Genomic DNA, 72,089 nt, shown 5'->3' on the forward strand with positions numbered 1-72,089 from the left:
TGATCTATAAACATAGCTTATGTTTTTCTTAAAGTATTATCATTCAGGAATACTATGGAGTTAGAGTAAATTAATAAACATACTACTCAAAAGTGCAATTGTTAATTCCTTCATTCAAGACTAATAGTCTTTACCAATCATTATATAATCAATTTATTTAAATCTATTTAATTAATAAATTTAAAAGGCCTCTGCAATCTACATTGAATAGCTGATATTTGACAATCAACAAGACCAAAGAATTCTGTTACATGGAATCTTGATTTAAGGGAGTTTGGAAGTAACGAGGCTCCAATTATTTGAGTTTAAAATATATAATTTATATATAATTATTTGGAGATGATTGTTAGAAACAGTAAATTTCTGTACATCTCTAAACTATTCAAACAGGAACTTATATTTTCAGTGAAACTTTTTTTCAGATTATTAAAAATATTTACAGCCTAAATGACCTGTGTTATAAGAACACATGAATATTTTAATATTTTAACTATGGACTTACAAACATGGAAATACGTGGACACTCTATATAAAACATAATCCTCAACTTCTCATTTTATACCTTTAGGCCTAGTCAGGCCTGTAACCACTAGGAATGTGGCTTTTGTTCAGACATAAAAGATGACAGAGAGTATCCCCTCCACCTTACCCTTTCGGACATGTAGACCTCACTACCTCATCCAGTGATGCCCCAAATATTTTCATTGATGTCATGCTTCAGCCTGCTGAATTAGTAAGAATGCTGTTTTGAGGAAAGGCAGGCAAGAGAGAAGCACATTTGGAGGAATAAGTTGTCTACATTTTACTAGAAAGCTATTGGTTAATGAGGTGCTAGTAATTTATCCCTTCTTTGATGCACATAACAAATTTATTGACTCCTTTACAAGGAAAATGGGTAAATCACCCAGTTTCTGAACATTTCTTACCATTTCAGTCTGAGAAAGGATCATGGTTTCTATGTAACACCTGTTTCCTACCATATAGACCTCAAATTCTTCATGGTACATCTGCCTTTTTTCTCCCTACCTGACGTGAGAATTAAGATACTGAGACAGAATGAAAAAGTAAAGCATGAAACATCCTATAGAATTCTATGTCCACATCTGACAGTACAATTTCATGGCAGTTTATTCTTTAAAATCTTTCAATGAATTCCCATTGCACGAAGGAGAGAGATTTCCAGGCGATTGTCAAAGTGTTACAGTATACAGGCCAGAAAACAGTTTGAAAGGGAAAGGAAAAACAAGAAGGAATAGTGAATGACAATAGTATAATAATGCTTTTCATGAAAATCAAGTTTGATCAAGAAGGTAACAGCATATCCTTCTAGAAATCATGGAGATAATTATGTTACAATTGGCTAAGGAGAATCTAGATTAGAGAAGTCACAACTTTTTCTTCTGGATCTGTGAAGGAGATGCATTCTTTATGAAACTTAAGAATATGTGACAAGATCTTCAAATACTGCAAGTGTGGTGTTTTATCCAAACGATGAGTAGCATGCCCAAATCCAACAAGAGAATAAAGAAATAGAAAATATTGCAAAAAGAATAAGGCTGATGATCCCAACACTGTAACTTTTTTTTTTCCCTTATGAAAATTTAATTATTTCTGAAATACGACAGAAATGTTGACCTGAAGGAAATGAACAATATGCTTATATATTATTAAAAGCTCAAATAATGATTTAGATACCATGGTTTTGATAGTATGCCACAACACCATATTGGACAGCATAGGTATAGAGGACTAATACTACTAATGGTAATTGTTTCTAGTAGGGAGTCATTGATTCTAAGTTTTTCTTATGTTTTTTTGTTCTTATCTATATTTTTTAAAATAAATTTATGATAAAAACAATAAAGGAATCTTTATTTTGAAGAACATATGCTTGATAGATATTGTCATACTCCTAACACTGTAACTTTAAGCAGGTCTGACCCATCAACAAACAAGAAATCTTACACAAAATATAGCTCCCCGGGAAACCATTGAGCACCTATTTGTGCTTGTTTTGTTGTTGTTTTTATCTTCTTTTAAAAATTACAACTCTTCTTTGTCACCATCCATGTGCACCCATTCACTAAAAATCAAGGGCCGGCCCCGTGGCTTAGCGGTTAAGTGCGTGCGCTCTGCTACTGGCGGCCCGGGTTCAGATCCCAGGCGCGCACCTACCGATGTACCGCTTCTCCGGCCATGCTGAGGCCACGTCCCACATACAGCAACTAGAAGGATGTGCAACTATGACATCCAACTATCTACTGGGGCTTTGGGGAAAAAAAAGGAGGAGGATTGGCAATAGATGTTAGCTCAGGGCTAGTCTTCCTCAGCAAAAAAGAGGAGGATTGGCATGGATGTTAGTTCAGGGCTGATCTTCCTCACACACACACACACAAAAAATCCTCAAGACCCTGCTTCCTCTCTGTTCCAGATCTGCCTGACTCCTGACAGAATCTGGGCATCCTGCCTTTGGACCCGTCAATGCTTTCCATTTCTGGCCAGGACAGGTAATGCTTTTATCCTAACGCAGACATCAGTAGGCCCAAACTCCTGCACCTACCCACCTAGTCTTTTTCTCAGATTTCTAGCCTTTAAAGGTGAAGGCTCACACAGAGGCCAGGGCACCACGTTGCATGTCAGTTCATAAAGAAATCTGAAACACATAGAGGAGAAATGGACTATGATGGTGAAAAAATACAGTAGAACGTGGGCTGATCTCAGGCAGAGCTCAGTAGATAACAAGGGTAATACTCAATGAATAATAAGCATATTATTGTTTCCGAGAGAAGGTAACACAGCACATATCAACAATCCTAAACCTAGGGCTGTAAGGATAGGAAGAAAGCAGTGGATGGTAAAGTGAATGGAAGAGAGATATCATCAAAAATGCGGCAGGAGAAGAGGGCTCGATAAAAGAAAGTCCTTAGAATGCAATTCCTACAAGAGAGAATATGAAACAGAGGAGAAAGGAAAATGAGCAGAGGTGAATGTGTAAGCTACCATTGGACAAAACTCATGAAGAACTCACCGAGCAGTCCGAGCAGTTGCAGGTTTCAATTATTCTTAGTATTAGTTATGTAATTCTTCCACTAACAGCGCCTCTCCCCAGAGAGAAGGTCATTATTTATGTCTTAATATAATAAATATGGCCAAAAGAATGAGCACATCTCTCCAGTCTCTACACATTGCAAGTCTTCCTGTTCCCAGCCAGAGTCATCCTCTAAAAACATAGTTCTGATTATGTTCCTTTTCTGTTTAAAATTCTCCATCATTCACTACAGCTAAAATAAGTTCATACTCCTATTCCTGGATTTCAAAGTTCTCTGGTATCTGGCCTACAACTCTTTCCAGCCTTTGTTTTCTCTCCTAATTCTACTTTTCACATTTTCTACTTTGGCCAAGTAGAACTGCCAATCGTTCCCTGCACATACATTTCTGCAAGTTCCTCAGACTTCACAGTTTTTCCTACTATGCCCTATTTAGTCTCAGGTATCACTCAAGCAGTGTTTCAAATGGCACTTCTTCCATGAAGAAAAGTTCAAGTAATTCCTGGCTTCCTCTAATGCCCACAGAATTTCATATGCATCTTACGAATTTACTCTCTTCACGTCTTTTATCAATATTATGTGTATGTAGATGAATAGGTGAACTCATAAATCCAAAGACATTTCTACTACTAGAGTAAATGAGAGGTAGAGACTATCTAAGATGTATGAAGACATTAGAAGTGCCTCCAAAGTCAGAGAATTCTGTGTTTAAAGCCAGGATCTGCTAGTTTTCTAGTTTTGACCTTGAGTACGTTTTACTTAACCTCTTTCAACTTATTTGAGCTTATCTGTTGAGGAGGAAGAGAGGAGGAGAAAGAATATAAAAAAAAAAAAAAAAAAGAAAAAAATACTATTAGCATAATTCTTGGGAAATTATTAGTCATTAACACTATCAATATTATCCATTAGCATTAAGATAATATTAGAGGTAAACCTTTTCAGGTTCAGTTTTACTCACCCCATGATGCCTAGCATATACAAGGGACTCAAATCATATCAGCTAAATGAGGATATATATCTTTTGTTTCATTTATAAAACGTCAACAGGCAAAGAGTATGCTCAGAATTAAAGGACTTTGGCTCACACAAAAGAAATGGAACTTGTAAATGAAAGGCTATCCTTAAAAGAACGATGTGGTAAAGAAGGTGACGGAGTGGACAGTAAGGATTGGTAACAAAAAGTGAATAATACTAGAACAACTATAAACAATGCAATATCCATAAAATAGAAATTGATAAATTAGAGCAGGTGTTCATAATTTTTGGTCCTGAACGGGGCCTCAGGGGCCTGTGAATCTCCTGAAACTGTATGCAGTATTTGCAAATGAGAAAGAGGCCATAGCTTTCATCAGATTTTTGAAAGGATTTATGGCTCAAAAAACGAACACTTTTTAGAGAATGAGCATATCAGAAAGGTCAATGAGAGATCACAGAGAATAAGGCAGTAAAACCTCTGCTTAATGCACGGGTGTTGTTTGCAATGGTTAACATAAACTGTAAGCGATAGCTAACATGAAGCTCCTAAATAGAAAGCAAGGGGAATTATGTTCTTAAGGATGAAAAACATCCGCCTTTACCTGCCTTCTGGGAGAGCAAAAATTATTAATTTTGGAATGTGGAAAGTCGTTAGGAGAGGAATTCGCCAAAAGGGTGAAGATCACTGAAGGCAGAGGAAAAAGGGAAAAAAAACAAAAATGAAAACTTTTCATGTATGTGAGAGAATAGAAAATAGAAAGAGCTTAAAAGATGTTGAAAACTTTTTCTATAAAAAACAAACAAACAAAAGCAAATAAACATTTTGTTGTGATAAAATAAAACTTTGGCTCTTAAAAGTACAATATAGTGTATACTTATAAAACATTATTTATAGTTTACTTCTTTTCCAGGTTAGTTTGTAATGTGTTTCACTGGAAGAGATCTGTGTATAAATGTAGTCATTTTAGATAGCTGACGTTACCTTAACTGCTCTTTCACAGTAATCACAATTTACTGAAACTTGTCTAAAAAATTATAACTCCTAGAAACTAAATTACATCAATCTCTTAGCATTCTTTAGATATTGGAGCCTCAAAGCCACTGTGGACTTGCCTAGTATTAGTGATATTGACTTATACTGTATATTTTCCAAGAAACAAATCTATCTCACTAAGGAACTAGTTGAGAGAAAATAAAACCTTGCAATTGATCTCAATATCTAACAATCATATATTTGCTCTCTGTACATAAAAAAATATCATTTTTGCATTTCAGCCATTCTTACCTTTTAAATATTATGTCTCACTTAAACTAATTCAAGAATACATAAACTTACAAGATCCAAATTCAATCTCAGTTTACACAATGTATTTAGAGTCTGAATCAAAAAGATTTAATTAAATTACATAAAAAATTTTCCATTATTATCGTTTTTGAAACACTGATTATATTGCTGTATGTTAAGATTTGAGTTGCGTTAATCATGACTCTTAAATATGTAGAAGAAAGAAAAGAAATATGGGTTATAGCGGTAAAGAGAGTCTGTCCATAAAATTAAGTATTTCCACATATGTAGTAATTTTAAATAATAGGAAGACACACAAACTTTATTTTCACTGTAAAAGGCGAAGCCATTTATAAAACATTGGTTTAAATCCAAAACCCTAGGGACTTGTTTGCTAATGTAATATTGGATTTCTGAAATCAAGAGGAAAGTCCACTGGGAAACACTACTGCCAAAAGGCTTAGCCTCTGGAAAATCAACTTATACAAGGAATTACAGTTCCAACTGAATAGAAGTAGTCAAATACTGAGCCTAGGACCAGCTACATAATTTGCAGGGCCTAGTGCAAAATGAAAATGCTGAACCACTCGTTCAAAAATTTTTAAGACTTTCAAGATGGCAACAGCAGAGCGTTAAACCAAGCCCAATGCGGGGCCCTGTGTGACTGCATAGACCACATGTCCATAAAGTGGATCCTGCCATGAACCCACTTCATAAGCCTAGGCAGAGTTAGCTAGAATCAGATACCATGATTCTTTATATGGCACCTTAGGCACCAATAGAAAATTCAAACTCCCATTACAAAAGAACTTAAATACTACATTGATAAAACATTTAATAACTGAGTTATAATTTTTTTGTGTGTTATGGAACAGTCAAGTATCTACATACATGCCCTTAGGTGGCCTAAAGGTGAAAAAGAAGACATTATGGGAACTTTCATGAGTTCTTGGCAGTGATGTGTAGCCTTTTCCAACAGACAACATTTGCCTAGTGAGATGCCAGATACCACTAAAGGCAATACTTAGTAAGAAAGCAGAAAAATGGCTATTGGGTAGGAAACCAATAGTCTGTACCACTAAAGGCAAAACTGCAGAAACAAGTTTTACAAAGCTTGTGACTCCAACATGATATAAAATATAAAACCTTGAACCTGAAGTTTCCATAGTAGAACTCCAGGAGGAATATGAAACCAGATAAAGATTCAAGGAAAATTAAAAAAACATAAAAAGAAGGATGAAATCTGAGGGTAAATCTAGCATTTGCTTAAGCTGTGACGGGTGACCATGAAGAGTTAATAAAATGTCACTGTCTTCCCTTGCTTCTAAGTCCTTCTTTCATAAGTTGCCTGTGTTAAGTTTTAATAGACAGGTTATCTCATCTCAAACTAAGATTCATAGGCATGTATTCGTGGACACACATGCATATACATGCACATATTCTAATCTATGTGGCCACAACCAAGGCAGTTACCATCTGTTGCAGTGTACATTTGTGGGAAGTGAGATTTTTAGCTATAAATAAAATTTTGGAACATCACATCTATCGTCACCAAAGTAAATACGAAAATGACAAAAATCTCCTAGAATTACAATGAATTCAAATAATCCCTAAATTTTTTAAATTTAAGATTTGAACTCCTTTCATCTGAATAACCCAGTTTTGTTCTACAGAATTATCTAATGTGGATTTGGCTGACTTCAAAGTTTATTACCTGGATACATCTTTATTTCATTCAAATTTTAGAAATCAGAGTTGATCAGGAACACTCTAAAGAAGGTGCAGTGATTTTTAAGACACTCTAATCCCACCAGCCAGAGCCTATACTTTCGTGATTTAGAGTCTAAACTAGATTTAAGGAATATCCATATTTATTTAAGCATAAACAGTGGTAAATTACCTTTACTCACCACAGTACACCAGGAACTATGCTAAATATTCTCTATGCATAATACCTTTTAATCTTCAAAATATTTCTGAGATGGTACTGGTAAGATCTCCATCTTACAAATAAGGAAACTGAGTCCTCAAGAGGTTATGGAACCTGCCCCAAGTCCCATAGCACATAATTTAACAATCAAATTTGGTTGTAACAGAGACCTAAAAAGGTTGACTTAAACAAATGAAGGTTTACATTTTTTCTCCTGTAACAGGAAGTCTGGAAAAAATGTTTGCAGCTCAGGAACATGAGCTGGAGGTCTCCATGATTATTTTGGCTGTTAAATCATTGTTACAAGATGGTGGCTCCAACTCTAGTGACAAATTCGTATTCCAGGCCAGAAGGAAGGAAGGAAGAGGAAGAGGTGTCAATGGCTGGGTCGGATCCTTTCTCAAAGAGCTGTCCCAGAAACCCCAGTCAGCAAGTACCACTTAGATTTCCTTGACCAGCCTGTATACAAATAAGGCTAAGAAATGCAGAGTTTAAGTTTTTTTTGTTGTTTTTTCTAATCTGAGCTTATTGCTGCCCCCAGCAAAATCGGGTTTATTAGTAAGAAGGCAGAAAAATGGCTATTGGGTAGGAAACCAATAGTCTGCCTAGCTGCTTAGTACCCTTTTCTCTCTGCATTTTCCTACCTAAGAGGGAGTTTCAGTCCAGAAGTGCTGAGAAGGAGCGTCCATCTTTTTTCTTCACTCTACTCTCTCCTCCATTTGGAATAAGGAAAAGAAAATCATAATGTCCACGTTGCCTCGGGTGCTTCTAAAGAAAAATTATCCTTTCTTTCTTTCTCTCTTATTTTTCTGCTCTCAGACGGAACAATCTCGTGAAACTGGATGTTAACTTGAATGTTTTCATCAAGGCACCAAAGGGAGGAAAAAGTCAGGCCACCTTCTAAGTAATTCGAAATAGGTGGCTGAGAAGTAATGAGAAAATCAAATGTTTCTCACCCATATCAAATACATAAGATGACCAAAGTTGTAGTGATCAGAAGAGATTTTTTTTCCTTTCTAAAGAAATTCTTGGGAAGCTGGTGGAGTAAAGCAAACCCATCCTCCATCCAAACTCTTTGCCCCTCATCACAAGATATAAGATTCAATCGAGCTACTCAGAGAGCTTGAGATGGATTTCGGGACTTAGGAGGTATGTAGTGGACATGTGCCTGACAAATGCTTAAGGACTATAAAGGCAAGAATCTGTAGCTATCAGCTGGAAACAGTAGGACAGAAAAAGAGAGTCCAGACTGTGTTGGTGTTAGCTACAATTCTGCAATAATGCTTGAGTCTTTTTCGTGGAAGTGGGCCATACAGACTCAGAGCCACTTGACACTCCCTAAAAAGAGCACCTAAAAGGATAATAGGACTAACAGTGAGAGTTGGTATAAAAGGACCACCGGGAATCAGAGGCTGATGGGAGTTCAGATGACTAGAGAAAGACACATTGCCCATATCATGGAAAGTACAGTTGAATATCACAGTGGGAATGCTGAGAAACTCAGGAAGCCACCAACGATAGAAGGAGATGGGAGATAGAAGGAGACATATGAAGGTCACAGAGCATGAAGCCGTGTTCACATTGTCAATTAGGTAAGAGCCTTTCTCATCCCTTGTCCTTCTCCTTCACCTCTCCACCTGCACTAATCCTGGAGAGGGCCAAAAGAACAGCCAGGGAATGGTGGGCAGGTGAGCAATAAAGAGAGACGGTAGTTAGCTTTCTGAAAATACAGGGGATATAAGCTGCCAGTCCCAGTTGGGTGAAGAAAAAATCTTTCCTTTAAACAAATATTGCAGTAAAAAAAAACTTATATCAAACAATTGTAATTACTAAACTGAGACTTGTTCGCTACTTAAAGGGATCATAGGATCCTTTACTAGCTAAGCGTGAGCATAAAAGGCGTGCTCTTTTCATTTCATTTCATCCCTGAGTTTTACTAGGGGCAAAGGACAAGCTTACTCCCACTGAGATTTAAAGGCAGCAAGAGAAACAAAAGTACATTTGTACTGAATTATCTCCTGTGAAACTTGCTTGTTCTCCATGCCAGTTAGACGCATCTTTTGCTCCCTGTCTTGGAGAAAAAGAGAGCTGATAGAGCCCACTTCATCCTGTGTTACACGTGAGGTCCCTAAGGAAATCAAAGACACAGAATTCACTGGGAAAATGATCACCTGACTACCATTAGCACCTCCAGTCCAATGGAGAGCTCTGTTGAGCTAAGCTGAGTCACTCAGGATTCCTATCTGAGCTAGAGAACACAGACCCAATGAGCTTGTTTGCACCTGACCCCTAAACCCAGGCACAAATATTTGATTTTACTACCTAATCAACCAGAAAGCCCGGTCCAGAAGAATGAGCACGATCAAGGACGTGAGCACTATGGCAAAAGTGTACTGTCAGGACACTCTTTTGCTCCCAACTTCAGAACCAATTGAGAAGTACAAATAGGTTCTAAGCACATGAAAAGCACAACGTCAATAATTAAGCTGATCGGAGAATGTGGTTTTAGATGAGCCTGCTATATTTTTATCCCACATCAATCACCAGCATGAGCATGAGACAGACTAAGGCTTCCCTCGTGGTAGCCAAGCTGATCGCAAGGAGGGGCAGAGAAGGAAAATGCCCTGCGGAGAGGCTGGTTCTGTAAAGGAATGAGCCTGGAGGGGATGAGCTCAGGGCACTGAGTTCCTGCTGCCTGACTCGCCAGTAAGCAGGTCATTCCTCCAGCCCTGGGCTGGGGCGCGTGAAGGCCCAGATGCACTGGAGGCGCTTCCCCCAAACTTTCATATTCTCTCCCCTATATGGAAACACAGAGCGTGGACACTAAGCCTTTCCTTCAGCATCAATGTTTGAAGTTTTCAGAAGAGAAAATTGGAGCTGTAGTCATTAAGAGCATGGCCTCTGAGCTGTGCTGCTTGAGTTTAAAGCCCGACTCTCCCACCTCCTAGCAGAGCACACTGTCTCTTCTTTAGCATGGGGCTAGTCAAATCTCTCTCATAGGCTTGTAATTAGTATTTGGGTGGTGAACATGACGTAATCTATGCAGAAATAGAAGTATAATGATGTACACCTGAAATTTATACAATGTTATAAACCAATGTGACTGCAATAAACAAGCAAAAGTAAATAAATAAATAAATAAAATGAAGTAGCAAAAAAAAACTAAATTAGTTAAGAAATATGAATCACTTAGTGCCTAGACGATATTAAGTGCTCAATATAGGTTAACTATAATGCAGTTATCTTATTCAAATGTTAAGGGACATATCTCTGGATATGTGTATTTCAGCTTTGAATCATGTTTAAGACATTTTATAAATGCCAGCAAACCATCACATTTTCATTATTTTAGATGACCTGCAACATCATCATCTGGCTTCTTTTACTTGATTTTCACCTCAGCATAAGGAAGGAAATCAATTTGAAAGAGATAGTGTGCTATAGCTTGTAGATACAGATTTTTCAGGTTTTTTCTTTTTGCTATTGTGCGTGCCAAGATTTGAATTTGCAGATCTGACTGGGTGATGAATTGCAAGTAAAACTGAAAATTAAAACCATATAAAACAATGTAAATTTTGAACTTGGATAATAATATTTCAATTCTCTATTTATACACTTTTATTTAACTGCTCATAGAGCTTTAAATAATTTTCCCACCGGGACAGAACTTTCCCCCAGAGTTGATGTTTAAACGTCAGCTGCAGATATGTAAGGTAGCCTGTGTAAGTGCATGGTGAAATTAGCAGCTTTGCTTGCTTTGAGAGAAAAAAGTCATCAAGATAATGTTTCAAGGCTTGTTGAGACTGACTCTGGACTATGAAAGATTAGATAAACTTTGGCACTCTTAAACTGCCATTTGAGTTCTTGGTATTTGTAAGAGATAGCTTTCCAAGATCCCATATCCCTCCCAATCTCACTGGCATGCACATTCATGCACGCACACGTACACATGCGAACACAAAAACACACACACATTCATAGACACATCGATGACTGTATCAATGAAGAGAAAACAGACTGGTATCTTTCAAGAGGATGATTTTTCGTGGACTTCGAAGAGGAAAGGAAAACCAAGAGCCAAATCAAGTTCATCAGAGAAGCTGAAGTTCAAACCCATGGAGATCACGAACCAACCACATCCAAGGACCAACAGCAAGACTGAGGCTTTAAGGCAAAGTAGTTAAAAGCAGGGACTCTTTGGGACTCTAAGAGCAGGAAAAAGAATGCCCGGGTTCAAATCCCGCTTGTGTCGCTTACCAGCCTGTGTGACATTTGTGAAACTTATTTAATCTCTCTGTACTATATTACCCTCATCTGTAAAATGGAGATACTAACAGTATCTACATTCGATATGATGGAAATAATACTAGAACCTACCTCAGATGATTGCTCACCTTTAAGAGTGAAAAATAATAGTACCTGCCTCATAGGGTTGCCATGAAGATTAAAAGAGTTAATACATATAAAGCGCTTAGGACATTGGCATACAGTGAGCATTAAGTAAGCATTCACTCTGATTGTTATTATCATCAAAGAAACAAAAATGAGATTGGCACAGGAGCAGTTCAGACATAAGCATAGCAGGGCCAGGTAATTGACATGGTTGCAGGGAGCAGAGGGGACTTTGGACTCTCCTTTATGCACTGTTGAGTACGTGGCATGTGCCTGGGTCAGGCTGACAAAAAATGCCACGAGCAAGGCCAACAGAATAATTTTGTTTTTTTTTTTCTAAAAGTCTAAAGCATAGCTCCTGGGGAGAATTGGCCTGCAAGTTATTCAATGCTGAACCAAATGACTTAAGGTTAGCAGTGCTGAATGCCTTTGGTTGAGTCTGTCTTAATATAAAGACCTATTTGTTTGCTCCAAAAATAAAGTTGTCATTTAAAATGAGCCCTTTGAACTCCCACAGACCAAAGTGATCTGTGTGCTGTGGTTATATTTGGCAACCAATAGTTCAGTTACGTCGCTGCCCTCAGTGTAAAACTTTGTGGTACAAACTATAAATCTTCAACATTCCTAAGTTTCTTTATTGGCTATATATCTCATGGGTGTTGATAACACACACACACACACACACACACACACACACACACACAGCCAAGGGAAGCCTCACTTTTACCAAAAATAAAATCATAGATATTAGCTACTCTCTATTAAATTGTAAGAATGTGTAACCACGTTAAATCTAGGACATTATTTTTTTCAACAATGAGAGTATTCTCAATGTCTTTTGTATGGGAAAGCAGGATCTTTCCTCTTACATTATGTCTGTCATTTCTGCAATTTTAGTTGCTCCATATATTCAGCTTTTGGTCAATTTATTCCACATGACAAGTAATGAAAGTTAGAAGTTTGAAGATAGTGTCATCAATTTTTAGAGCATGTATTTTAATTATTTTCTACCAACTCAGAAATCCATTTGAAGTACCTCTATAATACCTTACGCTCTAGCCTTACACATAGCAACTTAAAAATGGCAGTGACTGAACATGTACACACATTTTTCAAGCATTAAATCAATGCTTTCTAAATTAGTCATTTAGATAAAAGATGTTTTTCTTCTCATCAAATGTTTAAAAGTGGATTATTAATGGTATAAGCAGGGGGCAAGGAACAGAGAAATGTAACCACAGGACCAGTTTAAACTGAGCCCATCTTATCAACAGAATGTTGAAGTTGCCTTGCAGCAACAGCAAGCCAAAACTGCAAATCATGTAGCCAGAGCAGGCACAGAGGAGAAATTTTGACCTAAAATAACACCCAGAACCAAAGATTCTCCCATCATGGAACCAAAGAAATGGGCCACAACTGGAACTTGAAAGCCAGATTCTCATCACAAGTGAGGGCTCCGTTGTCTAGGAAGATCCAATGTTACATCCCCTTTCCACAATTTACCATAAATGTTTCAAGTCCTCCAATCAAAACCTGCCCCACCAGAACTTCCACATACCAGTCTGTTCCCCCTAACCTCTTAAATTTTGCCCAAAACCTAGATCAGGGAGACAGATTTGAGAGCCTTTTCTCCTGTCTCCTTGCAGGTCAACCTCGCAATAAGCATTTTTTTTTCTCAAAAGTTGGTGCCATAGAATTGGCTTTTTATGCACATCGGGCCAAGGCCTTCTGCCCTGTAACAGAAAGAACTGCTATTTTTTCGCCTTGTCCATTAAGTCAACTACTTAGTAGTTGTTTTACTTAGTACATTTTAGGTAAAGTTATTGTGATTTCTTTTTGATTACAAATGGAAAGAGAAACTAGGAGAGGAAATAACTTCAAGCTCTATATTGTATTTATTATCCTCACTGGTAAAGTAAGTGAGAGTAGAGGTGCGAAATTCCAGCTGAGAAAAACATGCTGTTTGAAGAGGAAGTGCTGACATAGAGACTACAAGTAGACAAAAAATATGATTGCTGACATTTAAAATTCATGTCTAAAAAAGAAAACTAGATGTATAATTATGTCATCATCTACACAGTTCATAGTTTCCAGTAATCCAAATAAAGTGTGTATATTTTGAAACATAATTCAATTAGCAGTCACAGTGATCTAAGTGATCAGTTACAGAAGTAAAGAAAAATGCAACACAACTGGAAACATATACATTTTTACACTCTCATTTTCACTACATCCTGATTATGATTTTGCTGTACACTTGCAAATTCACTAATTCAGATTAGTCAATAGTTTCAGACTTAGTTTTATGTGTGGTTTGAGAGTTTCTATGGCCCTGAATGGATTTTTTAGCACAGATACATTTAATAAAAATCTGAAAATGTGAAAACTCACTCAGAGAAAATATGCAGCATTGTGAGATACCCTGAAGCTTCGATATAATTACAACATTTTAATGATGTTGATTGACAAAAATGTACCCTAACGACATTAGGATCTTTTTTATGAAATTGTCACTTTATAGTAATTTAAGAACAAAATAATTATTGTTTACAAGAAAATAATAGGGCCGGCCCCGTGGCTTAGGGGTTAAGTGCACGCGCTCCGCTGCTGGCGGCCCGGGTTCAGATCCCGGGCGCCCACCGAGGCACTGCTTCTCTGGCCATGCTGAGGCCGCATCCCACATACAGCAACTAGAAGGATGTGCAGCTATGACATACAACTATCTACTGGGGCTTTGGGGGGAAAAAAATAAATAAATAAAATCTTTAAAAAAAAAAGGAAAATAATATGATTTAAAAGGTGTTGCGAGGGAAAGAAAACAGCAAGTTTGAGAGGGAGACCATTAACAAGGCCAACAGAAGACCAGGTTAAGTTTCTAAGCATGATTACTAAAAGCAAATATTTTGGGGACGTCCAGTTTCTGGTCTAGCATGTAAGGAACTTGGAGGTTGTTGCTTCAATCCTCACAACAAGAAAAAATACTGAACAACCTGAAAATCAACAACTCTTCTTAGATCTGTCCAAGAACTAAGGTCATGCTGCAAGTCACTCCTCTCAAAATTGAAGAGACTAAGGCATATACAGAGAATCACAGCTTACCTGAGCAGAAATCCAGGAGCAGAAACCTTTGCGGGAACCAGTATTAGAGTAGAAAAAACTAAACTATAAGTGACAAATTTCTGGAGGCTTTGTGTGGACAAGTCTGAGAGTCAAAAATTCCATGGAGGCCCAGTCTCATAGTAGGAGTCTCAGGATTTTTACCCCCAGGAACGCTACTAGGTTCTCACAGTGAAGATCAGAGAAAAATCCCCTTGTGCTTACAGCAGGGGGAGGGGAAAGTAATCATTTCAAAATATGCCCAGAGCATTCTGTTCTTCTCAACAAGGCCTGCCCTCAAGAGGAAATATTTTACCAAAGCATAACCTACTGGGGTTTTATCAGAGCCTAACTGACCCGGGGGGGAGGGAAATACCCAACTCCAGCCCCCTCTAGCTCCCCTGTCTAACCTAAAGAAGGGGGAAGAAGGGGAATAAGAAGCATTTGGGTGGGTAACAGCCCAGGGGCACAGGTTGGCCCACTAAAAGACAGAGCTAATCATAGGACTATAGAATGTCCCCCCCACACCCTACACACACCTTATCACCACATCACTAAAAGCCTATATGTTACAGTTGTCCATAAGAAAACAAACAACTCATTCAAAAATGGACACAAGATCTGAATAGACAGTGTTAGTGTCAGGAGTGAGTGGGTATATGATAACTCTGTATTTTCCACTCAATTTTTCTATAAACCTAAAACTGCTCATTAAAAAATGGCTATTCATTTAAATTAGTTAATTAGTTAATTAATTAATAAGGCAAAATGCTAATGAGGGGGAAAAAAAAGCAATAGTTAGCCTAGAATTAAAAAAAAATACATGCACATAAATGTAGATAGTTAGAAAGATGATAGAGAGGGGCTGCCCCGTGGCTTAGCGGTTAAGGGCGCACGCTCTCCTACTGGCAGCTCGGGTTCGGATCCCCAGCGCGCACCGATTCACTGCTTGTTGGGTCATGCTGAGGCAGCGTCCCACATACAGCAACTAGAAGGATGTGCAACTATGACATACACTATCTATTGGGGCTTTGGGGAGAAAAAGGGAAAGAAAAAGGAGGAGGATTGGCAATAGATGTTAGCTCAGGGCCGGTCTTCCTCAGCAAAAAGAGGAAGATTGGCATGGATGTAGCTCAGGGCTGATCTTCCTCACAAAAAATTTTTTTAAAAAGGCTAAATTAAAAAAAAAAAAAGAAAGACGATAGAGAGATATAGACAGAAGCTCGACTATCCTGTTTTCCTATTTTAAACATTTTTAGCATAAATAATACTGGAACTCTTGTTTTTCCTTATTTAATCTAAGTTATAGTATTTTCCATGTACATCTGTTTTTAAAATAAATCCATTTATTAGAGTCTTCTAATGCTTACTAATAAAAATGCAACCGATCCGTTTCTCTCTTGTTTTTAAATAGTTCGGGCTAGGTTTAACATTCGATCATTTTTATGTAGATTGTCTCTGAAGCAAATCCTACTACTATAATTTCTGAAGCCAGGTTAATGTGTCTGGCTTATTTCTTTTAATACTTTAAATAATGAAATTCTTTATGGCTTAGGCTCTTCCCATTAGTTATAACTGACAATGAGAAATGTAGTAAAATACGACATGTTTTAAAAGGTGCTAATTAAGCTATAAATGATAACAACTTCGTGACTCTGAAGTGCGTGAGTCATTAGTAATTCCAGTTGGAGTACTTTTTGGTTGGTCAGCCCTCAGTTGTGGAGTCATCTTATAGAAGTAGCATCTCATCGGTATGGAATTACCTAGGTGTGGTTCTGCCCAGAGGCAGAGGGATGGATTGATTGATCTCTAGAATGTTCTTCCTACCCTAGCCTCTCAGACGTTAAAACTTGCAATTAAAATAAGCTAACTGCAGTCCCTCTGCCCTTGATTCCTCCTCTTCCACCCATTATTAAGTGATACCTTCACTCCTGGGCACTTTCTCAACCATTTACAAGTTAATGCCTGTCAGGATTCCACATCCTCACTTAGTCTCCCTTTAATGATAATTCAAGTGTTGATTCAGCAGGATGCAGAAGAGGTGAAAGAGGGTATACAATTTGAACACACTGAAGAATTTTAAATTCCTGACAATGAATCCAATTCATTAACATAATTCAGAAGTATTAAGACAGGGAAATCTCTCAGCTTAGAACTTACATTAAAGAAATAAAAGTCTAATTACCATGTACCATGGAGATTTCATATGTATGATGTATATATATGTACATATATACGTGTATGTGTGTATATAAAGAGAGAGAGAAAACATATATGTATGTGAATATTTATGTAGACCTGCCCTAACCTGAAACCTCAATGTCATTTATAAAATCTGATGACGGAGAATAATGGCCTGGACTCATGGCTGAAGAAGACCATACTGTGAACAAAACAGCAGTGACAAAAGAAGGCAGCCAATGAGAAAAGGCAGCGTTTTTCCAAATAAAAAATTCTATATATACATCTCCATAATTCTACCCACCCCACCTTCTAGCCACCCTCTTCTTTTCAGGCCTAAACGACTAACCTTTATGTCCATATTCACACATTTAATCAGTTTTCATGTCATTCTTCATAATAATAACAATGGTTATTATTTATTATTATTGGCAATATTCTTATAGACTATTATAATTACCCTTCAAGGATGGTTTTGATACTTATTTTGACTCTTTATTTTCTGTTTAATAAATATGATGAGGAGGTAGTAGGAGAAAGTTAGAACACATTGAGATTTTCTCTACCTCTCATGTGCCCCAAGCATAAATCTACTATAACCAATCCTTTAGTCTGTTCCACCATGCCACATTACCTAACATGACATATCACAGACGCCTCTGCAGGTTTTTTCCCCCTGGAGGGAGACACAGTCCTTTAATGAATCTTGGATTCTCTTTATCCATTTTCCCAACCATAACATCAGCCCCAGAATCTCAGCCTATGACAGCCACGTGTGTCTACATGGTGACAGAGGATGCTCACCGTGACCATTGCTCAATTTCACAAGGCATCCTGTGACCTAGGGTCAGCCTTACTTCTAAACATCAACTTAATAAAGATTACACTTCCAGAATCATTTGGGGTATGGAGCTAGAGAGAGGAAGCAGCTCTGTGCAGGGGAACGTGCTCTTGGCTTTATGTTTAATAACCACAGCCTTCATGAGCATTGCTGTCACTTTCAGCTGAACCTCAACTAGCAGGCAGCACACATTGCAAATGCAGAGCAGCCACTTGTGCCTTGGGACTATCCAGCCTAACAGTTCCCACTTCATCACGCACTGGGAGGAAGAGCTGTTTAAGCAGATGACAAGAGAAGTGATAAAGATAGTAAAGAGAACTTAGAAAGGATCATGCAAAGAAACGTATATTTGCCTCCCACCTTCCCTTCTTTTCTTCCTTCTTTCTTCTTTCCTAATTTCCTTCCTTCCTTTCTTTTAAATCAGAAAGACTCATTCTTTTCAATGTCCAGTATCATAACAGATATAAGCATATTTTCAAAAGCAGAGTTCCCTCCATCCATTAGAGATCTCTATCTTGTCTGTGCTGTCTTGGAGAAAAAAGAGAGGAATCTACCTACCCATAGTTAAATAATGACATGAAGGAAGATGCAAAAATATCTTGTGTTTCATGAAGCAGCCTGAAAAATAGTATTTTGAATGAACTTCCCATTCTGTCAATGACTTTCTGCCACCAATTTCTTTAACCCCACACATCCATCTGCATGACATGAGAATGATAAAGCACTACAACATCATAAGGTGGTAACGAGGATTTTATAAGTGTTACCCCAGCATAATACCTCTATGGCATTCACACCACATGTGCTATTATTTGTTTATAATGTCCAAGTTACTGCCTCTGTTTCTTTTATAACCAATGCTTGGAATTGTCTTTCTCCCTTCCCTCCACTCCACTGATCCATCAACTTATCTCCAAACAAACTCACTTCCATGTTTCAATTTAGACTTTTTGTCCTTTTGATTTCTTCATATGTTTGAATTATTTTTGTCTCTGGTCTCTATTCCTCTTATGTTAGCATAGCTGCTGAAACTTATTGAAATGTTGCTGTGTAATGATGTCAAGTTAATCTTGAATTTGTGGTTTGTTCCACAATATAAATTGTAATGTCCTTGAATTTAAAATAATTTATTCTGCTTTTTTCTTTGCATACTCCCTGAAAAACATCAGATATAATGCTGGCCACTAGATAAATAGTGGTAACTAATTATTGTTCATTAACAAATGTAAGATATGTGGCGCCAATTTCCATCTTTCATTACATCACCTCCAATCTCAGTCGTAAGTAGCAAGAAACAGGTAATGGGAATTCAATTTTACAATTGACAGTAGGCTGTTGTTTTTTCAGACATGCAAGAGGCCCATGTCTAAAACAAAGCAGAAAAAATAAAGCAAAGCAAAGAAAAATAAGACTATTTTTATCCACTAGTTGCCTGTCCTTTATGAAATATTTGAGATGTGTGACTCCTGGAACTCAATTCTAATGCAATATAGAAAATAAGTGATCAGGATATCATGTAATTTTTTTTTTTATTTTGTGAGGAAGATCGTCCTTGAGCTAACATCCATGCCAATCCTCCTCTTTTTGCTGAGGAAGACCAGCCCTGGGCTAACATCTATGGCCAATCCTCCTCCTTTTTTTTCCCCAAAGCCCCAGTAGATAGTTGTATGTCACAGTTGCACATCCTTCTAGTTGCTGTATGTGGGATGCCACCTCAGCATGGCCAGAGAAGCGGTGCCTCGGTGGGCGCCCGGGATCCGAACCCGGGCCGGCAGTAGAGGAGCACAGGCACTTAACCACTAAGCCACGGGGCTGGCCCCAGGATAACACCAACTTTATTTAAAGTACAGGTTGTGAATTGCAAAGTAGGAGTTTGGAGCCCATAAAAGACCTAGATATATCACCTTTCTCTCTCAAGTATTTTCAAACTCATTCTGCCCATTGGCTTCTGCTACTCTGCCTTTAAATGTGTACAGGCTTCTCTAACATAGAAAAATAAAAATATCTTCACTGAGTCCTTATATTAGTTGGCTTGGGCTGCCATAATAAAATGCCATAGATTGGGTGCTTAAACAAAGGAATTTATTTCTCACAGTTCTTGGGGCTAGGAAGTCCAAGAACAAGGTGCCAGCTGATTCGAGTCCCCGGTAAGGGCTCTCTTCTTGGCTTGCAGATGCTGCCTTCTTGCTGTATCCTTACATGGAGGAGAGAGAGAGGAAGGAAGATGGGTCTCTGGTATCTCTTCTTATTAGGGCACTAATCCCATCATGAAGGCCCTACCCTCACGACCTCATCTAAACCTAATGACCTCCCAAAGACCCCATCTCCAAATACCATCACATTGGGGGTTACAGCTTCAATATATTAATTCAATATATGGACAATTCAGTCCACAGCAGTCTTGTTACTCAATTAAATAACATGTCCTTCAATGTAGAAATTCCTAGTCAAGGCTTACAAAGGTACAGTGCCTACTGTATGGCAATGATCATTCTAAGTCCTTCACACATGTACCTCCTTTAACACTCACACAATTCTTTGAGGCAGTCACTATGATCATCTCCCTTTTAAGGAGGAGGAAATTTAGGAAAAGAGAGGTTTGGCAACTTTTTATGGATCAAATAACCAGCAAGTGACAAAGCCAAGCTTAAAATTCAACCAAATTGTCTCCAAAATCTGCTAAGCTCCGAAGCCCTCAACTTAAAGGAGAAGTATATATACATCGCCTTGTTTTCCTAACGTTTTACCACCACTGTGTTAAGACTTCACAATTTGAGGTGCAACTGCTTTGGAAAACACTCTGACAGTTCCTCAAATGATTAAACATAGAGTTATCATATGACCCAGTAATTCTACTCCTAGGTATGTACCCAAGAGAATTAAAAACATATGTCCACACACAAAAACTTATACACAAATGTTTATATCAGCATTATTCATAATAACCAAAAGGTAGAAACAACCCAAATGTCCATAAACTGAGGAATAGATATATAAAATATATATCCATACCGTGGAATATTATTCAGCCATAAAAACAAATGAAGTACTGATTCTTGATACAATATGGATGAACTTTGAAGCCATTAAGCTAAGTGAAAGAAGTCAACCACAAAAGACCACATACTACATGAGTCCATTCAAATGAAATGTCCAGAACAGGGAAATCTACAGAATCAGAAGCAGATTAATGGTTGCCGATGATGGAGGAAAAGAGAGAGGTTGGAGGATTAGGGAAGTGGTAGTTAAAACATGTGGAGTTTCTTTTCGGGGTGATAAAATGTTCTAAAATTGACTATGGTGATGGTTGCACTTATCTGTGAATATGCTAAAAAACCATTGAATTGCACACTTTAAATGAATGAATTGTATAGTAAGTGAACTATATATATATCAGTAAAACTGTTTAAAACAAAGACTCCACAGTTTGATATTTACTCAGTTGATGGAATCTGTTTTAGAAACTTAATCTCCTTTGTGCAATCCTTCTCTTTGCTTTCTTTTTTGCTGACTGCTACACTTTCTTCTCCGGCATTTTATGACATTTCCATTTCTCTTTTACTTATTCTTTGCTTTACACTCCTCTTCTCACTCCCTCTTTGTAACTCTCCTTTCTCTACCTTCATGCTCCCTTCCCCAAGTGAGTGAGCCTCTTAAGCATGAGTCCTGACCCCGGCTCTTTTCTTTAGATATTTTCTTAGCTAGAGCTTTTTTTGATTTCTTTTTTAAGTTTAGGTTATTAGATTTTTTCACCTGAACTCAAATCCCCTCTCTGTCACCTCAAAGTCAGTGAAGAACTGAGATTGAATAGATTTACATTTAGATCACCAAAAGTGGAGACTTAGCTCCCCAGGCCTTTTGATCTTGGACATGTCACTTTATTCTACTGTGTTTCACATTCTTCATGTGTAAAATGGGGAAAATATTATCTACCCAAACCACCTCACCAGATTGTTGGAAGTATCAAATAAGACTATATGTACAGAAAGGGGGATTCTTTGTAAATATTATAAGAATTATATATTATTATAAAGTATTAAAATATTTTTATAAAGTATAAAATATATACTGTATAATATAAAATGTAAAATATATACTATATATAATATAATATTATTCTAAATTATAAAATATAAAGTATTATATAAGTATAAATGAGTATAAGTGTGTCTAAAATATAATTCTTTATCTTAAGTTGCTATAATTTGTCCCCTATCATTTTTTCTCTTTCCAAAAATGAAATCTTGCCATCACTGATAATGCTGCTTTTATTTATTCATGTATTCATTCATTTAACCATTCAATCAGCAGGCATATATTCAACGCCCACTATATCTCCCTCTCCTAAGAATGCTGCTAAGTATAGGATACTCAGGGTTTATAAAATAGCCTGCCCTAGTCTTTTAAAGAACTGACATTATAGTGGAAGCAGCAGATAAACATCAGGAAAATTATAATAGAGTGTGATATATATAATCATGGTGTGCATGTGAGCTGAAAGGTAGGTTACCTAGTACAGATTTGCAGCTGAATAAATTATGAGAGAAAGTTTTTCTAGAAGTGTGAACTTATGCTCTGAGTTTTAAAAATGGTTTGCTATTAAGCAGGTCATTGGAGTGTCTGAGTTTTTGAGACAGAGAAAAGCAGCCTGTGCAAAGATGCAGAGCAGTATTACCATGCTGAGGACTGTATCAGTCAGCATAAGCCAGGTTATGTTGCAGTAACAAATAGTCCTCAAATATTAGTGAGTTATAAGCACAAAGGTTTGTTTCACACTACACTCTACCAAAGGTTGGCTAGGGGACTCCAACCACTGTTGTTACTTCAGAACCCAGGCTAACAGAGGGACCACTATCTTGAATATTGTTGATCTCTGTGCCATATGGATAAGAGAAGGGTCTTGGGTAGGTCATTGATCTTTCAGCCCTAAAGTTACATATATAACTTCCATTTATAACTCATCAGCTAGATCTGGTCGTATAATATTCATTTAAACTCAAGATTGCTAGAAAGTCCATTCTTGTCTGATTCCCATAAGAGGGAGAAACCAGAAATATTTTCTTGTGCAGAGACTGTACAGGAAAGTCCAAAAAGGCCATTCCAAAAAAAAGTATTAAAATGATGGCAACACCATTGTAATAAGTGTATAATATTCCAAAGTTACAGCTTTGAATATGTAAACCCCACTTGCAAACAAATCAACCACATGACTTTATAGTAACATCTAAAAATTGAAAACATTATGCTATATACATATAAATTAAATTATACAGAAAATAAATTTAATTCAAAGTCACAACACTATCGTTTAAAAGACATTTAATGATAAATATATTCCTATTTAAATCCTACTGAGATTAACTACTATTAAACAAGCCTATGAGCAATATTTAGAAATATTTAGCTATTGTAAAAAAAGTCTTTATAAAAGAATTTTATGATTAATTGGATTGTTGGGGATGAATACAGTGTCTATTATCTCTAGAAGAAACATGTTCTAGCTAGGATTTGAAGATCATGAGGTCATAGTTCAAAAAGTATACTGGATTATAGGATTATGTATGCCAAAATCCAAGAATGATAAGTTACCTACAGATATAATCAAACAACGCTTTACGGCAACAGCAAAGGAAAATCACATATTTTCTTTCTTATAAGGAAGACTGTATCATTTAATACAAAGAACATAGGTTTTAGCATCAGACGTCTGGGTTTAAACCTTCACTTTCCCGTTTTCTAGTGGCATGAACCTGTTAGCTACCTCTCTGAGACTCAACTGCATATCTGTAATACAGAAATAATAACAGTCATCTCATAGATTATGGGAATTACATGTGACAACAGAATATAGGAGTATCTAATTATCTCCACAGAATAGATACTGGATAAATAGCAATATCTTTTTCTTCTAGTCCCTTCTTAAGATGGGCATATTTTCCCTTTAAATACGAGCTGATTTTCAAAATGTGTTGTAACTGGAGCTCCTTAACAAAGCTACTTCCATCAGATTAATGTCCTGATCAAATTTACTTCCCCTCAACTGGGTTCCTGATGACCCATGATTGGTCTCCCTATTACTGCTGAGTCATCCCCATTCAGCAGCCACCCAGCCAAGCACTGATTTATTGACTACTCACTATACCCCAGGGAGGCACTGAGCTGGGCCAGATGTAAGAGTAACTAGTACATCCTGAAGACGCTCAAATGCTATTTCCAGAACAAACTCAAGCAATAATAAACATACAGTCACATTAGGTTCATTCTAAAACAGAGTTCCTCAGATCACAGAACTGAAAACTGTGTCCAAAATATCTTTGAGACAATGGTCTTCGTCAATACTCTCTCCTTCTCAACCCTGTTTCCTCAATTTTCCTGAATTTTCAGTGGGGAGAAGAGGCAGCAACAGAAATTCCGCCATTAAAATTGTTCAAAATTATGATTCTAGGGCACCTACATCTTCTAACTCCATAGCTACCTCCCTCCCCAACCAATGATCCTGTTTTAGGGATATGAAGGCAGCTCCTCATACAGAGGTTGGCAGTCCCCTTGTAGAAGAGACTCTACATTGTAATATCCAGGCATTCATTTAATTTGGGTAACTTTCAAATTGTGGATGAAGAGTTAGGATCAAAGCTCAAGAGTTTATGACTTTGAGTCATGTTGGTGGCATAGCAAGATAAAAAACACTTGGTAAAAGTGACTGAGAAAAGAGTCATCAAATCCCAGGGGGATCTTTTAATGCAATGACAAATTCCAGAATGCATCTAACCGTCTACAGATTCAGTGCAATCCCTATCCAAACTCCAGTGGAATTTTTCACAGAAATAGAACAAACAATCCTAAAATTTGTATGCAGGCATAGAAGACCCCAAATAGCCAAAGCAATCTTGAGAAAGAAGAACTGGAGGCAACACACTCCCTGATTTCAAAATACATTACAAAGCTGTAGTAATCAAAACAGTATGGTATTGGCATAAAAACAGACACATAGATCAATGGAACAGAATACAGAGCCCAGAAATAAACCCACACATGTTTTGTCAATTAATTTACAACAAAGGAACCAAGAATATACAATGAGGAAAAGACAGTCTCTTCAATAAGTGAGGTTGGGAAAACTGGGGCACATGTGAAAGAATGATACTGGATGACTGTCTTACACCTTCCAGAAAAACTAACTCAAAATGGATTCAAGATTTGAACATAAGACCTGAAACCATGAAACTTCTAGAAGAAAACATAGGCAATAAGCTGTTTGACATAGTCTTGGCAATGATTTTTTGGATTTGACACCAAAAGTAAAAGCAAAGGAAGGAAAAATAAACAAGTGGGACCACATCAAATTAAAAAGCTTCTTAACAGCAAAGAAAACCATCAACAAAATAAAATGGCAACCTACCGATTGGAAGAAAATGTTTGCAAATCATCTATCTGATGAGGGGTTAATATCCAAAATATATAATGAACTCATACAACTCAATAGCAAAAAAACAAAAAATCTGATTAAAAAATGAGCAGAGGGTCTAAATAGACATTTTTCCAAAGAAGACACACAGATGGCCAACAAGTGCATGAAAATGTGTTCAACGTCACTAACCATCAGGGAAATGCAAATCAAAACTACAATGAGATATCACCTCACATCTGTTAGAAGGGCTATTATCAAAAAGACACGAACTATCAGGTGTTGGCAAGGATGTGAAGAAAAGGAAAGCTTTGTGTACTGTTGGTAGGAATGTAAGTTGGTGCAGCCGCTGTGGAGAACAGTATGGAGATTACTCAAAAAGTTAGAAATAGAATTACCATACGATCCAGCAAACCCACTTCTGGGTATTTATCTGAAGAAAATAAAAATAATAACTTGAAAATATATGAGCACCCCTGTTCATTGCAGCGTTATTCACAATAGTCAAGTTATGGAAACAACCTAAATGTCCACTCATGGGTGAATAGATAAAAAAATGTAATACACACACACACACACACACACACACACACACAGGAATATTATTCAGCCATAAAAAAAGAAAGAAATCTTTCCATTTGCGACAACATAGATGGAACTTGAGGGCATTATGCTAAGTGAAATAAGTCAAATAGAGAAAGACAAATACTGTGCGATTTCACTTATACGTGGAACCTAAAAAAATAAAAATAAACAAGCTCACAGATACCGAGAACAGATTGGTGGTTGCCAGAGGCAGGAGGTGGGTAATGAGCAAAATGAGCGAAGAGGGTCAAAAGGTACAAACTTTCAGTTATAAAATAAATGTCATGGAGATGTAATGTACAGCCTGGTGACTCTAGTTAATAATACCGTACACATCTTTGAAAGTTGCCAATAGAGGAAATCTTAAAAGTTCTCGTCACAAGAAAAAACAATTTCATAACTATGTATGGTGAATGGATGTTAACTTAGACTTATTGTGGTGATCAATACACAATATATATAAATATTGTATCATTACATTGTACACATGAAACTAGTATAATGTTATATGTCAATTATGCCTCAATAAAAAAAATGTGATATAAAGGCGATTTCAATAGTACCTAAATGGTGTGTGTGTGTGTGTGTGTGTGTGTGTGTATAAAAGAATGCATCTAATAGAAACATATAAATAGGTGTATGACCATTTAGACCTGCATCAAGGCAATTGCATATATACCATTGCCGGCTACTTTATCTGAGGCATTTCAGTATTATCCATTTTATTTCTAACTTCTAAATATCAAGACTGTTAACCTTTCTAGAGAATCAATGTAACTTTATAGAAAAGGGTTTCAACTAAGCAGAATTTTCTTTTTTCATTGAAAAAAAGTAAAGTACTGTTTTGGATAGGAACAGTTTTTTGACAAAATCTAACACATTTTATGTCTGCCGCTTAAAATAGTTTAATTACTAAAATAAGAAATCACACATCAATGTATTGGGATATCTTTAATTTTATTTATTTATTTTTCGCCCAAAGCCCCAGTAGATAGTTGTATGTCATAGCTGCACATCCTTCCAGTTGCTGTATGTGGGACACGGCCTCAGCATGGCCAGAGAAGCGGTGCGTCAGTGCGCGCCCAGTATCCGAACCCCGGGCCGCCAGCAGCGGAGCGCGTGCACTTAACCACTAAGCCACGGGGCTGGTCCATGGGATATCTTTAGAAATAATGTTTTAATGATTTGGGAAACAAATAATTGTTTGAAATTTTTCAACATAGACCCTCTAACAATTTTACTATGTTCTTTTAATTCAAATTTCACTGGTACATGGCAGAATATGATTAGATACTATCTGGCTTTTGATTTCAATGCTTGTTAATGTCTGTATTCATATTAGATCATGGATGTAAGGCACTTGAAAAGACATGTTGTTTCACGTTTAGCCCACAACAGGTATCAGCAGCCTTAGTCAAGCCATAGACTCAGTTCAACGAAGTACTTCAAAATAGTGGAAGTAAGCAGGTACATCCTAATGTGATTTGGCATGGACTTTTGGGGAGAAATTTAAAATTTCGATCACTTGGAAGAGACAAAAGTGAAAATTATGCAAGCAGTAGATAGAAATTTTACGCTGTATCTCCCAGTCTGCAGATTTGAATTCTTACAAATTTCTTGTACAATTTGCACATTTTTTCATCTCCTCGGCACAAATCTATTCCTGTGTCTGCTTTAAATATAGGACAGGAGTATAGGAGAAAACAAGCTTTTATAAAACTGTTTAGAAAATGAGCAGAATAATAGAAAAGGCCCTTCTGTTTAAGACAAATAAGCTTAAAACATTCGAAACCTCCAGGGCACATCAATAAATCCTTATTTCCCAGCTATAGGGCAATCTGTGGCACTTACTTATGTTTACGTTATTAATTTGATCGAATTTTATGTTCTTGTTCTAAGATGAAGAACACGCTACAGCAAAACATTAGCCCACCAAGAAAGAACGTGTCTCAGGATCCCACCCACTGTCCTCTTAACTCTTGGCTTCCTGGTTTTTCATCTAACCTCCATCCACTCTTTAGTTTTTTCACACTTTCTGTTCCCTGTCTATCATTTAAATATAAATATATCTCTGAGTTCTACTCTAAATTCTTCCCTTCTTTCTCTACACATTTTCCATTGGTGATGTTATCTAATATCATGACTTCTTATACCAAATTATTCCCAAATCTACAAATCCAACTGAGATTTGTCTTGAGCCTTCCACCTAAAAGTCTTCCTGGTTCTTGACTCGTTTCATGCCCTAGCCTATATTCATCTTTCCTCAAGCTTGTTCCTTTTCCTATGATTCTCATTGTTAAGGAATAGCTCCATCATTCAGTGACCCAACACGGAAATCTGTGCGTTATGTTTGAATGTTCGTTCTCCCACACTCTCCATAGTCACTCAATCACCCAGTGATGTCTACATTACTTTCAAAATATTTCCGGAGTCGGTCCATTTGCCCCCTCTCCTTACTGCTTATTTTAGGCAAATAGGATTCCTTTTCTGGATTATTGAAACATCCTTCTAAAGATAAGCTCTTTCTTAAATCCTTATGGTAGGCAGAACAACGGCCTCCCAAAGATGACCATGTCCTAATCCTTGAGACCTGTGAAAATGTTACCTTATGTGGCAAAAGGGACTTTGCAGATATGATTATATTAAAGGACCTAGCATTGAAAAAGAATATCCTTGATTATCCAGGTGGGTCCAATCAAATCACAAATCTTTAAAAGCTGAGAACTTTTTCCAGACATGTTCTGTCAATAAGAAAAGGGCAAACGTGTCATCACTCAGAGTAGGGGAAGGAATTAGGGAGGGATCAGTGATCCTGCCTCCTCTATATGATTTGACTTATTGAACTTGACCTATAGAATTATTTTTTGACCATGTCTTTCTTCCTATTTTCAGAGTCACCTGATCGTTTTGGGGACACTTCAGAGTCTTTCTTTCCTGTTGATTTAGGATTCCTTTTCCTTAGCCTTTTACCACTCATCCATCTGCTCTCATGCGCCCAAATAATCTATTCTACTATCTCCTTTACCTTCCTTTTATGCTTGTAAGTTTATGCCTTTTGTTGCTAATAGGTTTTTTGTCTAATTTAGGAGGTTTGGGTAAGAAGTTTAAATAAATGTGTGTGTTCAACCTGCAATCTTTTCACAAAGCCCCTCCCTCTTCAATTTTCTTACCTTTCCAAACTCTTTAAAAAAAAATTGATTTCTGCCTACTTGTTCCTTTTTGCACTGTTGGATTTGAGTGATGGCCTCTTAATGTAAGGCTTAGCGGAATCAGGACAAATTTTATAGAACAAATGAAATTTTGAGATCTAAAGACTTTATCACATATTGAAGATTTATATAAAATGCAATATCAAAAATAATTATATTTTTGGAAACAGAATGAATCCCAAACCTGTCTTCCCCCAAAGAAGTTGAAACCCCAAGAGACATTTAATAGAACACAGGTTTTTAACTTAAATAAAGGAAAGTCCCCTACCTTTGTGCTCTATAAAGAGCACAGAGGTTTTCGGTTTTAAGCAGGAAATTTAAGATCAGATGTCAGAACCCAATAACTGGTTGCAGTAGAGTGTCACCTTTTGCTTAGCTCCATATTTTATACTCAGTATATATATATATATATATATATTATATATATATATATATACTACTTTAATCTTCCCTTACTTTTTGGAGAAGAGCCAGACTGAAAATGCATGTTTTCAAAGGACTTGAATAGAATCTTGTTTAAAATGCAAAACACGGTTTCTTTTTTAACATCTTGTGGTATGCTTTAATATTTTTCTCTATGTCCTCATGGTTTTTTTGGCTTCTTGGGAAGGGGTGGAGGAAACCAAGTACAAAAACAAAGAGAGGGAGAGAAAGAGAGAGAGAGATGAAAGGCACCAATAATGATCATTTTTCTTAAATATAAACCAAGTCTTCTTAAATCCTTTCCAGATTGAGTCTTGGTCCCTTCTATAATTTTTTAAGATCAATTCAAATTTTATTCAAGTAAGACTTTTGTCTTTATTTTGGTCCCAAACATGAGTGTTATGAAGTTACCATTAATCTGTTAAAGAATTCTTTTAAGAAGGAGTACTTGATTTTAAAATAGAAATATGCTTCATAAAAGCCTCAATCATAAATTATAAATTTTACAGAAAACAGAATTTGCAGTGAGACCAGTCCTAAGTTACTCTCAAGGTCACTCTGCCACTTGAGCCAACAGTCCTTGGAGTAAATGATGATATGGTCGTTGTTACAAGAAACATGACACTTCCCAAGGAAAAAATCTCATGACAAACCCAACTATTTGCATGTAACGGATAGTCAATAACTTGACAAAAAAAAAAAAAAAAAGAAAAGAAAAAAAAGCAGATAGAGGAAATGAAGAGAAGAGTACAAAGGGAGTGGTGCAAACGTTTTGATGATGTTTTCTAAAGGATAAAATTAAAGTATTATAAATTTCCTTCCTTCAACAGTGACCAAACATGCTGCACAATAACTTCTGAATTTGGCATTTTACCAGACCTCCATGGAGAATATTCTCTGAGCGCAGTCTGAAAATAAAAGAAGAGAAAATAAACAAACACTACAACCAATTGAAAAATTATTTGTGAGCATCCACAGATGGCATTTACTAGATTATAAGAGGGCTAATAAAGCTCTGTCTTGTATATGTGATTGCATAGAACTTCAATCTGTCATTTTTGCATAATTGAGAAAGCAAGAGTCTGACATGATTAGTTTGAGAAGGTGATAATGAGAAAATATTCTGACCCATTTGTAGCTTGTCTAAAACACATTGAACAGAGGAGGAACACATCTGGACATACAGTAATTTAAGGGTATAGTTATTGCATCCCCATTCCTTTTAGCCTCAGTTCAATTTAGGGTTATTATCTAATGGATTTAAAATTAAACTTTGTCTCTGCTATTAAGGTGACATGTGAGTCTCAAAAGTACCTTACAAGTTGCTTTGAGGGGGTCTTTCTCTGACATTGTTAAATGTGAATCATGAGTTACAGAACTTTAAAACTGGCCATGTGATGCAGATAAGGCAAGTAAACTGTGGTGGTGAAAACGACAGATTGTTTGTTCTTAACAATCGTTAGAGAATGGGTCAGACCTGGAATTCTGTTACAAAGAACTTGGATTATGAGATTAGAAGAAAATCTGGCCCAGTCCAAAGCCATCTTTGGCATGGGAGGAATTCTTGAAAGTTTTGTAAATTGTGGGAGTACCATGAAGAGTTGGGCAGGCTACATGAGCAAATGGAGCATGTCTAGCCAGAGGAGAGTGGCCAGATGAGAAGGAGATCAGAAGCAATTAGAAAGCATGAGGAAATATTGAAGGAACTGGGGATAAATTAAAGAGGCTTGTGACAGCATCTGTAAATATCTGAAAAGCTGAACATAAGCACAGGGGGAAAAAAATCGAAAAACAAAGCTAACGTTCTCTTTTGGGGGACTTGTTCTTGTTGGACCTAAAAAGGGCAGACTCAGGATGAATGCAGGGTGGTTAGAATGAGATGCAATTTAGTCAAAACAAGAGATAACTTTCTAGCAATTTGGTTCTCCCAGAGTGTCCTACATTGGGAGAAACTACATCAGTAGTTTCCAGTCTCAGTGAGAAGGTTGAGCAAAGTCTAGATAGAGAATGGAGGAGATAATCAAGCATTGAAGCAGTACTGAATTTCATGACTTCTAAAGTCCTTCCAACCCTTCGAGTTAGTAAATGTTTTGGCTTGGTCTGAGCATCTGGGCACACCCTGAACCCAATCACGGGGCCATGCCTGCTTGATGTGTCACTATTCCACAAACCATTATTTTCTCCAGATATTTTGGCGGTGAAGATTAAATGCAGCTTTCATTTGATTAGTGTATTTACTAAAAACAAATAATGCTATCACCATTCACAATTTGACATCTTTTTTCTAGGTGTATGCCTTTATAGGAATTTCAACAGGCATTAGGTACAATTTAATTCATCAGCTATTTTTATCAAATGTTATAAGTGTCAGGTTAGTAAAACGTAGAATCTGGATTTTATGCATGGCATGGGGTTTCTATTTCCTTAGTATTTTTCCATTTAACACCTTAAAATATCCTCAAAATAGCTGATTATAGGGTTTTGATTTGAGCCATGGCCTAGATGTTGAGTTGCACTCAGTACACAATTTTCCCTCCCTATATCTCTTCCCACATCCAGCATAGGAGGCTATTTTGAGGCTGATAGGGGAAGGGATATTTGACCTACTTAGGAGACTAATGTAAGCATTTGATATACGTGGATTACCTTCCCATACTTTTTTGTGTGTGTGTGTGTGTGTGAGGAAGATCAGCCCTGAGCTAACATCCAGGCCAATCCTCCTCTTTTTGCTGCGGAAGACTGGCCCTGGGCTAACATCCGTGCCCATCTTCCTCCACTTTATATGGGACGCTGCCATGGCATGGCTTGACAAGCGGTGCGACGGTGCGCGCCCGGAATCCGAACCTCGGGCCGCCAGCAGCGGAGCGCGCGCACTTAACCACTGCAGCACGGGGCCATACTTTAAACTAGGGTAACCCATCCACATCCATCTGGCTTCCACCAGTAAGGGAGTGGTCCTCTTTTGCTATCCTAGACTGTTCATAGGAAAAGTCTTAAATCTTGTTGTTTCGTTTCGGCCTCTATCCCCACCTTTTCACATTCCACTCCTGCCCTTATATGATTACTTACTTTTAGCTTCATCTCAGTCTTTGGTTTTGACTCTGGACATTTCTCAGTGTCAGAGTCTACACTTGGCCTCTGGTGCTCTTGCTCTGGCCGCCCTCCTACTTGATCAGTACCTGGTTTGGGTCACAATCCCACTTGCCCAGTCCCTGATACTGGCACGTTCAGATGGATCAACTTCTAGGCTTACCTTAAATACTCATGAAGATGGACAGATGGCGGCCTCTTTCCAAATTGCTACTGGTGGAGCTCAGAGATGGCATTTCTGAATGCCAAATAATAGGTCATGTGTGCACAATTTGAGATTCTTACAATAGGCTGATGGTTCTGGGTGCCTTCTATTTGAGTTCAGTTTCCTGGGTCCCATCCTGGGTCACATCACATCAGATCGATGTCTTACTCTATAATATTTTGGAGACATCCACTGTGCTCTGACTGAACCTCTAGAGAATATGAACAAGAACAATGATATGGCAAAGTGTGGCATCAATGTGGTCATTTATCTAAGCCAAGCACCCAAAGCAGGGATATTTTTCTGACTCGACTCAACAGGTTTATGAGAAAAATGTAATTGGGTACCATTTTACTTGAAACTCTATCAGGCAAATGCTTAAGCACAATATTCCCCTGGAACAAATAGTTTCCTTTAAGAAAATTGAGATTAAAAAAAACATTCAATTAAAATTAAAGTAAAATAGAAAATCTTAATTTAAACATGTAGACCAGTTATAGAGAAATTTACAAAAAACAAGCACGTAAAAAATGAAGATAAAGAAAATAGGAACGTACTTAGTGACATGCCATATAGGGGATAAATTTGTTTTGGGGCAGGTTTAGAGAGTTCTTCAACCTCCTGTCTTCTAAATTTCCAATTAAAATATGAACATGGAGAATAGGGGAATGTGTTTGTTTACACTTGGCAAGAACTGATTTCCTGTTTCTAAGAAAAACAGCTTTCAAAGCTTTTTTGGACTTCAAATAGCTCTTGCAAAACAATATTTTGATGAGCTAAGTGTAAATGAATCAGAAACATATGGATTGGATTTCCATTGAGATACACATGGGTTTAAACATAAGCTGAAGAGAATGCCTGGTAAGTTATACTTGGAATTGATGGAAACCAAAATGTGGTACATTTTTCAAAACTTATTTTGAGATACCTTATGTCCTGTCCCGCAGCCCAAACACTGGAGGTTTATTCTCTCTTTTTAGGAAATCTTTTTGGAAGGTGGAAGTTACTTGTTCTTTAATGGAAAAGAATTAAGTTTTAACAAGCATGCTTCAAACTGATGTTATCACATGCATCTACCTATCTGCAGGAGTGAAGAAATCCTCAGGGCCACTAACACAAATAAATGTTCATTTTCAACAATTTTCTTTGCCCTTGCTCTTTTCCATTTCATTTCCCTGACCTCAGAACAGAAGTATCTAAGGATGGGAGGATAGTGAATGAAATCTCATATTGAAAGTTTTGCTAAAACATGTATATGTGGCTATATCTATCTTTGCATCTCGTAAAGCTGTCTTCACAATAGTTCTACAAATAGTTTGTTTAAAGTAAATGATTTCAAAAATATATTTTCTTCTATCCTGAGTGATACTTAAACTTGCACTGGGAACCATCTTGATAGAAGATGTTATGATACTAAATAATTTGGGACTATAAATTCTGATCCATAGAAGAGATGATTACATGATTAATGCTATTTATATAGCCTAATCCTTTCAAGGTCTCTGGGGTTTGTGAAACAATGGTATAAGAGATATTTCTCTTACCCACTCACCAACAGATTTGCATCAGATGTTGTTATGGGCTGAATTGCGTCCCCCTAAAATTTATATGTTGAAGTCCTAACCCCCAGCACCTCAGAATGTGACTGTATTTGGACAGAGGGCCTTTAGAGAGGTAATTAACTTATAATGAGGTCATTAAGGTGGGCTCTAATCCAAGATGGCTGATATCTTTATAAGAAGAGATTAGAACACACACACAGAAGGAGGACGATGTGAAGACACAGGGAGAAAGTGGTCATGTATAAGCCTAGGAGAGAGGCCTCACAGGAAACCCACTCTGCCAATTCCTTGATTGTGGACTTCTAGTCTCCAGAATTATCAGAAAATAAATTTCTGTTGTTTAAAGCCACCCTGTTTGTGGTACCCTGATATGGCAGCCCTAGCACACTAATACAGTTGTGAAGATGTTTGTCCTCCACCATTCACAAGTCATTGTGACTGTTAACTACAGGCCAGAGTCTAGTATTTCCTTCAGTTGCACCTGGAAGATGGCGTCCTAGAACCTAAGTGTTTGACCATGATGGAAGTCATCAGGATTAAATGCCAAGACCTCTGTGATCTACAGCACACAGGAAGAAGACTACTTAAGCCAAAGCACAGGTCCAGTTCTCCAGGTCCTGGCATAATCTGTTCTTGGCATCCCTCTGGCAGTAGCTGAATCCTATTCGTTTCCCTACCTAGATTCTGTTCTTTGCCCGTTTCCCTTGGTCTTGGTTTATATTAGACTTTCCCTCTTTATTCATTTCTGCCAAAATTTGGACTCCACTCCTAGCCTGGTTCCTCAGCTATGGCCTGACACCTGTATTCTGATCTCATAGGAAAGCACTGAATTCAAGGTAAGTTGTATGTCCGTCTGGTTGTACTAGTCAAGACCATGGTGGCATTCTTGCCGTGTGGTGGCTTAACAGCCACCCTTTGTAGGTATATCTCTTTCCTCTTCCTGTTAGCTTGGCTGTGTCTGCCCATTCAGGCCTGCTGCTTTCTCTAAACTGCTCTGGACTTCCCTGCCAGCTGATTGTCCCCCTACTGCATATGCCATTGATAACCTAAACCACTGGTTCTAGTATCAGACTGCTTGTGTTCTTATTCTGACCGCTTCTGTAATAATTTTGTGCCAAAGTTCTTCCATCTGAAAATGGGGATAATAATAGTATCTATTTCACAAGGTTGTTGGGGGATTTAAATAGGATAGTATACGTAAAGTGATTTGAACAGGGCCTTGTATATTGTAAAAGCTCAATATATGTTAGCTAAATTTAAGAATGATAATGGCTACTCTAGGATATGAAAACATATTTGATCATTATAACAGCCCGGAAAGGAGGGAATTATTTCTATCTTTTACAGATGAAAAGACTGAGCAGAACCTGATTGGATTTAAAACCCAAGGTTTTCATCCTCTTAACAGCATAGTTCCACCCTAGAAGAGATAGCCAAAGGAAATGGGCCAAATACAGTGACTCACTGTTGCCTAAATATAACATGTCTTCATCAGGAGCCATTGGGGAAAAAAGACTCCCTTTGATTAACATAGCTATTACCAGGACAGTGGAGAAGCTCTTATACTTTTCTTAAGAGGAGAGTTGGACCAAGTGCCCTACAGTTAGAAGGAAACTTATTATCTGCTCTGGAAGTCCAAATCCTAATCAGACTCACAGATCTGAAAGAAAACATCCATATCCGTATCACACACTGAATAAATCAGGAAACTCAGAATGTATTGAAGACTTTGAATCTTTGTGAGTTGGGTGATCTCATGATCACAGCATTCTGAAGTGCATTAGTACATTTTCATTTCGTATATAGGAGCCTCGAAACTGAGACGCGTGGCAATAAATTAAATCATCAAGTCCTCAAGCAAACCAGTGGATTTTGGTTCATGCTTCTTGCTCCTTCCTCATTGTATTTGGCTGACCACAGTATTATCTCTGTTGGGAGTGGGAGTGGGGGACAATAAACTACAAATAGTGTAAGCAGGAGTTGATACTTCATGGGGGTTAGCGTAATTGAAACTGCCTTCACGGAATTTCTTGCACTTACAAAGTGTTAGTATACAAAATCATTTGGAAACTTGGTCAAAGACATGTAGTATTATATCATATGAGGCCATGAGATGAAGAACTATCTTCTCAAGAGTGAAGTAAAGGAAAACATATAAAGCTGATTTTAAACATCTTCCTCTGCTTCCATTGTCACTGACTAGTGCCCCGAGGAACTCAAGGGTGGTTTGGAAGCATTTAACTGTTGTTATGTTAAGGAGACAACCAGTAGCCACCCTGAAGCTAACCAAGCCTCCCTACGAGAGCTGCCTTATTTTTAAAGCGAAGATCTCTTCAAGAGGAGATTAAGCCTCATTACCACAATCTGCAGTGTACCTGCCACTCCCTTTTGAATATTCATTCCCCAACCAAATAAAAGTTCCTCCTTCCCTTTGTTCCAGGATTCCATAACTTTAGAAATGATTCCTCGTGGCCTCCTATTTGCTGCAAATACACTTTACTTTGTGAGACAACTTCCACTGGTGTAGAGTCTTATTTAACTCACAGGAGGCGAGCCTACTTGGTTTGGTAATACCATCCTGTCTTCTAAATGATTTTAATTATTCTCTAAAAGTATAAGTAGCATGGTTGATAGCAATTTCCATAAATTTCTCTAAGAAGGACACTGCCAAACATGCAAAAAAAATAATCTTCACGGTGTTGGGCTATGGTCATTGTATTACTAAATAAGACTAAAATAAGAATTATTCCCAAGAAGACACGTGTGGATCTCTCTGTGGGTGCTGTGTGTTGGACTGAAAGGGGAGGTGTGACAAGCAGGGTGTCCCTTAGAGAAAAAAATAGAATTGTAATCTTGTGCATGTTTATTCAAAGAAATTGACTACACTGACTTCAATATTTTTCATGTGAAGGTTGCAGGACATAGTACTAACTATTCAAGTTTCAACTCCAGGTTACCATGCAGAGAGGCTGTCCCTGAGTCCCTCAGCTAAAATAGCCTGCATTCCAAACTAATGACACTTTTTCCTATTATTCGTTTCATTTTTTTTTCATAATACTTACCATTATCTGCAAGTGGCTTGTGTGTTTGAGTATTTATTATCTCACTCTCCCCACCAGAATGTTGGCATGATTCAGGGACCTAGTTTATCGTATTCATTACTGTGTCCTCAATATGTAGAATCCTGCCTGCCACAAAGGAGGCATCCAATCATAATGATTGAAAAACAATAACTAAATGATTGATTGAATGTTCACAAAGTTGAGAGAAATTTTTCCAAAGAAAAACACAAACCAGTTTTTAAATTCTATTAATAAGATTCACCACTGGAATTAAAGCCAGCTCTGTAAATTACAGCATAGATTATCAGATAAAATGTGTGGCTTCTTACTTACCGCTATCACTTCATTTGTTTCTTTTGTATATTCATTCACCAAACATTTACACAACTCTTATTGTGTGCCAAATGTAGTACTTTTGAAATAAGGATAATAATGTGTAAGATACAGTTCTAGTAGAAGCAGGAGCTGTATTCGCTACATAACTAACAAGGAAAAAAATTAAATAGGAAATGCATGCACCATGTAAAAGCTTTTTTCAAGTGGACTGCCATCCTAACTACTGCCAACACATGTAAGAGGGCAATTTTTAACATATACAATCAAGTTACTGCCCAAAACATGATAAGCTTGAGTAAAGAATGAAGTTCTAGGCTAGAAATAGTTTTCATTGACTGACAGTTGAGTATCAGATAAGATAGAATCCCATCATCCTTTCAAATGTTATTGCCTCCCAAGAAGACACTATTTCATATGGCAAGAAGTTTGGGTAGGAAAGTTGGATAAATTTTATGGTACTTTACTCACAAGTTAAGTTTCTTTTAATTTAACTTTATTCACAAGTTAAGTGAAACTCAGAAGTTTCACAGAACCAAAGATATCTCTTGTTAACTGAAAAATTACCCATATTAGTGGTTTATATTTAAAAAATAACATCCCATGTAGTACAAAATACTTTCTAAAATGGGAAATAAATGTCATGAATTGAATTGTGTCCCTCAAAAAAGATATGTTTGAGTTCAGTACCTCAGAATGTGACCTTATTTGGAGATAGGATCTTAGAGAGGTAATTGAGTTAAAATGAAGTCATTAGGGTGGGCCCTATAAAAAAGGGAAAATTTGGACACAGAGCCAGTACATGGAGACAATGTCATGTGAAGATTAGAGTGATGCTGCTACAAGCCAAGAAACTAGGAGAAAAGCTTGGAACAGATCCTTCCCTAGAGCCTTCAGAAGGGGTGTGGCTATACCAACACCTTGATTTCAGATTTCCAGCCTCCAAAACTGCCAGACAATACATTTCTGTTGTTTAAGCCACCCAGTCTGTCGGCCTTTGTTACATTAGCCCTAGCAAATCAATACAAGAAGCTAGGTTGGAATTAAGACAACAAATATATGATTAAATCCTGCTTGAATGGATTTTCCAGTCGTAGTAACCATTTACTTTTCATTTGGAAAAGAATAAATTGCTGAAACTTTGAACAATGTTTTCGAGAAAAAATACACTACTGTGTTAGATTATTACTATTATTTGAGAGAAACAATGAATGTAGCTTTAAAACAGTCATGGCATGTTCATAACACAAGAAAGTCATTGAATTATTTCAACAGATGCCAAAAACATACTTTTAACACCTCAATATTTTGTTTTGATTCTTTAAAAAATCCAAACACAAATAATAAACAAACAGAAATCAAAGAATAGAGTTTTACTTGTCAACTATTGTCTTCAATTAAATCTAATATAAAATGTTTAATGTAACAGAATAGACATTTCCATTAAAGTCAGGAAAAAAATAATCATACCACCATAACCAACCTTACTCAGCTTTGTTTTATGATCAGAGTCAATGTACGGAGGTAAAGAAAATAAATAAGACATATAAGTGTTGTAAAGGAGAAACCAAAAGTGATCAGTTTTCTAGATAAACTGTTCTATGTAAAGAGTGAAAAACATCAACTCAAAAACTGTTAGAAGCAACAACAGAATTTATTATGACTATTAAATTCAAAATAAATGAGCACACATTATATATGCATGTAAAATATAAATTATATATAATAATTATGAAAAATATAAATTTAAGTGAAAATGCCAAAGGAATAAATTTAATAAGAAATATACACGGTTTGTACAGAGAATATGCGTGTGTGCGAAAAAATAAATATTTTTCCCATTTATTTAATTTCAATAAACATGGCAATAGGACTTTCAAAAATGAGAAAATCATATAAATTTTATATGAGAAACTAAAGTGTGAATAACCAGAAAAGTTGTGTAAAAGAATAATGAGAAGGGACTTTTGCTCCCAGACATTAAAAGACACGTACACATGACATTTATTTTTTTAAAAAAAGGATAGTGCTTTCCGGACTCTTTGTTCCCTCATACTTAAATGAGTACATAGTAGAATAATTGGATACAGATAAAAGTAAAGTAAGACAACCATTATTTTTTAAAATTATCTGAAGTCCTACAAAATACCAATAATCTATCTTAACATACTATTGTATATCTTTCCAAATATTTTTCTAAAATTTAGGGATATACACATTTTATTTCCAAATAGGATTATACCATATACATTCTTTTGAAGTCTGCTTTTATATTTAATATATCAAGGAAATACATCATTTTCGTGCTTTCATGGTATTTAACCACATGAATATGCCATTGGTTACTAAGTCTACTCCTTCATTTTAGGTTTTCAGATTAGTTGTTTTTTTAGTCATTATAAACGAGGTTCAAAAGACAACCATATAAAGATACATCTCTATCCTTATACAAAGTAGTTCCTAAAGATGGATTTTTGGAAGTGAAGTTAATGGGTCAAAGGAACAAAACAGAAATTCCAGAACTTCTCCAACACACTCACCCATACAAACTTATACACATATACAAAAGATTTATCTATATGCATATTCATTAAAACATTTTTATAATAGCAAAAATTGCTAACATAAAATCATCAATAATAATTTATTGTTTTACTAAATAATCCTGCACTATTTAATGCTACATTAAAAGTATCATGCTATTGGGGCTGGCCCCATGGCTTAGCGGTTATGTGTTCCGCTGCTGGCGGCCCATGTTGGGATCCTGGGCGTGCACCGCCACACTGCTTCTCTGGCCATGCTGAGGTGGTGTCCCATGTACAGCAACTAGAAGGATGTGCAACTAACCTACAACTATCTACTGGGGCTTTGGGGAAAAAAAGGAGGAGGATTGGCAATGGATGTTAGCTCAGGGCCAGTCTTCCTCAGCAAAAAGAGGAGGATTGGCATGGATGTTAGCTCAGGGCTGATCTTCCTCACAAAGGAAAAAAAAAAGGTATCATGCTATAGAAAACAATCGTTTGAGATGTTCCTGATGTTCTAAGAGTAAAATAAGTTTACGAAGGAAGCATGCATATCAACTGTGAATAATTTTTCTTGGGAAGATAATGACTGCCTTGTTTTATTTATTGTGCTTTTTTTTCATTTGCAGCAGTTGCTGCAATGGAGATTTACTAGGTATGTGGTTCTTCCCTGTGTCTGGGCAGGTTCAGGGTCCTTGAACATCCACTTCTTACTCTCTCTTCATGCAGTGGACTTTTCCAAACGCTTCTCTTCCTCCAAGATCTAGACTAAATCCTTACAGCATGATGAAGTCATTTCCAAGTGCTGCAGCCCCAGCTGGGCAACCTCCTCCCTGCGTTTCAACATCACTGACTCTGTGCTAACCTTTTTAGATAAGCTGATTTTTATTCCCCAGTCAGTCTTACCGTTCTTCTACATCAACACGTGCACACTGCAGAAGGCAGAAGCCCATCAGAGAAGATGGGCAGGGAAACATCTAATTAAATCAGAAATCTCCATATCTTGTTTATTTTAATATTCATATGAATTTTATTGAGACACCTAGCTATATTATGAGGTGGCAACTTCTGTCTTATTTAGTGAACCTTTAGAAAAGAGAGAGAGAGAAAGAAATGACTTTTTATCTCCCAACACATGACTTCATTTCCTATTATTTTGCCTTGAGTGTCACATATCTGAAGGCTATAAGCAATGTAGAAGTATCATTGAGATGTAGACTACTTATGGTACAAGATGATGTGTGAGTGGCAGTTCTAATTGCAGCCTCTTTTAATCTCTCTAAAATGCCAATAAGGTCATAAAAAGGATAAGTGCCATCAAGACAATCTACAGCTGTAATTTGAAAATAATTGATGCTATTTATAAGACAGATAGAACATGACTGAGACACTATACAGACTTAGAAAAATATGACAATGGGTTTTATTTAAAAAAAAATTAAAAACATGGAAATAAATTTCTTACTTTTTTTTCCTCTGTCCCTGACTCAGATTCCAAGCGTTTATGGCAAGCAGAAACCAGAGCAGATATTCTCTGTTCCCCTTGGATTATCCTTGACTTTGTAGTCATGGTCCTATTTTTTCATTTTCCACCACCCCACATTTTCCATACTTAGATTGAAACTGTAGACTTTGGAAACTATAGGACAGGAAGTTGAAGAGTGTGAGGAGTGGTGTGATATTATCATAGATTTTTCTTCCTACCAGAAAGCACTTTGGGGGCTGGGTGTTCTATAAAGACCTCAAGTAAATAGGACAGGAGCAAAGATTCAATATACAACAAATTTAAAAATGAGGTTTTGTGTATATTTCCTCTGTCTAGAGTACCAGAGAGATGAGCAAAGAACATTGAAATGGGAGGAAGAAGCCACGCCAGAAGAACAAAGGTGCATTCCATGAAAATCTACTGGAAACAAGCAATTGGACCATGTCCCACTCGAGGCCCAGAAGTATCCAGAAAGTCGTGAAGGAGATTGGTTAACCATCTAAGTGGAAGAGAGTAGAGTCATTGGTGACCAATTTATCCTGTCTGTTCATAAAAATCTTGGTCCAGATCAGATCCCACCTTCTTTTCATCATTAAAGAAAATGTATATTTCATATCTAACTGAAAATAAATTTGGAGCTGAAAATAGCTTAATGTATATACCTTGAAAAGGGAAAATGCTTGCTAAATAAAATTGATCAAAAGATTAATAATCAAAAAATATAATGGATGCCTACAAATCAAAGAAATTAGGAAAATGTATAAATATGTGAAGAAACAATTCATAGAAGAGGACTTATACAAAGATTCTCAACTTTACTGATACTAGATTGGGGTAACACAAATTAAAAAATTAGATACTATTTGAAATGTACTAGAATGACAAAATTAACAATTGTAACCTAGTGTAAGTAAAGATGTGTCAATGCAAACAACCAATAATCATTCAATAGATAGGAGAGATAAGGTGAGTTTTGCTTGAGCCAAACTGAAGACTATAACCTGGGAAGGCAGTCTCCACAAAGGAAGAAGGCATTCTGGAGAAGTATGGTTTTCAGTATAGTTTTATACCTTTTTAGAGCAAAGAACATACATCAAACATGCCCAGGATACATATTCATCAAAGTTTCAAAAAGATGTTCACTTGCAGATTAGCAGGTCGTTATGACCCTGATGTCCGGGAAATGAAACATCTTCAGGAATATTGATACTAGCGTTACTGATACTGACATCATAGGAAAGGAAGTATGCATCCTTATCTTCAAAGAGTGCATTCTTTTACTTTGAAATAATGTTTAATGCTTTCTTTACCTTAATAGTTAAAGCAGATATAGAATGTATGCTTGATAGGCCATAAGTCAGGCTTCTTTAGTTCAGGCCGAATCAGATTTAAACCAGAATAGTTACCCTATATACCTCAATATGTGAAAATTTCTTATCAGATGTAAGAAAACAAGAATTGATTTTAGAATTTTTTGTATGAATAGACATGGCAATAGTACATTTATATATCCAATTTTACTTGTATTTTATATAGATATACCATAATTGTTTTATATATTTATCTACTGATGACATTGGGATTATATGTAGTTTTCTTTCTTTTCTCCTTAACAGTGTTGTAAAATATTTAATTATTCCTGGATGGTAAGTTTGTGAGTGAATTCTTTCCTTTTAAATCTTTCCTGTCTGTAAATTGTAAAACAACCAATAAAACAAAATAGAGCACATCACTAAGTGGTCAAGGGAAGCAGAGCCAAATACAGATGGTAGATACAACCAAACATATAGTGATGCTGGTGGTTTCATTTACTCTGATGTTAAACAAACATTCATATGTGATCTCAAAATGTGGTAAGCTCTGTCCATGAAAAGAAAAATGTACTATGAGAGATAATATTGGCAGGCACAACTTCAGATTGGGTAGTAAGACAAGATATCTTGAAGAAGTGGCATTTAAATTGAGATTAGGAAGATGGGAACACTACCAGATGGAAAGAGTCGTGGGGAGAGAATTCCATGTACAAAGAACAGCATATGTGAAGGTCCTGAGGCAGAAAGAGCTTGGATCCTTTGAGAAACTGAAAACAGGTCAACATGGCTTGGAGTTTAGTGAACAGAGAGCAGTGTTAGTAGCAGGTAAGTCTGAAGAGTTAGGAAGATCCTGGTCACAGCCTGTTGGACCATGGTAAGTAAAATAGTCTAAAACAAGTCATCCTCTGATTTCAGTGTATTTTGTTTTCCATGCACCAATTTCACACCCTCTTGTCTCCTTTCATATCTCTCAGATGGCTCTGCCTTTATCACTGCATTGTGGTGGCCTGGTCTCAGTTCTTTCCTGGATCTGCTATTTTATGTGAATTAGTAACTGAATGCTAATTATGCCTAAAGGAGTGTTGCTCTATAAACAAGGTCATTTTCATTGATCTGTTGCCATTTATAATTTGGAAAGTTGAGGGAGGATGTTGAAGACAATGTGAGTGGGTGAGAAAGAAATGCTACAGGGCAAAAATCATCAATTCCTGAATTTCATAACATATGATAAAAGTAGGTTGTTTATTTCAATAAAACATAAGCCAGACTTTAAGCTGCTTCCAAGTTACAGACAAGAAAAGGTAATCTGTCTTTTAGTATTTAAAGTCAAATGGCAGATTTGGGGGGAGACACATCAGCACTAGAATGCAGAATCCATAGTGCCAAACTTCCTATCAGTGTAATATTCTGAAGGGAAACTTCTCAACAATAACTTAACCAACCTATAATGAAACACAAAGAGTGCCAAGAAATGTTCATACCTGTGTGCATAATATATTATGATTTAATCATAAATATATGATGCCGGAACTTTATTGATAACAAATTTGTACTTCACATAAGGTGTTCTAATGTATCTCATGAAAGACAGTGCATGAAGAATGTAGTTTATGTATATCCTCATGCGTTGAAAATATGTATATTTCTAATTTTATCTCGTAATTATAATTCTGTGTAAGTGGTACTTTTTATCTCTATAATTTGGCATAACTAACTTTAAAAATTATCACGAGAGATCCCAGAACATGAACCATACCATTTGAGAGTTGAAACAACATCAAAATAATATAGAGTTATCCTAAAAATATGTGAAAGAATGATGATTGGTTTCAACTTAACACCATACAAACAAGAAAAAGAGAGTTAATTTCCATTATATTCTGAAATTAAAACACTATAAATACCACCCGTGGATAAAAGAGTCATTTAATGGTCAGGCAAAGTAGCATCAATGTTTGCCAGGAAGTGTTATTTCGCAATTTTAAACTAAACTAGAAAATTCTTTTAAACTAAACTAGAAAAAATAAAGCTCTCCCATGTAGTGTGTTTAATAATGACAGAAGTACATTGTGGTCATCCCAAAGTGAAAGTCCTGGGGTGCAGCCCCTGTACTCTTTGTTAGGGAAGCTTTCCTGCCATTCTGACAAAATAATGTACCATAATTTAGCAAGTACCTAAAAAGAGAGTAGGTAACTTAGTCAGTGAACATATGAGATCCAAAGCTTGTCCTATAAGCAAAGTCATAAGGGGATCTAAATGGTAAAGATAGTTCTTAATTAATATGGTATAGAAACTCTCTAGAATCGAGCAAATTTCAGGGCTCAGCAACATCACCCTAGAGAAATTAGCACACTTGTGTCCCAAGATACACATGCAAATAGTTGTTGTGTCGTTGTTGTAAAACTCCAAGCCAAAACCAACCCAAATGTCCATCATTGTTGAAATTGGCAAATAGTGATATAGTTATAAAATGAAAATGAGCAAACTACAGCTAAACATAATGTAGACCTCCAACTCACCATCTTGAGGGTCTTCTTTTCCAAGTTCTCAGGCCAAAAGTAGAGCTCTTCTCAAAGATAATGCCTTCTACAGGTGTTGTGATTGGGCTGTCAGCTGATCTTCTGGTCAAAGATGAAAATAAAGGATGGGGAATGAACAGGAGACTCACCACGGCTGTATGGGTCATTCTCTAAGTTTTAATTTCTCTCCTCAATCTACCTTCTACTGCTTACTCTTCAGAGTCCTCAGGTAGTGTCCAGAGGTTTAGTTTACATCAGTGAGAGATAGTGGGCTTCATCTATCTTCGCTGGAAATAGAACGATTTTCCTTTAAGATTTTCCAGAATCCTGTGGATTCTGAGATGATGTTCTCATTTTTATTTCTATCACTGTTCTGTGAATTTGAGACATCTCTCTCTGTTTTTTTTTTTTTTTAAATCAGACTTGCTAGGAATATATCAGCTTAATTAATATTTTTAAAGAATTGACATTTGAATTTGCTGATTTTCTTTATTGTGAGTCAGATTTTTATTTTTATGATTTTTGCTCTTATTTTTATACTTTCCTCTCTTGGATTCAGGAAAAAAAATTTTCCAGCTTTATTGAGGTATAATTGACAAGTAAAAATTATGTATATTTAAGGTATACAAGTGATGATTTGATAGGTGTATACATTGTGAAATGATTACCACAATCAAATTAATGAATGCACTCATCACCTCACATAGTTACTATTTTTGTGTGTGTGATGAGAACATATAAAATCTACTCAGTAAATTTCAAGTACACAATACAGTATTATCAGCTATAGTCATCATGCTGAATATTAGACCCCAGAACTTGTTCATTTTATAGGTAAAAGTTTGTAGCCTTTAAGCAACATCTATCAGCCCATTTCCTGTACCCTCAAGCCCTCAGCAACTACCACTGTACTTTCTGATTCTGTGAGTTTGACTTTTTTGGATGCCACATATAAGTGAGATCATGCAATATTTGTCTTTCTGTTTCTGGCTTATTTCACTTGGCATAGTGTCCAAGTTTATCCTTGTTGTCAAAAATGGCAAGATTTCCTTCTTTTTTTACGGCTGAATTATATTCCACTGCGTGTGTGTGTATACACGTATTTATAGTACATATTCTTTATTCATTCATCCATTGACGGACTGTTAGGTTGTTTACATGTCTTGGCTATTGTAAATAATGCCGCAATGAACATAGGGATGCAGATATCTCTTCAAGACAGTGATTTCATTTTCTTTAGCAATGTAACCAGAAGTAGAATGGTTAGATCATATGGTAGTTCTATTTTTAATTTTTTGAGAAATATCCATGCTGTTTTTTATATTGGCTGAAACAATTTACATTCCCACCAACAGTGTACAAGGGCTCCCTTTTCTCCACTTCCTCATCAACACTTGTTATCTCTTGTCTTTTTGAGAATAGCCATCCTAACAGGTCTGAGAAGATATTTTATTATGGTTTTGATTTGCATTTCCCTGTTGGTTAACGATGTTGAGCACTTTTCATGTACTTGTTTGCCATTTGTATGTCTTCTTTGGAAAAATGTCTATTCAATTCCTCTGCCCATTTTTTAATCAAATTATTTGGGTTCTTTTTTTTTGTTTTTATTTTGTTTTTTGCTGTTGAGTTGTATGAGTTCCTTATATATTTAGATATTAATCTTTTACCAGAGATATGGTTTGCAAATATTTTCTCCCATAGTGTAGGTTGCCTTTTCATTTTGTTGATTCTTTGTTTTGCTGATTATGGGCATCTATGAAACACCCACAGAAAATACTATATTTAATAGTGAAAGAAACAATACTTTTTGACTAAGATCAGGAACAATGCAAAGACATCTACTTCATTGCTTCAGTTTAACATTTTACTAGGGGGTATTAACCAGGGCAATAAGGCAAGAAAAAATAAAATTAACACAGATTGGGGGAAAAAAAGTAAAAGTCTTAAAACTCTCTTGATTTCCGGACAAAATTATTGTACATTGAAAAAACCTTGAGGAATCTACCAAAAAGAAGTTTCTAAGCTAATAAGTGAATTTAACAAGGTTATAGGACACTAGGTTCATATACAAATATAAATAGGGGCCGACCTGGTGGCATATCGGTTAAGTTCACACGCTGCCTGGGGATCACAGGTTTGGATCCCGGATGCGGACCGACACACCATTTGTCAAGCCATGCTCTAGTGGCACCCCATGTAAAGTAGAGGAAGATGGGCACAGATGTTAGCCCAGGCCCAATCCTTCAGCAAAAGGAGGATTGGAAACAGATGTTAGCTCAGGGCTAGTCTTCCTCACACACACAAAAAAGATTGTAATTATATTTTCCTATACTAATAACAAATATAAGATTAAATTTAAAAGCAAATTGTATTTACAAGAGCATCACAAAATTAAATATTATAAATAAATATAACAAAATTTAGGAAGATCTGTACAGTCTATACTGCTAAGGGAAATTAAAGAACCTAAAGGAAGATATATACCATGTTCATGGATTGAAGACTCAATATTGTTAAGATAACAATTCTACTCAAATACATTTATAGATTCAATGCAACCATAATCAAAATTTGAATAGCTTTTTTTTAAGAAATTGACAAGCTGTTTTTAAAGTTTATATAAAATACTAAGAACTTAGAATACATAAAACAATTTTGGAAAAAAAAACTACCTAATTTCAAAGCTTACTATAAGTCTACAGTAGTAAAGACAGTTTTGTATTAGTGTATAGATAAATATATAGACTAAGGAAATATGGTAAAGCATTTATCCAAAAATAAACCCATACTCATGTAGTTGAATAATGTCCAAAAAAGTTGCCAAGGTAATTAAGTAGGGTAAAGAGAGCCTTTTGGTGCTGGAGTAACTGCATATCTACATGGAAAAAGAAATGTTTTCCAGTCCTTGCCACACATCATACACAAAATTAACTCAAAATTAGCTGAAGTTATTAAACTTCTAAAGTAAAACATACAAGAAAATCTTTGTGACATTCAACTAGGCAAAAATTTCTTAATCTGGACATAACAAGCACAAACTTAGTGAAAAAAAGAGATGAAATTGTGCCCCACCAACATTCCAAATTTTTGCTCTTTAAAAGATATAGCTGGGAAGGTAATATGGCAAGTCACAGACTGGCAAATATTTTTGCAAAACCTCCAACAAAGAACTTTTTTCCAGAAAACATATAGAATTGTTTATTTTTTTTACATATCTTTATACATTTTTTTATTGTGAGATTTTTGTTGTACATTATTGTTTGTCAGTCACTGTATAAATGCATCCCTCCACCCCTTGTGCCCACCTCCACCTGCCTTGTACCTGGTAACCACCAAACAGTTCTCTCTGTCCATGTGTTGGTTTATCTTTCACATATGAGTGAAATCATGCTGTGTTTGTCTTTCTCTTTCTGGCTTATTTTGCTTAACATAATACCTTCCAGGTCCATCCACGTTGTTGCAAATTGTCTTTAAAAAATGGCTGAGTAGTGTTCCATGGTGTATATATATATATACCACATCTTCTTTATCCAATCATCAGTTGAGGGACACTTGGGTTGCTTCCATGTCTTGGCTCTAGTGAATAATGCTATGACGAACATAAGGGTGTATAAGCCTCTTTAGATTGTTGATTTCGGGTTCCTTGGGTAGATACCCAGTAGTGGGAGAGCTGGATCATAAGGTATTTCTATTTTTAATCTTTTGAGGAATCTCCATACTGTTTTCCATAGAGGTTGTGCCAGTTTGCATTCCCACCAGCAGAGGATTAGTGTTCCCATTTCTCCACAGCTTCTCCAGCATTCGTTATTTTTTGTCTTGGTGATTATAGCCATTCTAATGGGTATAAGATTATATCTTAGCGTGGTTTTGATTTGCATTTCCCTGATGATTAGTGATGTGGAGCATCTTTTCATGTGCCTGTTGGCCATCTGTATATCTTCTTTGGAAAATTGTTCATTTCCTCTGCCCGTTTTTTGATTAGGTTGTTTGTTTCTTTGTTGTTCAGTTGCACGAGTTCTTTATATATTATGGAGATTAATCCCTTGTCGGATATAAGGTTTGCAAACATTTTTTCCCATCTGGTGGGTTGCCTGTTCATTTTGATCCTGGTTTCATTTGCCTTGTAGAAGCTCTTTAATCTGATGAAGTCCCACTTGTTTATTTTTTCTTTTGTTTCCTTTGTCTGAGTAGACATGGAATTCGAAAATCCCTTTATGGCCGATGATAATAGTGTACTACCTATATTTTCCTCCAGGATTTATACAGTTTCAGGTCTCACTTTCAGGTCTTTGATCTATTTTGTGTTAATTTTTGTGTGTGGCAAAAAAAAGATGGTCTACTTTCATTCTTTTGCAAGTGGCTGTCCAGTTTTCCCAGCACCATTTATTGAAGAGACTTTCCTTTCTCTGTTGTATGCTCTTAGCTCCTTTGGCAAAGATTAGCTGCCTGTAGATGTAAGGTTTTATTTCTGGGCTTTCAACTCTGTTGCGTTGATGCATGTGTCTGTTTTTGTACCAGTACCATGCTATTTTTATTACTATCACTTTGTAGTATGTTTTGAAGTCAGGGATTGTGATGCCTCCAGCTTTGTTCTTTTTTCTCAGGATTGCTTTAGCTATTTGGGGTTTTTTGTTGCTCCATATGAATTTTGGTATTCTTTGTTCTATTTCTATGAAGAATGCCCTTGGGATTCTGATTGGGATTGCACTTAATCTGTAGATTGCTTTAGATAGTATGGACATTTTAACTATGTTTATTCTTCCAATCCAAGTGCATGGAATATTTTTCCATTTCTTTATGTCATCATTGATTTCACTCAATAATGTCTTACAGTTTTCATTGTATAGGTCTTTCACTTCCTTGGTTAAATTTATTCCTAGCCATTTTATTCTTTTTGTTGTGATTGTAAATGGGATTGTATTCTTCAGTTCTCTTTCTGTTAGTTTGTTGTTGGTATATAGAAATGCAACTGATTTATGTAAGTTGCTTTTGTACTCTGTGACTTTGCTGTAGTTGTTGATTATTTCTAATAGTTTTTCAATGGATTCTTTATTGTTTTCCATATATAAGATCATGTGATCTGCAAACAATGAGAGTTTCACTTCTTCATTGCCTATTTGGATTCCTTTTATTCCTTTTTCCTGCCTAATTGCTCTGGCCAGAACCTACAGTACTATGCTGAATAAGAGTGGCGTGAGTGGGCACCCTTGTCTTGTTCCTGTGTTCAGAGAGATGGCTTTCAGTTTTTTCCCCATTGAGTATGATGTTGGCTGTGGGTTTGTCAAGTATGGCCTTTATTATGTTAAGGTACTTTCCTTCTATACCCATTTTGTTGAGAGTTTCTATCATAAATGGATGTTGGATCTTGTCAAATACCTTCTTTGTATCTATTGAGATGATGATATGGTTTTTATTCCTCGTTTTGTTAATGTGGTGCATCACATTGATTGATTTGCGGATATTGAACTATCCCTGTGTCCCTGGTATAAATCCCACTTGATCATGGTGTATGATCTTTTTAATGTATTGCTGTATTCGGTTTGCCAATATTTTGTTGAGGATTTTAGCATCTATGTTCATCAGGGATATTGGTCTGTAGTTTTTCTTCTTAGTACTTTTTTTGTCTGGCTTTGGTATCAGGGTGATGTTGGCCTCATAGAATGTGTTGGGAAGTGTTCTGTCTTCCCCTGTTTTTTGGAGTTGTTTGAGAAGGATAGGTATTAAGTTTTCTTTGAATGTTTGGTAAAATTCTCCAGAGAAGCCACCTGGTCCCAGATTTTTATTTTTGGGGAGGTTTTTGATTACTGTTTCAATCTCTTTACTTGTGATTGGTCTATTCATGTGCTCTATTTCTTCTTGATTCAGTTTTGGGAGGTTGTATGAGTCTAAGAATTTATCCATTTCTTCTAGATTGTCCTATTTGTTGGAATATAGTTTTTCATAGTATTCTCTTATAATCTTCTGTATTTCTGTGGTATCTGATGTAATTTCTCCTTTTTCATTTCTGATTTTATTTATTTGAGCCTTCTCTCTTTTTTTCTTCATGCGTCTGGCTAAGGGTTTGTCAATCTTGTTTATCTTCTCAAAGAACCAGCTCTTAGTTTCATTGATCCTGTCTACTATTTTTTTCGTTTCAATTTCATTTACTTCTGCTCTGATTTTTATTATTTCCCTACTTCTGCTGACTTTGGGCTTTATTTGTTCTTCTTTTTCTAATTTTGTTAGGTGTAGTTTGAGGTTGCTCATTTGGGCTTTTTCTTGTTTGTTAAGGTGGGCCTGTATTGCTATGAGTTTCCCTCTCAGGACCACTTTTGCTGCATCCCATATGAGTTGGTACAGTGTATTTTCATTTTCATTTGTCTCCAGACATGACTTGATTTCTCCTTTAATTTCATTGATGATCCATTGGTTGTTTAGTAGCATGTTGCTGAGTCTCCACAGCTTTGTCACTTTCCTGGTTTTTTTCTTTTAGTTGATTTCAAGCTTCATGGCATTATGGTCAGAAAAGATGCTTGTTATGATTTCAATCGTCTTAAAATTATATATGCATGCCTTGTTTCCCAACATATGGTCTATTCTTGAGAATGTTCCATGTGTGCTTGAGAAGAATGTGTAATCTGCTGTGTTTGGATGGAGTGCTCTATATATATCTATTAAATCCATGTCATCAAGTTTTTCATTCAAGTCCATTATTTCCTTATTGATTTTCTGTCTGGGTGATCTATCCATTGATGAAAGTGGGGTGTTAAGATCCCCTGCTATTATTGTGTTGTTGTTAATATCTCCTTTTAGGTTTGTTAATAGTTGCTTTATGTTTTTATCATTATATATGCTTTTTAAAATGTTTATATGTATTTATTCATTTATATTTATCTAATAAAACTATGGTAACACTTGCTTTCTTTTGTTTGCCATTAGCTTGGAGTATTGTCTTCCATCCTTTCACTCTGAGCCTGTGTTTGTCTTTAGAGCCGAGATGTGTTTCCCAGAGGCAGCATATTGTTGGGTCTTCTTTTTTAACCCATCTGACTACTCTGTGTCTTTTGATTGGAGAGTTCAGTCTATTTACATTTAGGGTAATTATTGACATATGCTGTTATTTTATCGCTCTTTCTGGTACTTTTGCATTTCTTTTGTTTCTTGTCCCATGTGTTTCAGACTACCAATTTGGTTTGGTAGTTCCGTAGGTGGGTTCCTCAGTTTTCTCTGTCTTTATCATGTGTGATTCTGTTCTGATTATTTGGTTAGTAGTTACCATGAGGTTTGTAAAAAAAATCTCGTGGATGTGATAGTCCATTTTTTGATGGCCTCTTATTCCCTTAGACTAAGTCAATTTCATTCCTTTCCTCTTACCCTTCTAAGTTGTTGTTGTCACATCTTATTCCTTCTCGTGTTGTGAGTTTGTGTTTAACATGATGAGGTTATATTTATTTTTTGTGCTTACCTTCCCTTGATCTTTGGTTTTATAGTTAAGTGTTTGCTAATCTGATAGAGAACTGCAATTTTTCTGGTTTTGTCAACCCATTTTCCTCCTTGTTCAAAACCTTGATTCCCCTTTCTCTTTTATTCCTCAGGCATGAGCACTTCTTGCAGTGGGGGTCTTGTGGCAATGAACTCCCTTAGCTTTTGTTTATCTGGGATAGTTATTATTTCTCCATCATATCTGAAGGATATTTTCACTGGATAGAGTATTCTTGGCTGAAAATTTTTGTCCTTTAGAATTTTGAATATATCATTCTACTCTCCCCTAATCTGTAAAGTTTCTGTCAAGAAATTGGCTGAGAGCCTGGTAGGAAATCCCTTGTATGTTTTTGTTTTTGTTTGTCTACCTGCCCTTAATATTTTTTGTCATTGACTTTTGCTAGCTTGACTACTATATGCCTTGGAGAGCATCTTATCATGTTGATATATTTAGGAAATCCATTTATTTCATTTACTGGTATTTCCAACTCCTTCCCCAGGTTTGGGAAGTTCTCAGCTATTGTTTCTTTGAACAAGTTCTCTGCTCCTTTTTTCCTCTCTGCTCCCTCCAGAATACCTATAATCCTTATGTTGGATTTCCTAATTGAGTTGGATATTTTTTCAGAGAGTTTCTTCATTTCTTTTTAGTCTTAGCTGTATTTCCTTCTCCATCTGGAGCATTTCTGCATTGGTGTCCTCAATATTGCTAATTCTTTCCTCCATATTTTCAGCCCTGATGCTTAAGGCTTCCAGATTTGTCTTTATCTCCTCTATTGTGATTTTAATCTCTAAGATTTCTGATTGGTTTTTCTTTATAGTTTCAACATCTTTTGTGAAGAAACTCCTGATTTCATTGAATTGTCTATCTGTGTTTTCTTGTATTTCATTAAGCTTTTTTATGACGGCTATTTTGAATTCTCTGTCATTAAGGTTATACATTTCTGTGCTTTCCAGGTTGCCTTCTGGGCACTCGTCATTTTCCTTTTGGTTCAGAGATTTAATATATTTTTCATAGTATCTGTCAGTGTTGGCTTATTTTTCCCTATAGTGAAAATATATGGTTGCAGTTTCCTCTTGCCACTGCTGGGTAGGGGTCAAGGGCTGTGTATTCTGGCCTGCCTCAATCAGTGGGTGCTCTGGTCAGCCCCCAGCTGAGCTGAGGCGTGGCTGATCTGAAGCATGGCTCAGTTGAGGCTGCTGGGGGTGAAGTGTGGGAACAGCTGGAGCTGGAGTGTGGGAACAGCTGGGACTGGAGCACAGCTAGGCTGAAGCAGCTGGGGCTTGGATGTGGGTGGGTTGAAGCAACTGCAGCTGAAGCACCACTGGGCTGAAGAAGCAGGAGCTGGAGCAACACTGGGCCGAAGAACCTGGAACTGGAGTGCGGCTGGGCTGAAGTTGCTGCAGCCAAGCCAGCTGGAGCCTGACCATGGCCAAGCAGAAGTAGCTGGAGCCTGGGTGGCAGTAGAGGTGAAGGAGCTGGAGGGTGGGGCACAGTCAAGCTGATGCAGCTGGGGCCCGGGCAGAGTTGAGCCAAAGGAGCTGGGGCCATGGCACGATGGAGCTGGGGCAGCTGGGGCTGTGTCATGATCCAGCTGGAGCAGCTGGGGCTGTGCTACAGTGGGGCCTGAGCTGTCGCTGCCTCTGGTGCAGGGGCACAAGTGCACCATGCCACTGTGGGGACCTGAGCTCCTGGGGGCTGCTGCCTCTGGGGGTGGGGTACAGGCATGCCACACTGCTGGTGGGGCCTGGGTGCCTGGGGGCTGCTGCTTCTGGGGGCAGGGCTGAGCTGAAGCACTACTATGCTGAAGCGTGGTGGGGGACAGAATGGGGGGAGGGGCACTTACTTTCGCCTCCCCTATCTCAGAAGCCTCTTGCCTGGCTGTCGCTCTCTGCTCTTCTGAGGGCCTAGCTTGTTGAAAGTACCCTCGAAACAGTTCCACTCCCTCTGTAGGGGGATCCCCCACAGGCTGTGGGGGGTCTAGGAGAGTGCTGGTTTTCCTATGGAGAGCTGTCCCTCTCTGCTCTCTGAGAGCTGCATGGTCTCAGTCTCAAGGGTCACAGTCCTTGGGGAAGGAAGGGAGCTCTTCTTACCTCCTTCCACTTACTCTGGGAATTCCAGCACTTCAATCCTTGGGTGTACTGCTGCCTGGGTGTCTTAGATGTCCACTGTGTTGTGTGAATAGCTTCCAATGGAATATGAATGTCCTTTTTGTTGTGTCTTAGAGGGGGAGAGTTCACTGGGGGAAGCTCACTCTGCCATGATGCTGATGTCACTCTAGAATTCTTAAAATATAATAATAAGAAAACAAACCACACACAAAAAAATGTGCAAATGCTGTGAATACATACTTGTCAAATTATGGGTCTATTTGTCAATAAGCACATGGGCAGGTGCTCAGCATTACTGGTCATCAGAAAATACAGAAGAAAATCATGATGAAATATCATTGCATACCCATTAGAATGGCTCACGTTAACAGGTCTTACCATATCAAGTGCTGGTAAGGATGTGGAGCAATTGGAAATCTCATTATTGCTTCTAGGAATGCACAATGGTACACATTCCCCTGTGACTTAGCAATTCCACTTTTAGGTATTTACCCAACAGAAATGAAAACACATTTACCCAAAAGGATGTCTACGTAAATCTTCTTAGTGATATTATTCATAAAAGTCTGGACTGTAAGCAGTTCAAATGGCCATCAACTGGTGAATGAATAAACAAATTGTGGTAAATTCATACTGTAGGATGCTATTCAGCAATGAAAAGAAGAAAAATGTTAATATATGTTATAATATGGGTGAATCTCAAAAAATTATGTTAGATGCAAGAAGACACACACAAAAAATACATATTGTATGGTTACATATAAATGATATGCTAGGAAAGGCATAATATTTTGACAGAAAGCAAGTCAGTGGTTGCTTGATGCTGGGATTGGTGGTGCAGTATATCAATTATACTACTAAGATGCATAAAAAACAAGCCACCATGTATTTTGATTGTGGTGATGATTGTGGTATATGATTATCAATAATCTTCAAATTGTACACTTAAAGTTGGTAAATTTTTACTGTATATAAATGATGCCATAGCAACAGCAAATATGTCACAGTGATTGATGATGTACAAAGAGCTATGCTAGTGTATGCAAACAAGTTTATTTCCTTGGATTTTGGGATGTATCTGCCTATATTAGGTAGCATGCCATAACAAAATACAGACTGGGCGGCTTAAACAAAAGTGTTTATTTTCTCACATCTCTGGAGGTTGGAAGTTCAAGGTCAAGTTGTCAGCAGGTTTGGTTTCCCCTGAAGCCTCTTTTCCTCTGCTTGCAGATGGTCACCTTCTGGCTGTGTCTTCACGTGACATTTTCTCTATGTGTACACATCCCTGGTGTCTCTTCCTCTTTTTATAAAGACACCAGTCATATTGTATTAGAGTCCCACCCTTATGACCTCATTTAACCTTAATTACCTCTTGAAATTACATTACAAACACATTAGGGGTTAGAACTTCAACATACGAACTTTCAAGGAACACAATTCAGTCCATAACACTGCCAGTAAATTTTTAAGAATGCGCTTGAGAAAAATAAACATGTATTTTCTAGTGCTTGCATAACTGGTACATTAGAAAATCATTCTAGATGTTAATCCCGTAATTAAGTTCCAGCTAATATATAAATTCTGTAACTATAGAAGTTATATGAGGAGTCATTATGGAACCATATTTTATAAAACAATATAAAATTTTAGATTTTATATTGAGGACAAATTTTAAAGATTAAACTACTTACATTGTCTCATCTGAAAATAATGAAATAAAAAAGAAAGAAATAGAAGCAAATGAAATAGCTTAGTTAAGCCTGAGGACCTCTTGAACTCAAAGCAGGATCTAGGATAGTGTACTTAATAGTGTTATCACTGTGAAATTAGATAGATTTTGGTCAATTCTTGCAAATATTTAATTCAGTAACCATAAAATTAATTTTAATGAAAGAAAATAATGTTTATCCCATATTTTCATATTTTTCCTGTTGATTCTTGACTTTATACAATAATATTTCCACCAAAATGTAACATAATTTTCAACCTATCAGAGGAAGATTTTCAAGAGATTATTCTCAGTTATAGAAAAACCAGTCAATGTTCTCAGAAAACAACCTTATGATAGGAAAACAAATAAAATTCCAGATAATGTATTTATTATGACAAAACTAATGTTTCAAACATTTAAAAAAGATGAATTAGTCGAGTCTCAAATGTGAGAGCCAAGACAAATAGAATTTTTGCTGTGACAGAATAATGAATTGGATGACATGAATACACACTCTTTGTGCATATCTTATTATATTCCATTTGCGTAATTTTAGGACTAAAATTTACCATTTAAAATATTCAGAGGAATATTTGAATATAGTAATGATACTTTGAAATATATCTTTTTAAAAATTATATTTTTATCTAAACATATAGGTTGGATAATAACATTCAAATGGCAAGTTATTTTAGCAAAAATAAGAATATCAGTTTCAGGGCCAGCCCTGTGGCTTAACTGTTAAGGTTAAGTGCTCACGCTCCGCTACTGGCGGCCTGGGTTTGGATCCCCAGGCGCGCACCCACGCACTGCTTGTCCAACCATGCTGAGGCCACGTCCCACATACAGCAACTAGAAGGATGTGCAGCCATAACATACAACTGTCTACTGGGACTTTGGGGAGAAAAAAGGGAAAAAAAGGAGGAGGATTGGCAATAGATGTTAGCTCAGGGCTGATCTTCCTCACACACATACACAAAAAATCAGTTTCATATGTAGTATAAATTGAGCATACAGATGATTAAATTTACTTTTCAATCAACTGTATAATGTTGGCAGAGAAATTTTTTTTTCTTTTTTGCAAGGAAGCTCAGCCCTGAGCTAACATGCATGCCAATCCCCCCCCCTTTTTATTTTGCTGAGGAAGACTGGCCCTGGGCTAACAGCCGTGCCCATCTTCCTCCACTTTATATGGGACGCCGCCACAGCATGGCCTGACAAGTGGTGCATTGGTGTGCCCCCGGGATCCGAACCCGGGCTGCCAGCAGTGGAGCGCACGCACTTAGCCACTATGCTGTGGGGCCAGCCCCCAACAGAGAAATTTTCAGTGTATCTCTTCATTGCTGCATATTGATTAATATTGACACAAACGTAAATGTAAATTGAGACACATAAAACTTCTCATTTATAGCATCCCTTATTTATTAAGAAGATTGATTTCTACAAATTGCATTGAACTCCAAGAAGATTTAGAATATGACTACTTTTGGTTTCCAAAGAGCTAATGCTTTTTGCAACTAAATTCTTCTTCCAACTGAAGCTGGAAAGGAAAGAGAAGAAAGGAAGGAAAGAAAAAAGAAAGATAATTTTTTTTTTTTACTTTCTGAATACTAATAGCACCTCCCTGACTTGATAATCTACTTCTGTACTGTCCTATAAAGTAACTGCTAGGCACATATGGCTATTGAGTACTTGAAATGTAGCTCATCCAAATTGAGATGTCCTGTAAATGTAAAATAAATATCCAAATTCAAAACGTTGGAATGAAAACAAAAAATGTAAAGTAACCTATTAATAAATTGTTCATATTGACTACATGTTGAAATGGATATTTTGCATATGTCTGGATATATATGTATGTAACAGATATTTTGGATATATTGGGTTAAGTAAAACATATTATTAAATTGATTTCTTCTGTGACTTTTTAGTTTTTTTTTTTAATTGCGCTACTAGAAAATTGAAAATTACATATGTGGCTCACATTATATTTTTTGGACATGCTGATCTGAAAAATTTCTTATATCTATTTTATTTTATTCATTTGGGTAACCAACTTTTAAAATCTGTTTTAACAAAATCTTAAAGAAAACCAATGAGTTACTTGATAAATGAGTTTGAGAGAGGAACTGGGCATGTGGAGTTAAGACACCTTATTGTTTTGGGCACAAGATACCTGCAGGAAGCCCGCATTCTCCCTTATTTTCATCTGAGCAGCCTTATAGGTTTGCCTACCTGGGTTTAACACTGGAGTGACAGAGTAAATACATATGCCTAATTCTAGAATTCAGTAGGAGGCCCATTTGGCTCTCTCCAATTTAAACTTTTTCTATTATAAATCTGTTTTTTGTTTGTCAAACAGCTTAAAAAATCCATATAAATGAATGTAAATGCTTTTAATATTTATAATAATGAGCCATAATTATTTGATTTTGATTTTCTAAATATTTGCATACAACATGCTTCTGATACATAGAAAATATTTTATCCATCCTGCAGTAAAGCCATTTAGAACCTTAGCCATTTTTCCAATTTTCAAAAACTTGTTAACTGTTCAGCTTTAGCATTGATGTGCTGCATTGAATTTTTAATTTTCTTTACTCTCAAATAGCGTTGCAATCTTTTGTTAGGGTTTCAGAGAGTGGAGTGCTTGTTATAACGTATGACAAGATATGCTGAAAGTAAATGACTCATGTTGAATAGCGCAAGCCCATTCCACTCATCGTAAATTATGTATATATTTTTTTCGCTGGCATAACTCTACCTCTGTTTCATACCCGATTTGACACACACAGAAAGAATATTACTCATTGAGCCTCAGTATCTGTCGTCTCCAATTATAAGATACTGAGTAATGTGTTTGCAGCCAATTCTCCAAGCATTTTCCCGATCTTTATATTCGTATTAATTCTAGCTCAAATTATAGACAGATTTCCCCAAAAATAAATGATTGGGTGTTTAAATAGATGCTCGTGATTCTTAAAAATGTATGAGTGATCACAATCAAGCAACGGGCATTTTAAGTATATTAAATAGATATCTCTCTCTCTCTCCTTAGCCTAAGGAATATTTTTTGACCTATTGTCACTTTTAATAATGTTTTATACTTCAAGAGTATATTATGGCAGTATTGTTCATATTCTTGTAGTTAAAACAGAGTCAGAGTTTCTATTCAAGAGACCTCATTTGATAGGTGAGGACAAATCATGGTCTTCTACTATATCTGCGATACTGTTGGCTAAAAAAAATGTGATGCTAATATTGAAAAATGTTAAGATTTGACAAATTGGTTCATTATTACCCTCTATGTTTTTCCATATGTTCGAAATATTTCACTTGGCAATCCTATTTAGAGAGATTTGTAGTAGAGCCATGGAATTTGTCCTGAATTGGATCTTAGACACCATCTACAATATGCAAATATGAAATATACATCCTTTTCTTTTTTTTATGGCATATTTCCTTAAATGTCTTATGCTATTAATTCAGTTCAATTAGTGATCGTAATGTCTTCCAAAACACTAGAATTATAGAAATAAATATTTCTGTAAGGAAGTAATATATGTTACATTTTAAGTAACTAAAAGAGATCAGAGCAAGCCAACGTGGCCTAATGAAGTGTATTTAGGCAACAATAGAGTCAGAAATCTCAAAGCTCATAGTGTAATATCACCAGTCTTCTTGTGCCCAAATGTTTCCTCTCTCACAGAAATTCTGAGAATAACTGACTACACAAGGCTTTACAGACATAGATCTGGCTGTGGTTGTCCATCCTACAAAGCTTAAATTAAATTAGACAAATACACATTATTTACTGCCTTGACTAATACCAGGCACTATATTAGGAAGGAATAGGAAGGCCAATAAGAGAACAACACAGACCCTAACAACAGAAAGCTCACAATCTAATATGTGGGGCAGGGGAAATGAGAGAAATTCACAAATAAATAATAAAAGCTGGGACTAATTGTAATTGCAAAACCAGAAGCACAGGATGCTGTAGATTTTCAGTGGAGGGATAGTTTGTGTGTGCATGGGAGAGTCAGAAAATACATTCTGTATGATAACTGTCTTTTGAAATTTGTTGAAATGTGCTTTATGGCCCTGTGTATAATCAGTGAGCCAGCTCGGGTGGTCTAATGGTTAAAATTTGGTGCTCTCACCGCTGTGACCTGGGTTGGTTTCCCTGTCAGGGAACCACATCGCGCATCTGTCGGTTGTCATACTGTGGCAGCTGCGTGTTGCTGTGATGCTGAGAGCTATGCCACTGACACTTCAAGTACCAGCAGGGTCACCTGTGGTGGACTGGTTTAAGCAGACCTTCCAGACTAAGACAGAGCAGGAAGAAGGACCTGGCCACCCACTCTTGAAAAACTGGCCGGAAAAACGCTGTGAATAGCAGCAGAACATTGTCTGACAGAGCACTGGAAGGTGAGAGGATGGCACAAAAAGACAGGGCAGGGTTCCACTCTGCTGTACTCCTAGGGTCCCTAGGAGTTTGAATCAACTTGAGGACGCTAACAACAAACAATATGATCAATATTCATTAACATTCTGTGAGTGCTTGAAAAGAACATGTATTCTGCAAATATTGGATAAAGCATTCTATATATATATATTAGATGAAGCTTGTTAATTTTATTCAAATTTATATACCCTTATACTCTCGGTGCATTTTTTGGGAGCAGTGCTCTATTAATCAGTTACTGAAAGTAGTGTCTGAATAGCTCCAACGATTGTGCGTAAATTCATTTGTCATTCAAGTTCTGTGAACTTTTGCTTTCCATATTTTGAATTTTTTAAAATCTCACTTAAAAATTGTTATATATCATTCTCATCTAGCAAAGAATATCTTTGTGAAGTCACTCGCTTTACCTCTTAAAGTAATTTTTGCCATAGAGTTTTAAAAAATATTTGTAGTGTTTTATCAGATTTCTTTTGGTTAAAATTTTTCTTGCATATCTTTTCTCATTCTGTCACTTTCTACATTTTGTATCTTTATATTTAAGATAAATGTCTTATAAATAGCTTTGAACTGATATTTTTGAGAAAGACTATCGTTACTCAAGTCTGAAAGTATTAAGTATCATTTAGCCCATTTAACTGTATTGAAAAAGTATATATTTACAATAAATGTATTTATTTATAATATATATTTACACACATATATGTGCACATATGTGTATGTGTGTCTATTTATTTGTACCATATTATTTTTTGCTACTTTTACCATCTTTTCTATATAAATTATACTTTCCTTTTGACTTCCTTTGGATTTAAGAGTATTTTTTTCTTATTCTACATTTTCGGTCCACTATCTTATAAAATAGGTGCTCTACCCTTAATGATTATCTGAGAAACTTTAACACTTAAATTTATCAATGTTTACAGTAAATCAATTCCCTTACCCTACTCCCCAAAAATAGCAGGAACTTAGAATAATTTAACTCGACAACACAACTCACATTATATGCTACTGTTGTCACATATTTAACATTTTTTTCTTGTTTTAATCTGCACACATATATGTAAGTCATTATGTATATATTATTATTATTGCCTTATGCTGTCAAAGTTTGTTTACATATACCCATATATTTAGTTCTTTCTCTCTTCATGTATTCTCACATGCAGAATTTTTGTCTAGGATTACTTTCCCTTGGTTTAAGGTACATAGTTCAGATTTTTTTTGTTGTCAATCTGCTGGTTACAAACTTAGTTTTCTTTTCTTGAAAATGTCTTAACTTTGCCTTTGCTTTTGAAAGATTTTGGGGGAAAATAATATTCAAAGTAGGCATTTCTTTTCTCTTCAATTATTAAAGCTGTCTTCCAACTTGACATATTGCCTATGGGAAGTCAAACATAATTACCATTCCTTTGTAAGTGCCTGGATGCCTTTTAAGATCTTCTCCTCTGTATCTTTGGTGTTATGCAATTTTTGAAGTCTCTAGGGGAATTTCTTTTTCTTTATTCTATTTAGTGTTTGTTTGGCTTCATGACTATGTGAATCTGAGTGTTTTTATATGTCCCTTTCTCTCCTAGCCCTCTAGTTGTAGCTCAAATGTCTTACAATATCTGCCTTGTCTTTTAACTTATTTTTCAAGTATCCTACCACTTATTTTAGGTGCCACATCTGTGAATCTACATCTCAGTGTAGAGTTGCTGTATTTTAGATAACTTCTTTATATATTCATTCCAGTTCGTTAATTTTCTCTTCAACCTTATCTAATCTGCTAATGCATTCTTTGAGTTTTTAATTTCAAATATTATAGCTGCCATTTATAGAAGTTCTATTTGTTATTGGAAATGTAATTTTTCCATTTTTATATTTTAAAGCTCTTATTTTATCTCTTTAAAATGTCAGATATTGTTAATTCACAATCTGTGTCTAATTATTCTAATACCCAAAATTTTGAAGATCTACGTCATTTGTCTGTGTTATTTCTTCTGGCTCTCTTCATGATGGCATATTTCCTCACTTACTTACTACTTCTTAAATGTGAGCTGCTCCTTTTCTTTGGAACATTATCTGTGAGAATTCTTTGAAGTCTGGGATTAAGGAGTTTCTTCAGAGAGATATATATTTGACACTTCCAGTAACCTGGGCTGCACTCTCAGTTTGAGACCCCTTTGAACTGATTTTTAGATTGCTCAAGTTATAAGAATGTGGCTGGAGACCTGCATGAGACTTAGCTTGCAATTACACATTATCAGGGCAATTTTTTTTCCCCCTTGTTTCACACCAAAAAAAAAAAAGTATAAAAAGGAACTTGTAAGACATAGTAGAACTCCTAATTACGTTTATTTTTCTCTTCCAGGTTACTTTTTATTTGACTTATTTTTTATAGTGTATATAAGACATTAGTGTGTGCCCATACCTGTGTGTGTGTGCCGTTGTGTAGGATCTGCTCTCTAGATTTGTTCTTCAGTGAAAGGAATTATTTCTCAAAGTCTGAAAATGACTTCTGTAGATATGGGAAGCTAGAAAGGTAAAAGGCAAAAAATAACATGGTCAGCTTTGCTGTTTGAAAGACTATTGGTAGCAGTGTGAAGAATAGCAGTAATGTAGTAAGACTGAAGATGGAGAAAGAAATTAGGAAGGTATGACAACCGTTTATGCAAGATTTGAGGCAGGCTTGAATTAAGGCATTAATTGGTAAGAATGGAGAGGAGGGATTTCATGAAAGAAATGTGCTTGGAGCAGCCTAGCCCCTCTAGGGGAATTCAATCAGTGAAAACACTTGATCAGTGCTGTTTTTTATTATTCCTGTCTTGTCCTGTGCCATGGAGGAATTCTGTAAAAAGCATCAATAATTCAGAGAGACATTTGATCATACTCAGGTATTCATGACTCTAAAAAAACTTCTATATAGTTATGACACCATTTATATGTCTTAGATCTGAAAACTCCTATATATTGACATGTCTCTAAGAAAATCAAAGTTTATTACATTTAAGAACTAAATAGTAAAGTGTAGTGAATTTACCTTTTGTGATTGTGATAGTTGATATAAGCTATGAAAAATATTTCCAAAGAGATATTATCACACCATTAATGAATTGTAGTTTATAATTTGTGAGTGAGATCTATGTGTGCATGAATTCATATATGTACAGGTGAATATAATATATATTCATAATATAAATATATTTATATATATATAAATATTATATACACACACATTAAAGGTAAACTTTTCATCTACAGTAAATTCTAACTAACCAAGGCATATCCTTACTGTTGAGCAATGGCCAATTTGAAGAGCCAGGCTGTTACTGAATAAGTGTTTGATGATTTTTTACATAGTTTGGAATAAAACATAGAGTTCAGAGACCTAGTCCTTGTCCTCAAGAGATTTGTAGGTTATAGAAAGTAAGCTTCATACTAGCTTCCCAGGTAGACATTTACACAAAATTATTTCATAGGATTTTCATTCTATTTTTATATCAGCTCTTTCAGGGTCCTCCTCACTGGCAGAGAACCCCTGCCTGAGGTCAAGCCTTTCCTGGGGTAGCCCATATCCAGGAACTGGCCTCTGGGGGGTGCCAAAAGCCAATCACTGGGGGACAAGTCTGACAGACCACGTGTACTTCAGAGCTCTCCACGCCCTCGGCCAAAGCTTTGCTGGGCTTGCCTCTCTCTTCTCTCTTTGTCCAATCCTCCTACTGGCGTCTCCCTTCTTCAGGTGTTGATACCTGATAAATATCTTTATTAGCTTCTGCTTCTAAAGATTACAGTCTGCAACAATGTAATAATCAGAAGCGAAAAACTGTTATAAAATGGGAAAAGAAGTGATTTCTCTTTGACATTTTCTGTGTCTACTGTTATGGGGATGTAGATTATTTTTTTTAAAGTCTGTATTATGCTTTCAGATATTTATTTCTTCAAAGCTACACAACTAAGTATAACTTCTATTGGCTTCTGCAGCCCCAGGTGCAAATTTATTTTAGACCTTGTTGCTATTGTGGTAACCTCTTCTCCAATAAATCAGAATAATGGGTGTTGGGTACAGCCTCTGTGGCAGTCAAGTTGGCTCTGCCGGCACATGGGGTATTATCTTCTTTGAAATTCTTGTAAGGAGAAGATCAAAGGTAGCTCAGATCTTCATCTTAAACCGTAGATTATGAGTCAACAGGGGTTGGCCGAGGACAAATATCTGATGTGTGTTTAGTCATATGGTGAGTCAGCGTTCTAATCAGGGGCAGGGTTAATCAGTTGGAGTTCTTTGCTCACCATGCGAAACCTTCAAGTACTCTTTCCAGAGGGAATATACATGCATTCTTTTGGCATATTTGGTTTTGCTTGTACATCGTGTTTCTCTTCCCACTACCGCAAGACAAAGATATTAATTGCAGTCAAAAATAAAGTTATAAGCCTCTGGCAAGCTAAAATTGAGAAGAAGCCATCAAAGGGATGTCTGCCTCTGCACTTTTAGAAATAAAATGGATATTTCTTAGCTGAGGAAGGAGAGAAACAGAGAGATGAAATGATTCACCCGAGATCACAGACCAAGTTGGTGGCAAAGTTTGGACTAGACTCCAAATGTAGTGGCTAATGTTTAACCACATCATGTTGCATTCCATTTAGACTTCCTTGGCTGACTGGTATTGGTGTAACCAAAAGACATCTCTTCAAAATTCAACATCCCACTGATATTTATTGAGCACCTACTATGTGTCTGGTACTGTTTTAGGCATAGTGTATAGGGCAGTGAATCAGACCAACAAGTTTTTGTTGTCAAGGAGTTTACTTTCTCACAAAGATCAAATTTCTTTTCTGCTAAAAACCACTTATAATATATTAATAACAAAATAACTGCTTAAACACTCCAGGTAATGAAAAGACAGCCCTGGCTACTCTTCTTGTGATTTAATCTAGAGTGACATTTCTCTCTTGGCAATGGCTCCATCAGGCTAGGGCAAGAACTTGCTACTGAATATGTTAGCAACGGTCACAGCATGTCTGATTACCTTTTTTGGTAACTGTGCTTAAAGGTGTTGTACCATTCAGTTACAATGAGATTGTTTTTATTAAATGAGATTTTGAGTTGGAAGAATGGCAATAGACTGGACCATGCTTTTCTAAATTAATGTAATGTTTCCAATATAATACTTGAAAGTAATTACTTAGACCATTTATTTTTTCTTTGCAGAAGATCTAGCAGATAACTTGTCAGAACAGCAGTTGTTCAATTCTCAGTTCATAATGAATTGTCAATGATAAGAAGAGCTCAGTTAAGGGAACTCAAGGAATCATAAACTCCAGAGTATAGAGCAAAATGGATCTTTAAAAAGTCCTTTGTTGACGGATTTTGCTATTCTCATTTTATAGCACCCTGTGCATCTCCTTTATGTCACTTAGGACAATTAGAATTAACATTTAATTACTTCTTTTTAAGTATTTTCCTTAATGGAGAAGCAGCCTGGGTAAGTGGTTAGCAGCAAGGACTCAGAAGCCAGTCTATTACGACTTGTATCCATCTCCCACTACCAACTAGGGGAGCAGCCTTGGACACAGAACTAAATGCCTCTGGTCAATTCCTTGTGTGTAAAATAAGAAGAATAAAACTTTACTCATAGAGTTATTGTGAGATTTAGATGAGTTAACATTTGTAAAGTGCTTAGAACAGTGGTTGGCATATGACAAGTATTATATAATTATTTATAAAATAAATAAAAATAAAATATTCCTTTCCTACTAGTACTAGGAAGAGGAAACATATCTGCCTTAACTGCTGCTAATATTCTCCTTTCACAACTATGGTTGCATGTTGAGTTGTTCAATAAATTATTATTTAATGAATAAATAGGTGAATGTTTTGAAGCCAAAAATGTAACAAAGATCTACTCAAGATCTACATCTTAGGGTTATAGATTCTTCAAAAGTGAAATAGGGCTTGTGCTACTATTGATTCAGTGTACCCGCCTTGGTGCTGCGCAAACATCATTTCATTTGACATGACGGCAGTCCTAAAATGTAAGAATCAAATCTCCACCTCACAGATTAGGCAACTGAGGTTTGAAGATCTTAAATAACTTATCCAAAGTCACAGAAATGGTTTGAGCAAAGCCTAGGATCAAATCCAGGTCATTCTGATGCCAAAATCCGTGTTCTTTCCATGCTACACAGCCTTACATCCAGAGAGTGTATGCTGATATCAGGTGGGGGAGACTGAAATCCACAGGGGAAACTCACAGGGGCATAAAAAAAAACAATATTACAGGATGTGAGGTATAAGGATTTGTCTTTCAAAAGATACCTCATCTCCTGGGTTCCTTACTAAGCGAACACCAAGCCCAACAATTTTAGCAATATTCCACATTACTTGTTGACATCTTTTGCTGATGTCAGCTTATTGCAAAATTAGAGTCTAAATTTGAAGTCACTGTAGCTCAGTCTGTAAAATATACTCAAGCAAATTATTAGTACTTTTGAAGGTTAGGATTACCCAAAAATGCATATAAGGTATTTTCTTAATGAGAAATTCCAGAGAACCACTTTAATTTGACGTTGTGCAAATGGAATAAAACAAAGTAAAAAAAAAATCATTACATCCTTAGTCATAAACCATGGTATATAAACCAGAATTCACAAGCTGTATGCTCAGATCTATGAATTTAGAAAGTAAGAGAGAATGAGCAGAAAAACCTGGACAATTGTTGGAAATAATACAAAACCACCCAAGAATCCTATGATAGGGCTAGGAATTCTCAGTGCCTGGAGAACTCAAGTACCAAAACTTCAGGAAGGCTGGAATTGACTTGCTTATATGAGCACATCTTATCTATTCTTTCTGAATTGTGTACTGTTAGATTCCATTTTATTGTAACATCTTATAATTGGATCATTGCAGAGTATATGGAGCTAATGGCAATAATAAGTATGATGTAACATAATCATAAAGAACTGTTCCTGAAAAGCACAAGAAAGCTATTCTTATTTCCAACTAAGACCCAGGACATAGAGACACAGAGGATTTTGATAAAGATCAACTTGCCAGCTCTGGCGGCCACCTGAACTATAGTATCACCTCATTAAATAGCTCTGATCTACTCTTTATCATTCCATAAAATATCTCTGAGCAAATAATTCATGTTTAGCTGATCACACCTGGAGGTTTAATTCATTCTCCTCTATTTAAAAACATTGTTTTGAATTTTTTTCAAGGGACAATCACTCCTCCCTAAAACCTGAAACAAGCCAGAGACAGTACCGGGGGCAAAACCAAAACCACCATTTCTTGATTGTATTATTTACAACTGGATCCACTTCTTGTCTTGTTTGTGACTCAATTTGCTTTGTCTGCTTAGCTTCCATCATAAAGCTGTAAATTTGCAGCTCACAGACTGTGGTTTCAAAACACATTTCATCTTATTGCTGTAGGAAACTCTTCACAGTAACCGGACCACAAGAAGGCAAATTTCAAATTTATTTACAGCAATTAACCAAGGATTTCTATGGTTCCACAAAGTTCCACCCTGATTTATTTGTAAGTACTCTGACACATTTTTGAAATAAAAACATGGTTATATAGAGAAGGGATGGGTGATACAGCAAAAGGCTCAAGACTGGGTGTGGTCTAGAGAATGAGATTTTAGTCTCACCTGTTCCACTAATTGTTCCTGAAAATTAATTGAAAGGCTGTGTAATTTGACTGACTCTCAATTTCTTCAGTCATAAAAATGGGGAGGTTGAACTAGATGACTCGAAAGGACGTTGTCCAGCTTTTGCCTTCTGTGAAAACCAAGCCAGCGGGTGAAATATGTGGTTAGAACTGATAAATAGAAGATCGACTCCATTTGCAAATGACCTAGAACTTGCGGTAAAAATCAGAGAGAAGATAAACAGACTTAGGGAGGCAAAGACAAGTGGAAATGCAGCTGTAATTGGGATATTCTTATCAGAAAACCATCAGGAACTCACCTTTATGGAGTTTTTTCTATCCAGAAAGCATTTTGTCAGAGTATTTAAAACTCTTACAACAGACCTAGAAAGTAGATGCTGGCCCATTTTACATACGAGGAGAGCATCCCTTAACATGTCAAAGGCATGTTACTGGAAAAGACAGATTTAAACAAAGATCTGTCAAGTCTAAAAGTAAATGGAGGTGCCTAGAAGTCAGATATTGTATTCTGAAACAAATAAGCCAAATCAAACAACAAAAAAGACTCTAGTTCACAGTTTCATCAAAAAGCAGCAAGACCCTCTTTCATAGTAAGAAGAGTGCAGACTTAAGCCTTTTGGAAGCTCTTCTGAACAAACAAAAGTCCGTGTGAGCTCTCTGGGGCTGAATAGCGCGGCCACGATGGAATGTTGTGGCAATATAAATTACAGAGAAGTTCCATGGCTTTTCATCTCGTGCCCTCACCCGCAGATGTCTGTGGGATGAAAGTAGAAGTCACTGCCAGCCACCCAACCCCAGCAGTTCTGACACCCTGTAATCGTTCACTAGATTCATAACCTCCCTCTTCGTCCCCCAGGCCTCCTCTTAGGGCTGCTTTATTGTACACGTTTTGCTTGTGTAAGTGACATGGCAATTAATTTCGCCTTGAGAATTTCACAACATCCTTTGAGATCACAATAACCCTGAGGATATTGTGCAACGGGGGCTGGGAATCTGTTGCCTAAGTTAAAACTTGGTGAAAGAAAGCGGGTGAAAGTTGTGGAACCGATCTTGCCTAAAACAATTGAGTTACCATTAAGTGGACAGGAATATGTTTAAAAGCGACTAGTAACTCTGGTAAAAGTTTATCTCATCCAAGTTATCATTTTTAATATTCATATCTTCTTACATTATTTTTCCAGGAAGTGTGCTTTTCCTTGCCCTGAAAAAAAGATCATCTATTTTGTGTTTTTTTCTCTAGGACATGCTGTCTGTACACTACCCTGACTCATCATTGTTAATTTAAAATAATATAAATAAGCAAATACATGACTCAATAAATGTGATGAGTAAGGAGAAAGGGGTGTTTGTCTAGCCAACCCAGTCCTACATTTTAATTAAAAAGCATGTCTCATACACTATCAATAAGTTTTCAAATGACCTGTCATGACCAGTTCTAATAGCAAGTACGTCATTCACACTTTCATAATAAATTGGCAGATTATGCTAATATAAGAAAAGGAAGCTATCAGTTTTATGTGCTTAAGGCAAGCTATGCCATTGATTTCATAATTTATGATATGCTCTTGGAAAAGGAAGATGGCTAAGGACAGGATTTTACAAACAGAATAAAATGTTATAGGAGGATAATCAATTAGATATAGTTGACAAATAGGTAGAGAAAAACATCGCAGAATATTATGCTTTCCTAATGGTCAAAGACTCATAGATTCAGTGTCACATAATAACTGTATTAATCCTTCAACAGAAGGATCTGTGATAATAGCAGATACATGTCAATTATTAAGATTAGGTAATTGACATTTTCTTATGAGTATTTGACTAAAAAAGTCATAAAGATTTAATTGATTGTCAAAATTTCTTCCTTCAGGAGATAAAGAAAACAACATAAAATTGAATAATGTTAGTTGTTCCAGTAAAGTTTTAAAAATTACTCTATGGCTTCTTGTGTTTTGTTTCTACATGATCTTCTTTGGAAAAATCATTTAAGTTATTTCATATTCTTATAAAAAAATGAGAATTTGCAATGGCAGTGGGAATTTGGGGGCACATAGGAAAATCTGGGGTAGATTTGTGGTCAGATATACAAGAGTATAGCTTATATCTTATATCTTACATTTATAGCCAAATTTAGTTGCTTATCTTTAGTTAAAAGATTAAATTTTGTCCTGAAATCCACTTTCACTACACATGAAAAATCTTTCCATAAAACTGGAAAAATAAAGTATATTTCTGCTTTAATATGTGCTGTATTATTTATGAGCATGAGCAAAAATCATCAGTTTGTGTGTAGGTTTTACTCATCAATCTAAAAACAAAAATATATACCAGACAAAGCAAAGCAAATTAAACATTTAGACCTTACACTTGGATTTAACCATTTTTATTTTATGTAGACTTAATGCATGCACATATGTACACACAGGCATATCCATAACACCCAAATGCAAGTCAACACTAACCCAAAATATAACAGATCCTCAATTACTTCTGGAAATTTCTGGAAATCTTTATTATACTGATGATTACCATATTTGATAAATGCTTGTCTTATGACATTATAGCTTTTTGTATGAAATTGTCATACAGTTTGTCACCATTCCAATATGGTGAAAAGATAAGTTTATTTATTACAAATGGTCTTACTTGGGTAATTTCAAAAACATTAAATGTGATTTGTGCCCAGTTGTTAGAACTCATTTAACAGTGAGCTGATATGAGTTTATATGCTATAAAATGACTCCATAATTGTTTACCTTGTAAGTATAAGCTCTAGATAATTTTAAAAATAAAAAAATAATTAGTGGTTTTTCTGATAAAAATAATACACATTTTAAAACACTCTAAAATAAGATCATTTGGAAAGTATTCCAATTTTCTTAAGAAATCTTTTCTTGAACATTTGTGAAACTTGAGGATTAAAGAATTTTAGGAAGTACAGTATCTACTCATCTTCCAGAGTATTCTTCCTTCCTGTGGTTTTAATTTCCCTATAACCCCGCAAAAAAAAAGTAATTTCAGATTTGAAGTGATTGTTTTTCATATGCAAACCTACGGGATTTGGTTGATGTATGAAAAGTGGCATTGCTACATCCATCATGAAATTGATTTTCTCTTCTTTTTTTCATAAGCAAAACAATAGTTAAAAATAATATACAAGTCAACAGTATGTTATCTGTTACAGTTACCAAGTTACCAAGTAGATTTATATCTCCAATAGCC

At 36.3% G+C, this 72,089-nt stretch overlaps 1 long non-coding RNA gene across 1 annotated transcript; it reads left to right on the top strand.

Annotated features, from left to right (window-relative positions):
• The first annotated feature begins 2,435 nt into the window (after window positions 1-2,435).
• Window positions 2,436-42,328, top strand: LOC131399308 (uncharacterized). Its single transcript, XR_009217098.1, has 3 exons — window positions 2,436-2,507; window positions 40,776-40,798; window positions 41,966-42,328. It is a non-coding gene; the product is annotated as an uncharacterized LOC131399308 (long non-coding RNA).
• The last annotated feature ends 29,761 nt before the right edge of the window (window positions 42,329-72,089 follow it).

This window comes from Diceros bicornis, chromosome 37 (genome assembly GCF_020826845.1).
Source record: "Diceros bicornis minor isolate mBicDic1 chromosome 37, mDicBic1.mat.cur, whole genome shotgun sequence".
NCBI classification, from domain to species: Eukaryota; Metazoa; Chordata; class Mammalia; order Perissodactyla; family Rhinocerotidae; genus Diceros; species Diceros bicornis.